Source organism: Topomyia yanbarensis, unplaced genomic scaffold, assembly GCF_030247195.1.
Source record: "Topomyia yanbarensis strain Yona2022 unplaced genomic scaffold, ASM3024719v1 HiC_scaffold_80, whole genome shotgun sequence".
Classification (NCBI taxonomy): Eukaryota; Metazoa; Arthropoda; class Insecta; order Diptera; family Culicidae; genus Topomyia; species Topomyia yanbarensis.
This window is the reverse complement of record NW_026684047.1, coordinates 20,165-81,112: the sequence shown is the minus strand read 5'-3', so window position 1 is coordinate 81,112 and position 60,948 is coordinate 20,165. Positions and strand designations below refer to the sequence as shown.

The window sequence follows — 60,948 nt, the reverse complement described above, 5'->3', positions numbered from 1 at the left end:
CAAGTACTCTTTATTTTATTTTACAGGCTGGCTTTTTTCTATTGCTTATAAGTACTTATAAGTAAGGCGATATCACCGACGAACCGACGTGCCACATGGAACAAAAAATGCGTCAGATATTGTCCTAATTGTTTAAATTCAAATACGTTGATAGGTAGTCATCGTCGATAACACAACAGTACGCAAAAACCAAGGTATATCGACGTTGTACCAGGTATGCTAGAACGAACAATCTTACTTTTATCATGTTGAAGATCGTTTTTCCAGCTTTTTATTATCCAATGTATGTACTATTTAACAAAACTATCCGGTACAAGCAAAAAAGTAACAGAATGCATGCATTTTCAATTAGTTCTTAATACTATTTTGATGCATATTACCACTACATACGCAGCTGAGGGAATTGCACACCTTCTGTAATATTAAACACTTATCGTGAAGCCTGCCCAGATTCAAACATGGCGGAGCGATCTGTCGTAGTTTGACAGTAGTGATCGCTTCATTTCAAAACAATCGTTATTTTGTATGGGACACTCTTCGAATGCCTCTGTCATGTCGGTTCGTCGGTGGCTATATAGCCTATTTTTAAAGAGTCAGTTGTGTTATTGAGGTCATTTAATCAAGCTCTCAGAGACACAACCCTTAAAATTTCCTTGCCAATATCAGAATGAGACACATTCGCATCAATGTTTTCATGTTTTGAACGTAGGTGAAAACTCATTATGTAAGCTATGGGAGAATTCAATTTTATAAAATTCCATGGCTCTACTTTCCCTTTCAATAAAAGCTTTCTTGAACAATTCCTGCGTTGGACACTTCGACAGGAATACATTTCACGTTTCCGGATCATTTTGTTTGTTTTGGTTTGCATAAGATGAAAATGGCGGTAACGTTTTCGGGCAAGACGGTACATGTGGCCACCTTTTTCTATGTATAAGTACAGTTGTCATTTTCTTCGAAGAAACCGATAAAAGAAACGGATTTGAGGAAGAAAACATAAATAAATGAGGTTGTGGGCTTTTATGTGGCCAGAGGTTTTGTTCGGTTCGGTCATAATTATTTTTTATTGGTAGTTTAGAGATAAAAAAAATGTCTCTAAATTTTCAAATCCGAGATCCGCCGCGAAGCTCGGTCTTTTCTCTCTTCCTCGTGCGACAAAGAATCAGGATGCTCGTTTGGATCTTTATGTTTATTTCCATGGTCGTGGACGCCATGTTTAGTTCTACATGTATAAAACTAATAAATACACTCAAAAGTTACGAATGTTCCAATCTTTCCTTCCATCCATCTTGTTTTTGGGGTGCCTGCGGAAACGATGCGACGCATTTTAGCTATATGTCAAAATCGCTTTCATTAGCGCCACGCTTGGTGAGATGGCGCATTCTTAATAACTTAAACCACAGAGAACAGACATATAAGCTAGAACAAAGTTTCTCGAAAAATCTGTGTAAACATTGAAAAGCAAATACGTTGATAATCACCATCGCATACAGGTTTGCATGCGTGAGTCACCATTGTATCCAAGTTTGCAAACAAGTGCCGTATAGCGATGGCTGGCCGATCGCAGCGCCAGCCAGTGGCAAGTTGCTACTTGCTGTTGTCATTTCAAAGCGCCAGTTTTATTCCTTACTCAAGTTTAAAACTTTACTTGTATGTCAGTTCTCAGTGCTTAAATCGACCTTTTTTTCTGTGGGCGATGAAAATTCATTTCGTGTTACGTCTGTTTGTCTGCGCTATTACCTTGGACTCTGGACGAGTTCGAATGTTTATCTGTATCTCATTTGACTTGTGTTCACTGGGCCAATTGAAAGCAGTATCTTTTCATTTGACAGGACCAAACGAAACCGCAACTCATTTGAATGCGATGGCGAATGAAGAGTCATGAACTGAACATCAATAATTATTCAATAATGTGTTAAATGAATATGAATGTTGCCATAGCCGACTTTCGTTCATTCAATTTCGATTGAATTAACTGTAAGTTTACTGCACTGCTTGGACAGTTCTTTATGCAATTTTAGTGTACAGTGAGTATTCAATTCATATTTCACGGATTTTGTTCTCTAATTTCTATTTAGTTTTCAAGAATTATGAAAGAAAAACAACATTTATTTTGGGAATGTTGAATTGTCTATTTTTACAATGATTTTGTTCCGTTTGCTTGTTTTTTTTTTTTTAAGTTAAAATATTTCTGCTATACGTTCTGTGTTTAATACCTCTGTTTTGCATACTAACGTGAACTTTGTTCTGTTCAAAATTTTGTGACTTCGGTTCCGGTTATCCAACTTGTTGACGAAAGCCAAATAGTGTGTCCGTATTCCTATGTGAGTGACTTCTAATGGAGCGCGTGAGAAAGTTAGTCATTTGGGGTGTGATGATTTATATGGTTTTGAAGTAGGGTAAATATACTATATTATATATAAATTATCAAATAATGGAAATATTACCTAGAAAGCGTGTGCCTGTAGAGTGACTGCTATAGGCGTATTTGGAGATCTTTCGTATTTGAATATTGTGCAAATTGGAAAGTAGATGAATCAATTGAACGGCTTTGGAACGACAATATTGTCCAAATTAGGCACTTTACACTATTATTAATTGCTTCGAAACTATCAGATGGGACCTATGAACGATGAGAGAAAGGAACTGTTCGAATTTGATAGCACGTGATCTTTCTAGGGAATATCGACAGTTCGGAATGGAGTGAACAAGGACAAAGAAAGCTTATTTTTATTATAATGCTGAAACAATTGCTTTGTATCGATGCTAACCTTGCTCCGGCTGAAATCGCATGCATCTGTTTGTTACCGTCACAAGCTTGCGTGGAATGCCCTTCGTTTATACAATTAGTTTTTTTTTGATTTTTCAACAAACACTCAACGTTCGTAAATGTCATCGCTCTTCTTTATATTCCAGTGCGATGCTGTAATGATTTCATATATAACAATACTATCTACACCGTTGTTATGTCAAAACCTTATTATGTTTAAATATTGAACTGGTTTCCTGTTTTCAAATTGTCGCTTTACTATTCGTCCTTTGCTATACAGTTCGAATCAATAATGCGTGTGTTTTTCTACCAACCGTAAATATGATCGATTTCTAATGATTTCGGGTTGTATTTGCTTACAGTAGTATAAAGGTTCAAATCACATTTGAAACGAATTTTTTTCAGGACCCTGTAAAATCATGGTATTATAAAATAGGTTTTAGGTTATGTCCAAAATGTTCATTGAGTGTTTTTCGAAAGAAAAGATAATTTAATGCTTGTCTCACCGTTTCTTTTTGATACACGTACAAGATTTGTTTTTTTATACAGGAACGTTCAGACAGTAGATGAAAAAAGAATCGTAATCGTAATTCGGTTTTTATATAAGTAATTGATTCCGTTTAGTTTAATTAAATAACGTTTTTCCTTGGTTGTTGCTTACAATTTTCATTGCTATCACTAAAGAGGACTATCGTTTCAGGATAATTCTTTGGCAGTAGTTCTTTCTATTTATTGGTATGTTATTCTTCTTTTGTAGTTATATAAATCTTACTACAACCGTCTTCTGATCTATCTAAACTCTATATTTACATTCATACAGTTTGTATCCGTCAAAACAAACTCGCTATTCTTTGAATTTCGTCGACAAAATGAAGGACATCCTACGTGTTATAATGTACCATTATACTTCTAATTTACTAATCATTCATCACTTTCGTGTTAAAGCCTTCAATTTTCTATATTACTGGTAGTGACAAAGGGAAAATGTTCTAACCTCAAAACTGATAAAAACATTTTTCCTATAGAGGAAAATGATATTTATGAGTATTTGGATTTGCAAAGTTTACTAACTATAGCGATGGATTGTTAAACCACTGCAACAGTATCGTTCTAGGGTAGTTTTAATCAATTTACAGATTGTAAATTGAGTCATTGTGCGCTTGAAGGCAGCTCCCGCCAATATAAATTCAAAACTCTCTCATGTCTATTAGACATAATTTTAGTGCACTTGATTGCAAAATCTCATACACGGTGTCTTTTTCAACAACTTTATGCAAAAAAATTCAGCATCTCTGAAACTTCAGGATATGAAAGAATGGGCTTTCCCCTTTCATTAGAAACCAAAATCAAAATAATCCGTCGGGGGGTCTAGAGCAACTTTTTTTTTGAAGTTTTTTTTTCGTGAAAACATAGATTTTGCAATGGAACTAGTTCATATTTCTGCCCCTAGATGGTGCTTTAGACGTTCGAACAACACTAAAAGTGAGAATCTGATAGATTATTTAATTGTCTACAACTTTTTTACCAACTAAAAAACGATTTGAAATTATCCGGAAAAGTTGTTTAATATTTTAACGAATTCTAAGTCTAAATTAGTTTCACAGAAGTCCTAGTGGTTTGTCAATTCACAAGCACTTTTTTTTATTTTCCAAAGAGTTGTGTTTGGTTCAACAGTGAATACAGCGGAATTTGAGAGCTTGGAAAGTCTCATCTTTTAGCTGAAAATTATAATTCCCTGATACAGGGCACCATTAATATTTTTGGGAAGAGAAGTCTTAGATAAGTGTTGACCAAACTACTATGATATTATTATTCTTTTTCATGGTGGTGATTCCTCCCGTAGAAACAGCTTTTTTCAATGAGGTATGCCTTCTTTTTCAGTTTTTCGATTATTCTCAGGGATGACTGATAACTACTTTTACATGAATCTCCTACTCTGTTAGCATCTTCGTATAAAATTCACTTGTCCTGAGCTTCAACCTTTATATTTGCACAAACTCAATGAAACTTTTAACGCACCATTGCAATATTTCGCGGATTTCATTGCAACGCTTGGTTAAAAACGCTGATTATCCGTTTTCAAAATCAACTCAATGTGACAAACAGCGAACAAAAAACTTTGAGTTTTTGAATCAAGATGTTTTTTGGGATATATTCGAGGACTTCTATGAATATAAGGTTTTTGTTGTACTCAAATCATATTTTGTTTTCAAAAGTAATACATTTCGCATAATCTAGGATCAATTTAGTAACGATATCTCGCATAATTGATTGGAAATGGCAGTAAAATCCAACTGCCACAATATGCTTTGCGGAGAAAATTTGAATAAATCTTTCACGCTAACCACTAATTTGGACAGTTGCTGCTGTGGTTTACGTTAAATTAGAAATGGTGTGTCCCAACATTTCGTCTTGAACGGAATTATAATAGCTGACTTAAGCGATCATAACCTAAATTATACGACATATGGTCCTTTCTAAAACATAAATGTAAGCAAACCCTTGTAACCAAGCAATACCTTCCGATGAATGGTAGTTCCTTCGAACCTATCGGGAAAGATTACAAACCAAAAGCACAAATAGTTTTCTGACTCTGTCAAACATCCTAATTTTCAGAAGGTCAATTAGAATTGTCAACGTAATGAATCCCGTCTAATATTTTCATGCCACTAAACCCAATTGTTTTTGGTAATGTAATAAGTGCGAGAAAACATATTTCCAAACCACTAGGCCTCGTGTGAAACTATCTTAGATATAACTTTGTTAAAATCTTAAACAACTTTTCCGGATGATTTCAGATAAATTTTTATTGGTGTACAAACTTGTAGACAATTAAATTTTCTATCAAATTCTCACTTTTAGTGTTGTTCGAATGTATAAAGCACCATCTAGGGACAGAAATATGAACTAGCTCCAGTGGTAAAACCTATATTGTTACGAAAAAAAACTTCAAAAACCTGGACCCCCCGACGGATTATTTTGATCTTAGTTTCAAATGAAAGGGGAAAGCCCATGCTTTCATATTCCGAAGTTTCAGAGATGCTGAATTTTTTTGCATAAAATTGTTCTAATAAATACACCGTGCATATTTTTGTGATCGAACTATTCCTAAAGATGCCAGGCGAAAATCATGCGGAATCCATCATGGTAGTTAGTAAACTCGACACGCGCACTGTTGTATAGCCAGTCATGTTATGTGTTAGAAGTTATGTTATGTGTCTTTAGCGGAGTTCAATATAATAAGGAAAAAATGTGACTTGTAAAAGTAATACTCTCCGTTTGAAATGGTAGAAACACTTGTTCGGGATCGTCATAATACCATTTGGTTGTTTATGCAATGGAATAACATAAATGTGATCTATCTAGGTAAATGGTCGATATCGAGTATATGTGTGCTCGTACATGCTTTTGAACCAAATCGTAGCACAGTGGGCTTGTTAAGCATGGTAGCATTCTCCATTTTCCTCGATCTATTTATTGTCATTGAAGTAGACACTGTCAAAATTAATATAGTTCTTCGCAAATCTGCAATAGTGAGAAAAAAACGGGACCTATTTATTGTCCAACTAATCGATGTGCTTCATTTTCCAATGAACTCTTGCAACTGTAAGTAAGCAGTGGGCCGCTCCGGCGGTCCATCTGCTTCTCCAAACAGTAGGTAAATAATTCAATATTTCGATGGTTATCAGTTTTGTTTGTGTTTAACGATTTCAATATGGACGGCAGATAAAATACTCCAAAACTGACTCGATACTTTGCTTTGTCCTAGCAGATAGCTATTTTTTTCAAATGTAGACGAAAATATCAACTAAACTAGAAACAATTCTATAAAATTGTTTTACTGGGACGGATGAGGCGTATGTTACATTGATTGGAAAAGTATTTCCTTTCTCAGCTAATCTACAAGTTGCACTACTGGAATCGTATAAGTAGAAATATATTGCACTGAATTGATTTGCTTTACAAAAATTTCCAACATTTTACAAAAGCAGCGCCGCTCAACTTTTTTAGGGAAGCTGCTGGATTTCAAAAAAAATCAGGAACATATTTTTTATTTGCATGTGGTCAGTACAGAGAATATAGTATAAAGAGAAATAAACGTCCGTTGTTCGAGACGTTGAACTTACGACACAGACTAAAATACATAACGCTTAAAATTAACTGGTAAAACTGGCAAAGAATTAATTTCGAACGTTATGTCTGTTTGTCTATGTTAGATGTGCTGTAATCAATCAAGATTATAAAATTGGAGGTGAGAACATACACCGGTTTTGAGTGTGTTATTTTCTCGGTAGCGAAATTATTCATGGCTTCCGGGTCTCTGGAGAATAACATCAACAAAACCAACCAATCGGAACTAAGCTTGTAAGCACGTGGTGAAAATAAGTATTGTGACCAGGCCCGCAAACAGTAAACATTTACATCACTAACAAATCCGAACAAATAAAGGAAGCACGTGCTTTTCTTCTTCACCTTCTTCCTTTTCGTTCGACAAAATATGACAACCACATTCACACATAGAAGAACGTGCCACCCTTGGTAATCAATAGTCTACATTCTAAATTGTATATTAACTTTCCAGCATATACCTTAGTCATAGAAATTCAGTGTACGGATAAAATGTCAAAGCACTAATTTGCAAATGTCTAAAACGTAAGGTTCCTCTACCAACACACACACACACATATATATATATATATATATATATATATATATATATATATATATATATATATATATATATATATATATATATATATATATATATATATATATATATATATATATATATATATATATATATATATATATATATATATATATATATATATATATATATATATATATATATATATATATATATATATATATATATATATATATATATATATATATAAATTACTCCACATTAACCGTTATGCAAAGTTGAAGAAGAAAACCTATTTTTTATTTTTTAATGTAGTAGGATCCCCTTAAAGAAAATTAAAGTATAAATTGTTTTTAGGATTACGAACCCGTCGGTAGTTTATATCTTAAAATGGCATCAGAACTAGTTTGCATGCTCATGAAAGTTAGACAATTCGTTGGTGCCTGACACTTTCTAGGTTACACCTAAGTGATAAACATTGATTGTATAGAGAAAACGTTAGAAACCGATTTTAAGGTGATTTTAGCAATATATGAATGTACAGGACACAGTCAGTAAATATTATCTTCGACAAAAACCCTCTAAATCAGCTGTTCTACAAGATTACAGAAGAAAATATTGTTTTATTGTCGAATGAAAAAATAAAATAAAATACTATTCAGATACTTTATCAGTTTTTATGAAACTGCTGAAGACACCTATGCACTAAAACATGATCGAAAGCCAGTAAGTACTTTTAACCGTTTATTTTAGATTTGGCAGCACTGTGCGTCGTCCTATCATTAATGACCTTTGAAAACCCTAAATCTGATGCATAGTTCGCGTCTTTTATCTTCTTCCACCCGAACTGTGGTTCTCTCAATAAAGGCACTTTGAAAAATGACGAAGAAGCCACATCTTGTTTTAAGACATATTTTTACGGTTTTCTTAACACAGATTGACTCAGATTTTTTAATTTAGCCGCGCACAGATTTTTCAAAATATCCCTGGTCAAAATGTACAGCCAAACGAGCATGACGATTTTGAGAGGGGAAGTACAAGAGGAAGCCCATGCAAAGCTAAGTCGTCGAAAAAAAAATATGACATGACTTCTCCAAATTTTTCATAATGTGTCTAGCGACCTTTTTTTTTGGTTGGCTAACTAAGATTTACTAAGTAATCGATTATTGACTTTAATCGATTATCTTGGTCGATTAATCGAATGAATTAATCAAGCTCTCAAAAATTATTCGATTAACGGATAATCGATTATTTGCAAAAATCGGGCATCACTACGTGTATATAAACCCGGTCAAAAAAATTGCGGACGAACATGCCCAATCAAAAAGGGCAAGTTGCTGGCTAACGGGGGGCTATTTGCTAACTCGGATGCGCTAATTGCCCTACAATTTGCCAGCAAATTGCTGGCAATTTGGGGGCTATTTCAAATGCAACATTTGGGCGATTTGACGCCGTCATTTTTTTGCCGCTCTACCCGCCCTAAAATCGCCTCCAAATCGCTCAGGGAAGGCGCCATTTAATCGCCCTTAATTGCCTAATATGAAAATTACAAATAATACTTATTTTCGGATTTATTATCTACTCACATAAATTTATCAGTACACTAGGTAATCACCACCAAACTATAGGAAGAATTGATTGTTAAATTGGTATTGCACACCAAAACTTACCACAATATGACTTTCATTAGGACTTTAGGTCAGAGATCTTGTTCCACTATATTTACACACGATTCCACAATTTCCCACATTCGTTGGCTAAATTAAGTGCACTAGACAAACAAAATACAAGCGATAACACGCCAATCGCTTAAAAAAAAAACTATTTTAAGCTTAAGCCAAACATGAACCGCCATGTTTGAAAAACGCAAAAACAACCAAGTCCTTTTCAGCCGCCAGAAAATTTGTCTAAGTGTTGAAATTGCCTTTAAATCGCATTCGCAAATTGCATTTGTTCCTATGGGCAATTAGCACAGGCGAGTTGAGTTAAACGTCAAACTGTTTAAATCGCCTGACCATGTTCGTCCGCATTTTTTGACCGGGATGGTGAACAAATTAGCGGCCTGCATCGGAGTCCGTGGCGGAAACGGTACATTTCGGTAATGCTCCGAAAACAATGGCTGTTTAGACTACTGAGGATGTTGCAAATATGCACCAGTTCGGCATTTTTAGAGAAGCCAAAAGATCCAGCCATCAAAAATATATCCAGTTGTCGTATACTTTTATAAGGAAACAATAATGTGAAATGAATGTTATTTTATGTTTATTTGTTTAATTCAGAAATAATTCTATTGACAGTATTTTTCATTCTGGCGCGAATTTCATGAATGGGTATTTTTTACGCATTTTGTTGTAACAGTTCAGCGAAAAATAATGGGTGAAACACACCCATTATTTTTCGCAGTACAAACCCTTTACCCATTTAATGGGTTATTCCACTTTTATTGAAAATGAGTAGTTTTCTACGCATTAATGGGTACTTGATTTTATCAGTGAACTTTGTTTACTTTCGACAAGTTTTGATTCGAGCCAACAACATCCAGCCTATAAAGTAAGTCTGTTCCAGAGCCTGGGCTGCAGAAGATAACGAATCGAATGATGATACGTCTTGCATACCCAGTAAAGCTCAGCCGGAAATGAACTGGAATTCTGATTGGTTCCAGTTCGTATTCCGGCTCCAGTGACACAACCGATTCTAACTAGAATCGGTTGTGTCACTAGAGCCGGAATACGAACTGGAACCAGCCAGAATTCCGGTTCATTTCCGGCTGAGTTTAACTGGGTACTATATACAAAGGCTGGATGTTGTTGGCTCGAATCAAAACTTGTCGAAAGTAAACAAAGTTCATTTCATATCGTCAAACTGGCGCCCAGGTGGTGAAATCATTAGAATTCAACGAGGTGCTGGAGCGTTGCCAGAAAATTTGTATTTCCCAGATTAATTTTTAGGAAACTTCCCAGCTAAGCTCAGCCCGAATGCTGGCTGGTTCTAATTCGTATTCCGGCTCCAGTGACACAACCGATTAAAGTTAGAATCGGTTGTGTTACTGGTGCCAGAAAACGAATTAGAATCAGCTAGAATTCCGGCTCATTTACGGTTGAACTTTACTGGGTGCCGGTAACCATCCGATACCCTTCAGGAACCTCTGTTTAAGGAGTAGGTATAGTTTCGATGCGGCTTAGCCGCATAACCGAGGCCTAGGAACCGAAGAGGCGCAAAGCCGCTGAGGATCCGACGGGCGAGGTGGTCACCGACCCGCCGTCGGAAGCAAGCGAACCTGTGATTCACTCGTTTGCCCGGCTTACTCAAACATAGGGGCCATCTCTAGTTTAGTACAGCACGCGCAAAAGCGATGTGGCGTAGCCACATTGGGTGGTGGAAATAAAATAAAATTGGCAACGCTTGCAAAATGTAACACAAATGAACTCCGGATGAACCTATCGTCAATTGACATTTCGACGAGTTTTGATTCGAGCCAATAATATGGGCCCATCATGTGTTTTGCCTCTTTCATGCGCATAAGCAAAAATTACGATGCCGATCCAAGCGCATTTTCTAGTTACTTTGTTATAGTGCTTTGTTATATCAAATAACAGATACTATTATTCGGCAGAGTTGGAACTTATACAATTTACACAAGTTTCTCGCTTACTATGTATCGATATTTTGCTTTTAAAAAAAGATACAATATTTTTTTTGAATTATGTACACATGACAAAACACTAACACAAACGGTTTTGTGGGGTACACTTGTACCCCAAAACAAACTTTAAGCGAGCACTGTTAAGCTGGTCAAATGAAACAAATAGGTTGTACCTGCTTTAACGGAAGTTTAATAATCAAATTGGTTTAGGATAAAGATTGCTTGCAATTAAAATAAACTGTAACGGAAAAATAAAGATTCGAATTCACGAATTTGGTGGTACTTTGGTGTCAATATGGCGGCTCAAAAAAGGGTACATTTTTTTTAAAAAAGGGTACATTATTTTTTTATAGTTAGGCCAAATTTTTTATAGTTAGGCCAAATTTATTTTCTAGAGACTGTCTTTGTTCCATCAGACCTAAACATAGCTTCACTTCCGCCAGGTTTCGTTGTTCATGTCACTCAAATGGTGATGGTATAATAGCACCACTATCAAATCAGTGGCACGTATATGAAACAAGCACTTTCTGTCAGCTTGTTCCCGGGCTGAGCTGTTGCATGATCCAGATTCCTTCATGAAAATACATGAATTTCCACGAACTTAAGGAATTGATCGCAGAAATTTGGTGTGTTCTGTTGAAGCCATTAACGGATTTTTAAAAGTTTGGAGTCGTTCCGAAAGCTTCATTGGAGATGTCGAAGCATTTCTATTGGCGCGCTTACCGCATAATCTGTAGCATAAAATAACTTAGATACGCCATCATAGATCGTCCTAACGCTAATGATGGGAAATCAAGAACACGTCAGAAAATCTTGATTGATTCGATACAGGTTTGACCGTACCAACCAGTAACGTGGGTAACATCATGTAAACTGTCGAATACGAATTGCCAATTACCATAGCTTAATTTAATACATGTAATAAATTATACGAAACTGCCTTGCAGGAATGGTTTCTGATAAAAAAAACTGTGACCATTAAGCTTTCTGTTTCCCCATGAGTTAGCCGCCGATTTAACTAATTTTCCGGTTAAGATATCGACGATTTATAAGTTTCTCAGAACATTACAAATTCGACGTTCAATAATAGTAACTATGAATGCGGATTCTACTGTTGTGATTTGTTTTTCCATATGAAGATATAACTCAATGCGTATGGTGCTACTTCAGATTCGAGTTATTCTACTACTCTTAGATGAGCCTAGAGTCCAGCTCGGATGCCTAGAATTAAAAATCTTCGAGATCTTTGGTTGATTCTCCGTATTAGCAAGTTGGATTTGGATCGGCCTTCTCAAATTTTAAATTTTCGGGTTAGGGTCGGGTTCGAGTTTTCAAATTTTAAAATTCTCTAGTCGGGTCAGGTTCGGGTTTTACAAAATGTTCATTCTCGGGTACGGGTCGGGATCGGGTTTCTAAGTTTTAAAATTTTTGGGTTCGGGTCGGATTCGAGTTTTTCAAATTTTATAATTTCGGGCTCGGGTCGGGTTCGGGTTTTAAAATATTCATGCTCGCGGGTTCGGGTCGGGTTTGGGTTCGAAAAAATTGAAACCCGACCATCTCTACCAGGTACGGGTCGGGTTGGAGCTTTGCATTTTTTAAAAATACGGGTGCGGGTCGCGTTCGGGTAAACTTACAAAAATAATGTTTGCGTTCAGGTTGGATCCGGGTACAAATAACCCATACCCACCCATCTCTAATCAATGAATGTTGAATGTCGAACTAATGGGCATAACATATAATACGAGAGCCAGATAGATGCTCTAATCAGCACACCCTCAAGAAACTATAATCTTTTCTATTGTAACATATCATACTGCAAATTTCGGTTGTTTCCGGTTCCCGGAAGATGCATGCAAGATTGATAAATTTTTGCGAATTCTCAGAAGAGTCGCGTTCAAGATATCTGCGATAGCAGTACAACAAGTTACCTTTCGGTGCTCTCAAGGAATGGTTATTTCTTTGTACGCTATATTCTCTTTTATGAGTACTTGGGACATCATAAGGAATGACAGCTTATTAACCCACTGTGCGAGTAAAGAGTAAAAGCATATCTATTCACCGTTAACTTTAACTATAAAAAAGCATTACTGAAAGTAGTCAATAATAGTGGAGAATTGGCTAAATTACTCAAATTGATTTTGCTTCCGATTATAAGGTATAGAAAAATCACGGTATGTTTAGCTTTTGACATGTCTATGTCTTTTTGTCTTTTTGTTAATTCACAATTTACACAAGCTAATGCCGTTTTATTGTAGTTGCTGCATAGCCATTGATTTCTGCAGACAAAAATCGTTCGTATTCGTAATATCTACAATTGAATTCGCTTTAAAACCTGCGACTAGTCTGTTTGCGCAATACAAAATGCCATACGAAATTATACTGTTTCTATGTGTTTCTTCACATTTTAATTTGCTCGAAATAACTGGTTATCCAAAACTTGTTACACTGTTGCTTACCCTTATTACTTTTGCTTGATCAATTTATTACTTTACGAAATCTTTTGGTTGCTAAATTAATATAATTTATACTTTTTATTGTTTCTTTCTCCTACCTCAACCACGATACCGATTTCGGTTTGTTCTCGGCGAACTGCTTCTAGTGGAAATTTTTCGTATATACAAAAGGGACTTGATTGGTTTAATATATATTTTCTCGCTCGCTATTTACACACTACGGTTTGCTGCCGTTCAGTTTTCCGAACATTTCTGGGTTGTACTCCCTAACGGAAATTAATGTGAAAATTGAACTAAATTAAACCTACGCGAGGACATACGCGGTATGGTGTTTCGTGTCGTTTGTCGTTCTTTAGAAGACTTCAACAAATGTGACCCGTTTCAACAAAATGTATCAAGTTTTGTAAAATTTTTGAACTTCCCTGCTACACTATGCACAAATCGCATACAGCTAGGTTAGTTTTGATGAATGTTTTGTTCTATTTTTCGGTACGAGAAAAATCAAAAACATAACTGTGAACCAGCACCGCCATTATCACGCACTTGAGTAGTCGAGTGACCGGTTCGAGGGTCCCGGGATGGCCTCGTCGTCCAGGACGAATGTGGGACTTTGCCGCGAAGTTGAGGCGATTGGTTGGTAGTGATAACCCTGGCGGTTACGGTGATTCGATTTCTGCATATTACCTAAGGTAGGACGTTGATTATATGATTGGTCGGGACGTTTCACTGAAAATAAGAATATCTACGTCAGTATCTATAGGTAATGTGCGGTGGTGCGGGAACGAACAGTCAAACTCACCTGGTATATAAGGTTTCTGATTACACGTTGGTACCGTACTATCACCTGCTTCGATTTTGTTGTTGTAATTTCGGTGATTTGATAGCTCGATCGCGCTAGCATTAGTTGCGTTATTGATGTCGGTCGTAACGTTGTTTACGTTATTAGTTAGCTCGTGACTACAAATTGGGCTCAGTTCGCGCTCTTCCAAGCACATGTCGCTGTAGTCATCGATCACATGTCGGTACTGGGAGGGACATCTTGTTAGTGCCGCTATGATCGCTGCTTCGATGGAGCAAACATAACCAAGTATCTGAAATGGTTTAATTTATCCATTACAACTTTCAACCACAATAGGTACTAAACACTTGCTTACCGCTGATATGAACAGTGTGTCTTTGGTGTGCTTTGGCACCCACATGAATTCTTCAGCAAAAAACACCATGTGGATTAGTAGCGACGAGCCAACAAGAAATAATAAACCGATTGTCAGGTACATCCATGCATTCTGTCGAGAAAAAAATGTGGTTATTGTCGCAAGCTTCAAAACCTTCCACGAGCACTTACCAATTTTCCCCAGTTGAAGGGAAACATTAATGCAATATGTGATATATCCAGAAATAACATCAAACAAGTGATCAACAGTGAGAACAGAGCACAGAAAACCTGAAAAATATAATTAATTATCAATAAATAATCACATCAATAGCCCAAATGTTAAGCGCTCAAGCAAACGTCAGGATATCATTAGGATTAAAACATTATTTTTAATTAATTTGTTTGCATACTTCGCGAGGTTTACTGGGTCGAGTGTTAGTAATACCTACATATATTTAAAAAAGGAAGAAAATGAAAATCCGTTTTATCATCGGTCCGAAGTTTTCCCGTGCCCCAAAGGTGATATCGAGTTTTAAGTAATAGCCATCTGTATATATATACCTATACCTATAGGCTGAATCGGTGCGTCGTTGGAAACCAGTAGAATAGCTAAGTGCTATTTTTTCCATTATTTGCTCCCTACATTCGATAAATACAGGTATTCGCTTAATTCTTGTCTGGCGGATTCCACTCCAGCTGGCCAAATGAAGGTCGAGACAGCATCGGCTTCTAAGTAGTAGTCAGGCTGACAGTGTTGGTAACCCAAATTAAAACCTGACCTTTCTAATGGTATTTTTTCGGTTCAAAGTTGTAACTGAAATTGCAAAGGTCCGCTCGGCACAAACTCGGGATCGTGAGTGCAATTTCAAATCAGGTAAGCGATATTGCTTGCAATGAATCTACATATCCGCTCACGAGGTTGAGTTCAAAGATGTGGTCAGCGGTGAGAGTTTTACGTGCAAGAATAAGGTAGGGAGTTGGTTGTTTTAAGGTTCAAGTTACCTTTTTTAAGCATGTGTTAGAATTGAACGCTTGGTAGTGTGGGTAGGAAAATTTGTGTTCAGCTTTGCCACCGGATTATCCATTTAAACCTTTTTAAAACTCTAAAAGAAGAATATCAGTCGATTTATTAGATCATCACGATTCAATTCATGCAAAATACCTGCTGGAAAAACCATCGGCTTAGCTAAACGGTGCTTTTGAAAAAGTGGCTGTGGTTTTTTCATTGCGCAGTTGTGGTGCGTACCCCAGCTCGGTGTGGTAGTGTGATAAAAAATCACAGCCACTTTTTCAAAAGCACCATCCAGCTAAGCTGATGGTTTTTCCAGCAGGTATTTTGCATGAATTGAATCGTGATGATCTAATAAATCGACTGATATTCTTCTTTTAGAGTTTTGAAAAGGTTTAAATGGATAATCTGGTGGCAAAGCTGAACACAATTTTTCTTACGCATACTACCAAGCCTTGAGGTAACTTGAGCCTTAAATATCTCTTACTGAAAGCCTACTGGATTGTATTCAGAATTAATCGCGGCAATGGTGAGTAAAAAGTGGTGTCAAACTCCCTTGGAATATTTTATTTAAATTTGAAAAATTGAATATGTTCAAACATATGCCTAATATTTTAAATAGAATTCTCTAAGTGCCTTTTGCAAAAGATATCTTCGGAGAATATTTCCTCATAGTGGAAATTGACGACAGACTTCGGCATCTACCGATTGGTTTACTATGGAGGCTAGGTCTACAGCCGAGGAATACGTCAAGTAGATCGCGACGAAGTGGAGAGCTAAAAGGCTCTCTTGTATCGTGACAAAGCTGGAAGCTAAGTGGCTCACGAAACACAAACATCGGTGCCGAGAGTATTAACACCAGTATACGGTTTTATGATGATTGTGAAATCTTTTACGGTCCTTAAGGTCGGACTGGGGCTTAATCTTGCTTTTATTAAACATTATAGGGGAAAGTGGTCGGTTGCCGGCACTGGTCGGTTGTCGGCAGCCCTACGTAAGTTTTGACAGAAAGTAGACATGGACATTTTGATAAATATCATTTATGTGTTATAGCGCGATCTTTTTGTGCTGTTTTTGTGGAAGTGTTTTCGTTGGACTTTATTGTTTTATCGGCTCTCAGAGCTGTTTAGACGTTTTTGCCTTTTGTCTTTATGTTTAGCAATAACTAACCGTTTTGACCAATTTTCTCTATCATTATTTCAGAGAGCGAGTAAAGTCGCTATAACCTTGGCTCCTCAGCCAGGACAGGGCTAATAACCTCTGCCCCATCCCAGGAACTCAGGACCAAAGGAGTGACATTAACCCTCTCAGCAATGTCACTCCCAACGATTTATCAAACCCCCATCAAATTGAAACGGTTGTGTACGGTTGTCCACGTTTCTTCCTTATTCAAGGTTCAAAATAATCCGTTGATTAAATTATTCATTAAATGAATAATTTGATTGCCGTAAAATTTTGAATCATCTTTATTTCGTACGCTGCACAGTTGCCCTGGCCGCATTAATGCTTGTGTCATATTGAATATGTGCCACAAACATTAATAATGACAGGCAAAATTGTGGGCGAACGTCTGCAATTTTCCAGGATCCCTACATGTATTGGCTGTGTATGTGTAGACTAGACTAGACTAGATATGGCGCTTTGAACCTAGGTGTTCTGAGTTTGATGGGGAAGTTTCCTTCATTAACCAACGACGTTGTTTTCGACTGATGTATAATGTGAGCATAATATTCCACTGATCCGTCCAGGGCAAAACGATTATAGATGCAAAAGACGATTTCAGGACGCACATATTGAACTTTGCCAATGCCTAAGGACTGTTTGTTTTCCTTGTGTAAAGTGTAAAGTGGGGCTATTTTTAGATTTTGGAATACAGTGCGCTTCGTAGCTTCTCTTGTACGTTAATGTGTAATCCACGATTTCTAGAAATAATGCCGATGCGATATGGTAACATTGAGGGGATATTTCATGTGCATTATTTTATGTAGAATACGACAAATTTTATTTACGATTCCGAACAGATTCAAAGAAACAAATACCAAAGTTTTGAGGTTTGCAAATTTCAAGCCGTTTTTGAGGTTTTGTTATTGGCAATTTTGATATGGGGAAGACTAACCAAACCAGTAGAATTATCTCACACCTAATAAACTCACAGGAATACAAATCTTTCATAATAATTCAATCTATCAACTGCGAATATTTTAACAGATAATCAGAAAATACTGGAAATTGTTGAGGATTCTTCGATGTGACGAATTCTAAAAAAATTCATGTTTTTCTAAAACAACAAATTTGATTTAATGCTAAGGAGGAAGTTAACAATATTTTTGCATTTAAGTTTTTAGATATTTCAAGGATTATCTAAAACATATATTTAAATTTTAACAGCAAACAATAATGCCAGCTGGGACATGTATTCATTTAGTGATTATTATTTGCTTATGAATTTTCTTTCCCAAGTTTCGGAGGCTTGGGCTATTTTGGTATATTGATAACTTAATGCATACGCACAAATATTAATCTTTCAACAATTTGAACAGGTCGCTACATTACGTTTTTAAACTTTCATCGTTATATGCGTACATTAATATCATATTAATAATCCCATGATATCATCAGAAGACATAATCTTGATATACGTTTGCTTGCCTTGCTGATTGGGATATCATAAAGATAACACAGTGAGTATTAAATATCAACATGAGATATAAATTTGATAGCTTTCTGTTATGACGTTCTGATCGGGTAAGGTGCCGAACTATTATATTAATTACGTCGCCTGCAATCGACGAAATGCGCATAAATTTGCATCAGTATCCTTGCTTCGTTCCCAAGAACCAATATTCTAACAAAAATGACCTGAGAATGATGAAATACTTCTGTTTGAGCGTAACGAAAACTCGAATCGCACGCTCCAATTATCGCACTACCATTTGAGCCAATGCGTTGAACAAAGATGGCAGACGCTGTTGTAACCAATGGCTTCAAAGGAGTAGGGCGATAATAGTAACAGGGCGAAAATAGGGTCCACACTCTACTATGTTTGTAAAAATGTATCTCTATATGAATATGTGCACACGCGTCCCTTCTCGTCTCCCTTTTCCATTAATCATTTGTTTATGCAACTGGGAAATCAAATGTATTCACACAGATCACCACGAAATTACTAGTATTCGAAACGATATAGAAAATCTAGCTCAGCACTGGTAGGTTGGATAGCCATTTTTTCCATAAATTAATTATTGTCTATTTTTAGTTCATATCAAGGCATAATAACAGCAATAGCAGCAGTAAATAATTTTGGCCAGGATTCGACCCCACGAACTCTTCCATGAGACGTGCCAAAACGTCCCAATCTGGCACGGTGATCCATCTCGGTATCGAAGGGAGTCTATTAGTTGGGACCTTGCAACACGGTAGGGGAGACTGAGGAGACTTGATCCCCTTTTTTATTTTTCAGTCCAACTCCGTGGAATGATAAAAAACTATGTATTTTTTTGTAGTTTTATATTGTTTCTAGGGATGACCAATAATCATAAAAAAATTGCATGGAAATATTATACTGGACATGAGCTATGAGCATTTTTTGAAAACAACAAAAAAATGGAAAATTCTTAGATTGGTGGAGACTCGATCCCTAATTTGGGGACACTTGATTCCTTTATGAAAACGTGTTTAAAAGAGCATCTAGGGTAATAAGCCTATTTTTGCCCTGTTTCTACTATCATCCTACCCATCTGAAGCCTTTGGTTAGAGCAGCGTCTGCCATCTTTGCTCAACGCATTGACTCAAATGGTATTGCGATAATGGGGGTACTCGATTAGAGATTTTGCTGCGCTCAAACAGAAGATTTTCACCATTCTCAAGACAATTTTGTTATTATATTGGCTCTTAATAAGAGGCGAATGACCTTAACGTTAAAACCTCTATAAACGAAAAAATGGACCTTAATAACAAATCAAAGAAGCTGAAATAATAAAATTATTATTGTAATAATGTGGTACCCTTCTTAATAGGGCAAAAACGGGTACATTACCCCATTCAATTTTATAAATGGATTGTAGTATTGATTAAATTGTTATGATTAGATATTGTTATTTTTGTTACTACATATTACGCATCTCCCACCTGATTTTTTTTACGAATTCCCCAAATCTCCGTGCAATTATTTGAAAGCTGTCTTTATTATGGTTGAGGAACGTCAAATGTGGGATGAATGGTTGCTACGTATACTGTAGTAAACAATTACAGTTATGTTTCTTTACGATGAAGCGTTCATTTTTGACATTTTTTATGACAACAATAACTTCAATTGTTCTGGTGTGAATTTGGTTATTTTCAGTGGTGTGTATGAAGTATGGCGAAGGGGATCAAATCTCCACGAATTTGAAGGGATCAAGTGAACCCATAGCATCTATTTCAGCAAACTTTAGTAAAAATATAGTTGAACAAATGAATCAGCTCAATCATAACGTATTCATATAATTGACATTCTCCTGTAATTCTGTATGCAAAAGTAGAGTATGTAGTGGGTGATTTTATCAATTTTATAAAAGTTTGAAAATTTAGAAAATAAATCTTCAGTTCTACTGAGATTTTTTTTAAATCGGTAAAAATTCGGTTACACAAAAGTCCAATTTCTTTTTTCTGTGTTAATGTAATTTATGTTTAGATAAAACTACGCAACTTTATAGTATATTCGATTAATGTATCCAGATCCGCCTTTGAGTTACAATGATGGGATCAAGTCTCCCCGGGGATCAAGTCTCCTCAGTCTCCCCTACTCTGTACACAGCCAAACAACATGCTCTATGACGTGACAGCAATTCTCGCTAACGTAATGATTACTTTCAGCAAGTTGTTGAATCCGAATCAGGACTCAAATGACACGTTCCCCGTATGTAGTCGAGGATTTGTGCCTTGCCGTGTCTTCTCATCAGTTTCCTGAGAGGAAGGAAGTGAGGAGGATAAGGGAGGGAGTAGAATTGAGAGGATAAGAAAAATGACAGTCTAAAGCACTCTATCCCACTGAATTAAAAATATTAGTATGTTACTACGTTTCAGTCGCCCAAACACAGCTTCGTCTAGGTAAGGACAGCCGAAAACTCAAAATCGCAATTACGGTACTGCTGGGTAGTTGCAAATCAAATGGTATGAGATTTCATAATCGAATTCACAATGATCACATGAAAATGACTCGTCGCGCTGAATAATAGCCATGTAATAATTGACTTTACAGTGGCCAGTTAAAGCCCCGATCAGCAAACCACAGGATTGTTTCGAAAAGTGTAAAGGGTTTTTCGAAATCACTCGGCATGGTTTTTCCAAAAAAGCTATTGCTTGACAACAAGTTTCTAGATTGCGCCAATAGTTGCAGTGCTCGGTTGAAGCCCAAGACCGGATCTTTTCGTTTATCCAACTTGTTGAAATTGGCAAAGCAGGCTCAGAACAAACTATCAGGAATCAGGAATCAGAAAGTATTGGCTTAATGGCACGTTCCCCATGTTGTTCGGAGATTTGTACCTTGCCTCATAATACTTATGGTTTCATCATATTCCTGTGGGAAAGGATGGGGAAGGATAAGGGAAATCAGTGAATAAGGTCGAGGAATGGGAATATGACGCCACGCACATGTAAAAACAGAAAAGATGTCAGTTTTCCAAACAGAGAAAGAAATCTTTCTGAAATAGACTGCTACCGTGATACGCATACCAGTCCTCAACATAGGAAAACCATAGTTAGGCGCACCACGACAGACATGCTCTACCACAATTGGGTTGAAATCAGATTTAGAGTACATTCATTTACGATGATGACGAAGACTGATTATCAGTCAAATCAGTCCCATAAAGATAAGAAATCCCACCGAAAATGGGACAAATATGCAAATATGGGCAGTATAGGTGGATTCACACATACATACACACACATCTCATACGATTTGGAGCAGATAAACTGAAGCTGGAAGATCTATATTAAGAGAAAAATTATTTTCAAATCTAAACAATGTAGTCATTCAAAATATTTATTTCAATCATATGTTCGTTCAAAGAAATATTACAGTGGTAATCTGCCGTGATACGTATAACAGTCCCACCTGCATAGGAAACCCATAGCAAATGGGACTGTTATGCGGATCACGGCAGTAATGTGCAGTGAAACGTAGTTTCTTTCGAAAATTTTCACGAAAATTTGCGACAAAGCATAGAATATGCGATTATTTTGATCAGATATCTGGGAAATTGAAGTTTCATCCAGTCCTATGATGATTTGCTGTTTGCCGTTTTCTGGAGGCAAACCTTTAATACCTTCCAATACTTGACGTTCAAATTTTTGTTCAACCTTGCGATCAAGCCAAGAACGCTTGCTTGTGGATTCTTCCCTAATCGAGGTACGACTGAAAGCGATATCAAGGCGCGACGAAGTGGAGGCACAGGTTTAAACGACATAACCTCAAAAAGAGGTAAAGTACCCTCGTTTAATAGATTTGTTAACGACTTATTTAGCCAATTGTAGCTATGTTCATTCTTTGCAGCGAACCACGCAAGTCCTTGTGAGAACCCGGAACTGGTAAAGAGCGGTTGTTGCTCATCAAGCGGCACTACTTGCTGCAGAGTTGCAAGCTTTTGAGGAAGCTTGTTGAAGAAATCAGCATCAACATCACAATTGGGTCTCTTTATCGATATCTTCAATGCGTTTAGCATTTGAAAGCGCGCTTTTTTGTCTTCATTGAAGATAGGAGAGGCATGTGCCCGCTTCGATGATCCTTGTTCTAAAGATGAAGGAGTCTGCGTCCCTTTTTCTTCTTGAACAATGGCCAGAAGCTCATCTTCATTGTCCATAATCTGAAATCGAGAAACATGCATCGCCGTGATCAGTTAATTAATCGAAATGAATTATACATACCACAGGTGGGACAGGATAACCTCTAAATATCGAAAAATCACTCGTGTTTTCAACAGACTAACCACGAATAAAATTAACGTTTCCAATACTTGCTATCTTCACCATTCCTCTGTATAATGCTGATGTGATACAACACAACGATGACAACGTCTCACTACAAGCACAGAAATCTGCACCTATCCTTAGACACATACAGAAACGACGCACCAGATCTAAAGCATCACGCACCCAAGCGCCAAGATCAAGCGATACCGATTACATGGATGTCGCACTCAAAACATCTCTCGGCCAGAGTGGTTACTGACTGACAGAGATAGAGAGAGCACTCACTCCACGACACAATACAAATACCGAAAGATTTGCATGCATACTAGAGTAGTTTCTAAATAAATAGGTTGATTAATTAAGCCGTTCAAGAGTAATGCTACCTATGAGCTCCAGACAGGGAGAAAGTGTTATAGTTTGTATCCATATAACTTGCACGATCAAACGTTGCCGATGTGCACCCTTCTTTAACTATGACCGCAGATGAGGCAACAGGACACACGCCACAGAGAAACATTCACTATGGATTTTGTTCCTGCTATTCACACGCTGTTGCCGTGGCCGCGTTAGAATAGCTAGACGAAAATCCACAGCGAACCCTCCCTGTGGCATGTGTCCTGTTGCATCCTCTGCAGACAGTTTAGACCTCCAACGCACAGTGCACCCTAAAAACAACACGATGGAAGGAAACCTCAGAATGAACGGTGTAAGAACGATCATCCATATACTTCTCGCAAGGCCTCTTTAAAAATGAGAGACAGGGCAGCACGTTTAAATTACGATCAAGTAGCTGCCGCCAGGGATATCACAAACCAGGGATCACAATACAGAAGAACAACATGGCTGATTGTATTTGAGGGTTATACACTAATGTAGATCATTATTGTATGAGTGTACTTATCTGAATAATTCACTGGACCATGGCGATCTCCGAAATGCAGAACGATATCGATGGTTTATAACTTGTTTAATTCCGATCAATGTGACAATTAACACTGCACTGATGAAAAGTCGCTAGACCTCACGATATGAGAAAAGTTAGAGAAAAAAGAATCACTAATTCACTAGGGAAAACTGAAAATAACCGGAGCACATTATTCGTGCTTGATATACACTAATACCAATTCTCATCAGTTTCCTGAGAGGAAGGAAGTGAGAAGGATGAGGGAGGGAGTAGAATTGAGAGGATAAGAAAAATGACAGCCTAAAGCACTCTATCCCACTGAATTAAAAATATTAGTATGTTACTACGTTTCAGTCGCCCAAACACAGCTTCGTCTAGGTAAGGACAGCCAAAAACTCAAAATCGCAATTACCGTACTGCTGGGTAGTTGCAAATCAAATGGTATGAGATTTCATAATCGAATTCACAATGATCACATGAAAATGACTCGTCGCGCTGAATAATAGCCATGTAATAATTGACTTTACAGTGGCCAGTAAAAGCCCCGATCAGCAAACCACAGGATTGTTTCGAAAAGTGTAAAGGGTTTTTCGAAATCACTCGGCACGGTTTTTCCAAAAAAGCTATTGCTTGACAACAAGTTTCTAGATTGCGCCAATAGTTGCAGTGCTCGGTTGAAGCCCAAGACCGGATCTTTTTGTTTATCCAACTTGTTGAAATTGGTAAAGCAGGCTCAGAACAAACTAAGTCAATCTCTGCACCTGCTTTGGCCAATTCACCGACCCAGTCATTACTAGTAATACCGGATTGTCCGGGTACCCAAACGAGGTTGATAGTATCGTCAATGCCAAGCTTTTCTATTTGAGTACGGCATGCAACCATTAGATTGGACCGAGATTTGTCCGAGCTGAGGATCTTGATTGCAGCCTGACTATCGGAATAGAACTTTTCCGGACATACTCTGTTGGAGGGCCGATTGTATACCGCACATAATCTCGAAGATTTCTGCTTGGGATATGGTACAGAATCTACCTAGCGAGTGAGACTGTTCCAATTTTATTTCACGACAGTATACAGCCGCACATGCACGTCCCTCCGTCATGAAGTCCTCAGTGTAACAGGCTACTTGTGTTTGTTATTGTCTCTCCATGTAGCCATATAACCACTTCTCTCGAGAGAAAATCTTCTCGTGGAATGTTCTGTAAGTGTTATATCATCCCATGTAGACGCAAAAGTTGGTCGGTTTCCTACATTCAGAATATGTAGATTTGTGCTTGTGATTTGTGCAGATTGATATATGAGCTACCCTAAATGATATGATACCAAGTTTTTGAAATCATCAAAAGGTGATGACTCATGTGGCAGATATGCCGAACAACCTGTCTGTGTTACCAACAGTCAAAGTATCAATGGCTGCACAGATATCGCGAGTTGTGAGCTCCGATATGAGATACGTGTCAATAGCCTTCTTTGCAATAATGCACGAACGAGGAATTTCACATGGATTAGACATGCCTGTCTTATTGTAAGCAATGAAGGCTGTGTTAAGTGGCTTTCCAATATAGAAGTTTCTTTTAAGTTACTTTGTTTTAATTGCCGCAAGGTTCCACTATATCGATATTGTCGGCAATATTCGTTAAATTTAAGACTAAGAGAAACAATGAAATTGAAAGACGAATAAGAATTCTAGAACGAATCAGTTATAAACTTAGAACGGAAAACTAGAACTAGGCAGGCTCCTATAGACATGATCGAAAGGAAAGGTGAAGAATACTTTGACTTCTGCTGGTAAGAGTTGGACGATCCACCCAAGCCTACCGCATGGCCGTTCATAGAACATAACTCATCATCATGTTTACCAACGCCGTCATAAAATTATTCACGAGTCCCTGCCTAGATTCGATCACGTGATCATTCTTCCTCTACTGCTAGCATCAAGCCGCGCGCATTCAATTCCTACCTAACAAACAATGCAAGCTGAACAAACCTTTGATACGATAGAATAAGCTGAGCAAGACCTGCACAAGCAATAATTCAGCTAAATTGATTGTTGGGAGTTCCGTTCTAAGTTCATAGCCTATTCGATCTAGAGAACCTATCCGCCTTTCATTTCATAAATTCCATTTTTCTTATTCCCAATTTTTCCGAGAATAACCCACAAAAGCGATACAGTGGAACTTTGCGCAAAATATGGAAACCTTTACTAGATCACTTGAAAAGTGTATTATTTTTTATGCTGTGTTATCATACTCAGAAGCGGATCCAAAAAAATTCTGATGGATCCGAAATTTCGTTTTTTAATTGTTCATTGTACAATTCGTAATACGTAATGACCTCATTTAAAAAAATGGTGGTCGAATCTGGTCTGGTATGATTTTGAGTTTAAAACGAATTAAAATGGAAACTATTTTAAAATTTCTCCACAAGTTTAAAAATTAAAATTTTCAAGACCCTCCTCATGTATCCGCCACTGATCATACTAGTCGAAAATCGTTTGTCTTTGAGTTGAGATTTTATAAAAAATTACAGGTGCTACAAACGTCATTCATGCTACTTACCATCAACCTTAGTCGTCCAATCAGTGGCAGTAAAAACAATCCCACTTGCACGGTACCAGCCGAGCATTCACAAGCGAGGCATGCTGCCGATGATATCTAAAACCATATTTTTTTTAATTAGATCAGCAATCTAACTTGGGAAACGGTATCTCTACTTACCACCAGTAGTATCCTCACGATCCCAGTGGGACTAGTTAGGTGTGAGGCGTCGCAGTGCAGTGCAACGCCCCACGGTAACGGTGTGTTCCCTATCCTTTGACGGTAATGTGCGTGCGAGTCCCAGGATGTACAGGTGCCCAACGGCGATTCGAGTGAGATTGATAGCTCCCCCGCTCTGCTGCCAGCTATCTCAAAGTCCTGTCGGATAGTTTCAAAGAAATGCCGTTCAGTTGATTTAGTAAATTCCTCACCAATTATACCATGGTAGGTAGTGATGACCTAATTGTTTCTCGGCCACTAGTGTGCATTAATCACATGTGCTAGAATGCGGCTTTACATATTTATTTAGGTACCTTCAAGAATAGTTGTAGCTGCGCTACATGCCTCTGTTGTTTATTAACAATGACAATTTTAAACAACTATAAATTTTAGTTTAGACAAGGAAAACAAAAACATGAAAGACTAGAAAGTGAGACTACCTTTCATTTGAGCTAGGACAAAAATTCATGTAAAAAATTTAAATTGTAATTTTTTTTTGTATTTTGTCAACAAAAATCTAAAGAGAAAAGAAACATTTTAAATGTTATTGGATGATGAAGAACTTATTAGTAAAAACCTGTTTTAATCCACCTAGAGGTGCAATTGTGCCTTTCTCATTTCTCAAAACTATGATTTAATAGCTGGTTCGTACAATATAACATTATAAAAATGTCTTTCATTCTTATTACACTTGGTAAGTATATATAAGAGCACGTATTTGTATTCATCGCGGTATCGGTTTGAATCGGAGTTTTCTATGTGATCGCACTCCACAACCCGTAACTCCGGAGCCGGAAGTCGGATGGAGATGGAATTTAATATCAGTTTCCGGAGACGCAACACCTTTCGTTTGAGACTAAGTTGATCAAATCGGTCTAGCCATTTTCGAGAAACCAATATAACCGTTATTCTGAATTTGGATGCTTCCGTATCCGTCGATGGTGGCCAGTGTGGCCAAAGAGACTTTGAATGACTATTCGGGACCTAGATCTACAAATTCAACAGTTGTATTTACATTTTGGAAAAAATTCACCTTTTTACATTCATCGCAAAATTCGTTAGAATCGGGATTTGCTGCGTGATCGTACGTATCACCCTGTAATTCAGGAACCAGAACTCAGATCCACACAAAATTCAACAGCAGCTGATGGACCTTTCATTTAAAATCAAGTTTGTCAAAATCGGATCAGAAAATTCCGAGAAACCGATGTGGACAAATCAACAAATTTTGTTTTGTAACCATACTCTTCAACTCGTAATCCGGAACAAGATGTCGGTTGAAAATGAAATTCAATAGCAACCTATGGGAATATTACACCATTCATTTGAATCTTAGTATGTAAAAATCGGTTCAGCCATCTCCGAGAAACCGATGTGGACATTTTGTTAACAAATCCGCACATACACATACATACATACATACATACATACATACATACATACATACATACATACACACATACATACACACAGATATTTTGCGATCTCGGCGAACTGAGTCGAATGTTATATGAGACTCGGCCCTCCGGGCCTCGGTTAGAAAGTCGGTTTTTGGAGCAATTGCATAACCTTTCCATATGAAAAAGGCAAAAGAATAATATTTAATTAGCTTAATAAGCTTGAGTTCAACGTTATCTTCATGTGATTATAATTTGGAAAGGTTGGTGGAATGGGTTTGAACGTGTAGGGAATGGGGGGTTAGTAAATTGGGAATGGAGGATGCGTCAGAAATCCTTCATCTTATTTCGGTATACGGGGTGGATGAAGGAAATGCGGGCGTGAGGGTGGTCCAAGGGGAGGGGAGTGATGAAGGAGGGAGGTGTAATGGCAAGGCGGGGGGGGGGGGGGAGGGGCGGCGACGCAACACTCAACTGCATATTTTGCCTTCCATTTGAGACTTGGTTTGAGAAAATCGGTTCAGTCATCACCGATGAACCGATGTGACTTTAATTGTGGAATATGCCCGGAATTCCGGACTTCCGGAATCGTCGATCGTGGACAATATATTCAAAGAATGTTTGATTGGCAATCAGTGATCTAGATCTGCGATTAGAAGTAATTTGGTGACCATTTTAGCCTCTGAGGTATTACGATTGTACCAATTTATATGGGAAATTCTAGTGCATCCTTACTAACACCCCTGTAACTCCGGAAGCAAGACTCAGAACCGAATGAAATTCAGCAGCAGTCAATGGCATTACTGTATCTTTCATTTGAAATCAAGTTCGTAAAAATCGGTAGAGAATTCGTTGTGGAATGGGTGTGATATTAGCTTATGAACTTGGCGGGTTCCCCGGGGGCGTCATGAATCGTCATAGGTGGCCAATGTGGTCAAAGCTGCTTTGATTGATCATTAGTGATCCAGACCCGCAAACTAGAGTTATGTTACATCACTTTTAATATGTTTTACATCATTTGAATATCATGGTGGTACCAGTTTATATGGGAATTTGCTGTGTGACCGCACTCTTCAACCCGTAACTCCGGAACCGGAAGTCGGATCAACTAAAAATTCAATAGCAGCTTATGGGAGCGTTATACCTTTCAGATGAAACTAAGTTTGCGAAAATCGGTTCAGCCATCTCTGAGAAAATTGTGTGAGTTTAAATGACACACACACACACATACACACACACACATACACACACATACATTGTAAGTAGGGGTTTGCCCACTACTCGGGTTCTTATTTGCCCGGCGTACCCTTCGTTTCAGGGCGGCCTAGGTGCCTCTACAGAATTTCGGATTTCGTAACGAAACAAAAAAAAAGTAAAACAATAAATTATTAGATTTACCGACTTTTATTCTCCGCTACTCTCTCAACTGCTGCTGCTGCTGGTGATCTGCTACTGCTGGCGGAAAGGCGGGCGGTTTCCTCCGACCGGCCGGGACAACAACGGCCGCGTTCTCCTTTGGTCGTTGGCTGCTCCGGCAGCGGTCCTTGACAATTAGCTAGGGAGGTGAGCTTGGCTCCTTTGTTGGAACCTCCCTAGCGACGTTGGTGACAAATCACCGGATTCACTTGCTCCCCGCAAGGAATCCCGGAAGACACCGCAGTGTTCTTCCCAGGTGGAGCCGTTGTCCTACCTGCTTCCCTCTCCTTGGCTGTTAGCTGTAGAGGAGAGCAAGGCTCGTTCGGCTTATCCTCTACAGCGAGAGGGGCGGATGCTCAGGATCTTTAACGATTAGCCGGGGAAGCGAAAGCTCCTTTGCACTTAGCTGTCCCACTTCGGCGATCCAGCACCACACTACTGAGTGCCCGGACCACGGGCCGGCACTTTTCGACAGGACTTTTCACTGTCGCACGCGCGCACTAAACTATTTAACAGTGGCGGGAAACTGTCCCGAAAAAACCACAGCAATTTTCTGGACGTCTGTTTGTAACCGTGGTCCGTCACTTTCTAACTATCTCGATGGCCGCCTTTTCACTCCACCAAAAACAAACACCAAAACCAGCACCAAAAAAACGTACCGCCGCATAGCTGTCATCACCTATGCGCAGCATAGCCAGTACCCTTATTTCAGCAGCAGGAGAGCGGTGGCCTAACTAAACCCTATGTTATTAATATACAAATATTTAACAAAAATTACTACACCTATCTGATCTAACAAAATCGTTCACAAACAAAAATATAAACAAAATTTAACGTAAAAAGCGAACGATCATATGGAACAGTGGTGAGCATAATTTTACGTAAACAATACACTCTACGGAGTGTATACGTAAAAAAAGGTATATTTCCACCCAGTGCTAAATTGTTACCCTGACGGGTTACAATCTCGCCCACACCGGGTGGAAAAAAATTGGCAACAATTTTTTTCTAACCTAACACCTAATACCGATACAATAATAATGAACGAAATGAATAAATAAATAAATAAACAAAGAAAAACTAACTACACCTAATCATTTATTCCGCAATTTATAAATTTTCATCTCAAAAAAATAATCGACCGGATGTCCTCATTGGTGAAAAGTTTGCCTGTGTTGGGTCTGATAATACTGACAGCATACGCGAAGCGAGAGGCTATCAGCCACTGCCATCATTCGGCTATGGGTTGAATTCTAAATCCAATCCGAAAACAAGATCGGTAACAACTCGAAATTCCCAAAATTCTGCAAGTGGCATTGACAATTTTCAATGTTCCAACTTGCAGGGGAACGGTTGTCGACATTATTTTGTTCGTTTTTTTTTTCGACTGTCCAGAAATGCCTCGTGTTCTTACGGTACCAGTACTACACGCCTGTGTTGGGGTTTCTATCCAAATACATTCATACAATTATCTCATTCATTCATCCTCAATCAGTGGCCTACTCGATCATTCACATTCCGATAAGCACTTCGAATTAACCCCAAAACAATTTTATCTTATCATTCACACATGCATTCATTCACTGTTCGATTCTGCACACATACATTCACACATACCATACCGCTTAACACGTCATCGTTTCTCCCACTCACAGACATTCCGGACAAAAAATTTGTATATTCGTCCCTTTTCGCCTCAAAACGCTTCGTACAGGGCAAAAGAAACGTTTGAGAGGGACCAAAGAATGTCTTTCGCATAATTTTAAAAATATCAAAATGATTCCCGCTGGAATCAAACGAACCACCCCAGGTTTAACCACAAACCCAAAATTATGCGAAATAAAATTGTATCTATCGACCCGAAATCGAAGACACGGTATCGTTTTACCCCATTCGCTCTTCCACTTACACCACTCTGATCCAAATCGGGCTACACCTGCATGATGCAGAGCATTGATGCGAACATCGGAGAAACTGTCAAAATTGATGATGGTATCATCATCAAAACAAAACAATACGCGAAATCGGCGGTAGCAAATTGTTTTCATTCGCGATTTTTGAAACGATTCCGCGCGATTTCGTGTTTTATTTCGGTCGGGAATTAGTCGCGCTAGTGTTTGTGTGTGTCCCTATCGAAGTATTGATAGGTGAATATGTTTTTTTAAGTTGCCCCAAACAAGGAGAAATTATATATAATTTTGTGCACCCGTAGGTGCGAGTGTTCCCCATGAAGGGGGTTTTGAATAAATTTGTTTTGCCGGACACGGCGGTAAGTGATGTATTTGATGCGGCCGGGGACCACGGTGTGTTTATTGAAGTGGATAATTCTATCCTTCCGTGGCCAAGACGGGTCCCCGACCATACATTAAGTGAGATAATTTGATTACCTCACTGCGTGAGTGGGGCGCTAAAGAATTTTGTTTCTGTTTGCCGAACACGGCAAAAAGTGTCAGGTTAATGCAACCGTTGACCGAATGACGGTACGGTGTAGTGTACTTGTTTTTGTTTTAAGTGGAGAATTCCACCCACCGTAACCGTCACCGGTGCCAGTGCATATATGTTTTTCTGATGTTTGTTTACCACACTGCGTGAATGTGGCTCTGAAAAATTGCAAGAAGGTGTTGAAGAACCTTCTCGCGGCAGAGTTGGTCTTCCACAATAAAGATAGAGAAGACGGAGAAATGTTTATTGTTTTTTTATTCGGACCAAAGTCCGTGTTGTTGTCGTCGGGAACTGACGGCTGCTTTTGGAAAACTCCCAAGTGAGTAATCCATAGAAAAGCATACCGTCAGTCCACAAACGGCACGGAAAAGTTTTTTTTATGCTGGTTTAAGGAGATTTGCTGGCCAAACTCCGAGATTTTTACCTGCTAAATCCTCCAGCTCGTAGGAGGATACACCTTTTTTTGAGACAATTTTTGCCGGTAAGTATTGTGGTCCAAGTTTAGCATTGTAAGACTCGAGTGCATTCGACAACTTCATGTTTCGACGGTACACCATTTGTCCCGTTTCAAAAGGTTTGGAAAACTTTCGATGACGCAAGTTGTACTGATGTCGAATGCCCTCGCTTGCTTTTGCCAAATTTTTGACCACAATCTCCCGGATTTTGTCTATCTGTTGGTGTCTTGTTTCTAGGTCACCCTCACCGGAAATCCTGCTGAAGTCATCGGCAGATGCCATTTCACACCCGTGTATAATGAAATGAGGACTAAATCCAGTGGAGGAATGAACGGTAGTATTTAGGATGCGCTCCACATCACTGATGTGGACATCCCAGTTGCGCTGCTCGGTTCGAGCATATGCCCGGATTGCGGTGTTTATCGAGCGATTTGTTCGCTCCACTGGGTTAGCCTGCGAATGATAGCGGGAATTCAGCCAATGTTTGACGTTGGTTTCTTTTATGAATTGACTGAACTCCTTCGAGGTGAAAGTGGAGGCATTGTCGCTTAGCAGAATTTCCGGGCTACCATGGCGATTGAACCACTGTTCGCGTAGTATCGTACAGAGTGATGTACTAGCGATTTTTCGAACGGGGGTTAACATGACGTACTTGCTGAAGACGTCGAGGACGACAAGCAAGTGTTGATTGCCACGTTTGCTTTTTGGAAAAGGACCAATATAGTCCACAGAAACCATTCGCCATGGTGCATTAGTCGCACGCGACTGACCCATTTCGGGCTGGACTGGGACGAAAGGAGCTTTAATTTCCTTGCACGTCCCGCATTCTCGAATAAACTTTCGTACTTCCGATCCCATACGAGGCCAGTGATATCGCAACTGCACTTCGTGGATCGTTTTATCGTATCCCACGTGAAGCAAATTTTCGTGGGTACGTTGGATCAAATCTTGACGGAACTCGGGTGCTGGGACGAGTTTCCAACTGAACCGCGAGTCGCACGGAACAACTTTTGAGTTGACATACTTGAAAAGTTGATCATTTTCTACTTTGAAGTCGGCATAGTCGTCAGGATTTTGGATAACTTTGGACTTCATGGAACAGTACCAGTCTGAGGTGGACAAAGCGGAAACGGCTGCTACGGCCCGGGATAACGCATCTAGAACGACATTGTCCTTGCCTTTCCGGTGCTCAATAGACATGTCGTAGAGTTGCAATTCTAAACTCCAACGACTCAAACGTGAACTGGTTTTCCATTTAGTCTTCAGTATCCATGTAATCGCTGACGAATCAGTGACCAGTCGAAAATGATAACCTTCCAAGTAACCTCGAAAGTGTTCAACCGCCATTATCACCGCCAGACCTTCCTTCTCAGTTGCATGGTAGTTCCTTTGGGGAGTGGTCAGTTTGTGCGAAAAGTAAGCAACTACTTTCTCGCCCTCGGGATACTCCTGCACCAGAACAGCAGCGACTGCTACGTCACTAGCGTCTGTCTGAAGGATGAACTCTTTGGAGAAGTCTAGTGGGACTAAAACTGGAGGAGTGACTAGAAGTTCCTTAATTTTAAGGAACGCGAGTTCTGCCTCGGAGTTCCAAACTAAGCTCTTGGTTTTCGTTTTGAGCAGATCGCTCAAGGGAGCAGTGACCTCACTGAACCGATCAATGAAGCGGCGGTAATAACCGCACATACCGAGGAAACGACGAAGTTTCGTCACGGTAACCGGTCTCTCGTAGTCGAGAATCGGCTGAATTTTGTCAGGATTGACCTTGAGTCCGTCCCGATTCAACAAATAACCAAGAAACTTTAGTTCGGGTACTCCAAAACGGGATTTTTCCAAATTGATGGTTAGGTTGGCTCTTGCTAGACAATCGGCCACTGCTTTGAGCAACTGTATGTGATGCTCGAACGTTTCGCTTACCACGATGATGTCATCTAGGTAGACGAAAACGTAAGGTTCCCATTTACCTCGTCCTAGAACCTGGTCCATCAGTCGCGCCAGAGTAGCGGGGCTGTTGACGAGACCAAATGGTAGACGGGTAAATTGGAACATACCCCTGCCGGGAACACTGAAAGCGGTATATTTGCGACTATCCTTAGCCAGGGGTACCTGGAGAAAGGCCTCCTTCAAGTCTATGGTAGACAGGTACTTCGCCTTGGGTAAGCCGCCCAATATTCGCCCAGGGTGGGGCAGAGGGTATGCATCTCGTACAGTACGCTCATTGAGAGGCCTAGCGTCTAGACAAAGGCGAATTGAGTCGTCTGGTTTCGTGACCGCCACAATATTAAGCGACCAATCCGAATCAGACTCCTCGATAATTCCCATAGACCGCCATCGGTCAACTTCTTCCCAGACCTTAGACAGTTTCTTTGGGCTCATATGATAAGGATATCGGCAAACGGGTGCCGCACCTTGGAATTCATCTTTGATGACAATCCTGTGCTCTGTGAATGAGGTTGGGCTTAGCTTTCCGGGCTCTACTGCCTGGAAACACTTCTTTACTTCTTCTACGCGCGCTAACTGTTCCGAAGTGAGTATCGACTCACGCGGTACTTCATCTTCTTCATCGTCTTCTGATTCCTGACCTGAGTTCAACAGAGCACAGTTTTGTATCTCAGGAGAAATCCCAAAGGCGCGCCAAAAGTCCATACCTAGAATGGAGTTGACGGTCAGATGCTCTACTACAAGAGTGCATAGGACCTTTGTCAAATTTTGAAAAGTATACGGGAGATACGCTTGTCCAATGATTGGTAAGGATTGACCATTTGCAGAACGTAGTTCAAATGGTCGTTCCAACCTTTTCAACGGACTTTTCGAAAACTTTCGGTATAGCTTTTTAGTTATAATTGTGGCGTTACTACCACTGTCGAGCAAGGCTTTGAAGGATTTGCCGTACACTGCGACCATTGCAAATGGACGGTTATCGAACGGGTCGTCAAGGACGATGGTTTCGACGGACAATGAATTATCATAGTCCTCATCACGAGCCGGTCGAAAACTGTCGTAAATCTGGGGATGGATTGTTAGTTGTTCTTTGGAGCGCTGCTTTACTGCCAACTGCGACTTCAGTTGGTTCTGATCCCGTTTTTTAGGCAGTAAGGGCAACGAGAAACATCAAATCCTTTAAAACCACACACGATGCAGAAGACCCGATTTGGTTTCCGGCATTCCTCAAATTCATGTCCTTTGTCTCCACAATTGTAGCAGACGCCGAGCACGGGAGGACGATGCTTTTCCACCAAATACTCCAGACACATTATAGGTTTCTGCGGTGGTTCGATCGGTTTTTGATTGTTTCCTTCGAGATTCTTGCCGTCCTGCTTCCCTTGCTGTTTCTTTTTCTGGTTGTCAGGAGGCTTGCTTGAATCAAGACCTGCCGGTTTGGCATTCTTGTTCCAAAACGTTTTGGATTTTGCGTTGCCGTTATTCTGTCCACCTCCCTTTTGGTTTTGATTATTTTGTTTTTGTTTGTTTTGTGGTGGATTATCAGAATAAGCAGCAACTTCCCGAGAAGAACCGAAAACTTTCTGATAAATCGGCGTCTTGGAGGCGTCGATCGATTTACCAAGACTCATCAATTCTGAAAGCGTGTTCACTGGCCTGAGAATCAGCATTTGTTTATAATCGGCTTTCAGGTTCCGTTTGAGCACGCCGAGTTTTTCGCTCGGTGCCATTGGAACCGTCATAGCACGAAATATTTTTTCCATTTCCAGGAAATATTCCTGGAAAGATTCGTTACGCATCTGCCGGCGCTGGAGAGCCTTCATTTTGAGCGTAGCATCAAGTTCAGGATGAACAAAATTTACCTTGAGCTCGCAAACAAGATGGTTCCAGTTAAACAACCGGTTTTGCGCACGCATAGCCTGATACCAGGTCAAAGCATTGCCAGTGAACAAATGCATCGCAGAATTGAAAAGTTCGTCTTCGCACATTTGTTCACACGCAGCGTAATTTGCTACGGTGTCCAAAAACTCATTAAGTCCAGTTCCTTCATCAGTTCCAGCATACTTCCGAATCTTCCAATCAGCGACGCGTTGCGGGTTTCGCGAGTAATTCCTGGGGGCCACCATCGATCCGTTTCCCGCATTGGTGGATATCGAAAAGTTCGGATATGATGGTCCCGCCAGCTGTTCGGTCAATTCAGGAACGTAAGGCTGGTTCTGAGTTTGGTACGGGGCTGTGAATCCGGTATTCTGTTTCGGTTTCTCGATTGGAAGTGATGGACATATATTTTGTTGACCCGAGAATCCTCGCTTCAACACAAATTGATCGGGACTGGGCGCCAGTGTTGGGCGAGGAATCTCTGGTTCATCAAATGAATCGGGTACGTCCATCAAACGCAAATCTTCCAGATCGGTCTGCAGATCCATCTCAGGAGCACTTTCCTTCTGATGTACTAGTGCCCGAAGTTCACTGACGGATTCACGAAGTGAGACAACTTCTTGAACCGTCTTTCTCAAAACTGACGAAATTGTTGTCAGTGAAGCAATCCCGCCCATTAGCGTTTCGGTAGCTTTTGAAAAAGCATCAGACCCCTGAGACGCTAGGGCTTTATTATCGTCGGATTGCTGTCGCAATTGTCGAATCTCGTCCCTCATCTCGCACAAGACACGCAACAGGTCGTCTCCTACGAGCTGTTTGGAAAGAGATCCTTCGTTATCGGAAGGATTGGATCCCTGTGGAATTGCAGGTACGTCTGTACTCAGCAAATCTCCCAAAATTTCTCCATCCTCCCCTTCTTGGTTGTCGGGAGGAAGTGCTGCCTGTTCGTCACTGAAATGACTGGCATAAACTGCTAGAACTTCCTCCAGCAACCCCGAAATTTCCTGGTTGACCTCCCCTGCCGCATAATTGCGGATAACCTGGAGCCTAGACCCCAAATGAAGCAACCGTGTTCGGTAAATCTCCTTGTTTGGGCACCGGTACTGGAGATCTTCCTTGATTGTTAGTAATTTACCAAGGCAGATCTCCTTTTCTTCACCCACGTCACCCCGGAAATTGCGAACTAATTCCCTCCGAGACGACCGCTCATGCGACAAAATTCCCCGAAGACGCCGCTGCCGCTGGACACCCGAAAGATCCGAATCAGGAGAGACAAAAATGCTTCGAGATAGCAACTCAAAATCCAGCTCATCGAAATGTAAATGATCGACGCGCATGAACACACACGCTTGGTTGAATTTCTCCAACGCCATCATAACTTGCGCTATATTGGAAGAAATCACCAAGACACAAAGCATGTAAGTACTGGTACGGTAAAATTTCTGATTTTTCGCCCACTAACGATTCCCTTAAAATTTCAGGAAATCAAGCTGCTCCAAAAATGTCTCAAACCGGGTTGAGAATTCAAGGCGATTGGCCACCGCAACCGAATAAATGACAACCTTCAAACTACTCGTCCGGCAGACCAAACACAAACAACGCAATCCACAAATTCGGACAAAAAAGGAAAATGCAAAAATCAAAGAAAAACAATACCAAAAATGTAAAAAAATAAATAATACGACCGCGAAACAATATTGCGGAAGAAACCTCACCGACTGTTCTACGAAAATCCTAGATTTAGTAGAAGCACCCCACACTCCGGAAGAAAAAAATATTTTCCAAAATAGGAAAATATTTTTTTCAGTGTTTTGCGCTGTGCGCCAAATGTAAGTAGGGGTTTGCCCACTACTCGGGTTCTTATTTGCCCGGCGTACCCTTCTTTTCAGGGCGGCCTAGGTGCCTCTACAGAATTTCGGATTTCGTAACGAAACAAAAAAAAAGTAAAACAATAAATTATTAGATTTACCGACTTTTATTCTCCGCTACTCTCTCAACTGCTGCTGCTGCTGGTGATCTGCTACTGCTGGCGGAAAGGCGGGCGGTTTCCTCCGACCGGCCGGGACAACAACGGCCGCGTTCTCCTTTGGTCGTTGGCTGCTCCGGCAGCGGTCCTTGACAATTAGCTAGGGAGGTGAGCTTGGCTCCTTTGTTGGAACCTCCCTAGCGACGTTGGTGACAAATCACCGGATTCACTTGCTCCCCGCAAGGAATCCCGGAAGACACCGCAGTGTTCTTCCCAGGTGGAGCCGTTGTCCTACCTGCTTCCCTCTCCTTGGCTGTTAGCTGTAGAGGAGAGCAAGGCTCGTTCGGCTTATCCTCTACAGCGAGAGGGGCGGATGCTCAGGATCTTTAACGATTAGCCGGGGAAGCGAAAGCTCCTTTGCACTTAGCTGTCCCACTTCGGCGATCCAGCACCACACTACTGAGTGCCCGGACCACGGGCCGGCACTTTTCGACAGGACTTTTCACTGTCGCACGCGCGCACTAAACTATTTAACAGTGGCGGGAAACTGTCCCGAAAAAACCACAGCAATTTTCTGGACGTCTGTTTGTAACCGTGGTCCATCACTTTCTAACTATCTCGATGGCCGCCTTTTCACTCCACCAAAAACAAACACCAAAACCAGCACCAAAAAAACGTACCGCCGCATAGCTGTCATCACCTATGCGCAGCATAGCCAGTACCCTTATTTCAGCAGCAGGAGAGCGGTGGCCTAACTAAACCCTATGTTATTAATATACAAATATTTAACAAAAATTACTACACCTATCTGATCTAACAAAATCGTTCACAAACAAAAATATAAACAAAATTTAACGTAAAAAGCGAACGATCATATGGAACAGTGGTGAGCATAATTTTACGTAAACAATACACTCTGCGGAGTGTATACGTAAAAAAGGTATATTTCCACCCAGTGCTAAATTGTTACCCTGACGGGTTACAACATACACACACACAGACATTTGCCGATCTCGACGAACTGAATCGAATGGTGTATGACACTCGGCTCTCCGGGCCTCGGTTAAAAAGTCGATTTTTACAGTGATTGCATAGCCTTTCTTTATATGAGAAAGGCAAAAAGGTTTTCTAACAATAACATATTTTTGAATTTCATACTAATTGACAGACAAACTATAATTTTAATACAGAATATGATTTTATGTGTCATTTAAAATCAAAATGCATTTAACAATCTTCCAAAAGTTTCATCATCCTTTGGTTGAATCATATTTTGGTTGTTTTCATGTAGCTTCCAAATTATACGAAATTTTAAAAACATTTTTAAAAACCTTTTGTTTTGGATGGATAAACGCGAATAACTTATGAAAATGTCGTTAACAAAGAAAATAATTGTTTTTGTTAAAACAAAATTGTAAATATCTCGAAAACTATTGGCGATTCTACGTTGAAACCGCTTACAGATAGCGCTGGAATCAAAGTGTTGCTGATTTGATTCTGTTCTGTCAGTGCATATATTTTTTGTAAACGTTGGTAAAAAAAATAACTTTTAAACACCAAATCACTGATCAATTTGTTGATAATTGTTTATGAAAATGAAGGAAAACCATTATTTTATAAGATGATGAGTAAACTTCTTGCGAAAAGGGCGTAAAACATAGTGGTTTCTAATATTATTCGCATAGCTATACGTGTGCTGTTCCGAAATGTAATTTGTTGAGCATCGTAGCCGCCGTAACATCATTTCCCGTTCCTCCTAAGTTAAGCTAAAACTTCATGAGATGGTGTAAATTCATGAAACTCTCCAGATCACACGAGGACAGAAAATATCCGGCTAATAGGAAAGTGTCAGCTTTGTATCATACATAGCTGATGTTTCGCTATGTGCTACAATTGAAATGTTGCATTCCACTAAGTCGCTCAAAATGGTGTAAAAAAGTTATTTTACTGCAATTTTACCAAATCATTTCACTCTTAGCGGTGCTTATCACCAGCTGCACTAAGGTCTGGCAGATTTGTTCTAATCCAACTGACTAGGTCAACATTAAACGAGTTCTTGCGGTGTTGTTGCTACTCCAGCAGCGATCCTTAACTGGGCTAGGGAGGTGAGTTTTTCCCCTTTGTTGCGAAATTAAAATTTGTTGATGACGAGTAACCGATACCACATAGTGTGATGTCGCAGCTCTGCCTCCTTTGCTCTCCTTCTCCTGTTAGTTGTGGAGGAGAGCAATGCTCGTTCGACCTCCACAGTGAGATTAGCTGGTGCTTTTGTATTCTTGGCACTTAATCGGGGAAGTGAAATACTACACCACTTTAAACCGATAAAACCGTTCTCAAGCGTGAAAAATTTACAGTTTTACTTTAACGTGGTAATAAAAAGCGATTAATGTGCTTTAAAATGCCTAGCAATCGCTTTGATTCCAATTTCTGTCTCGTTCCACTCAAAATCAGTGAAAATCTCCGGGTCAAAGCCTCTCCAGAGGTGGCAACCCTAGTCTTCACTGAATCTCCTACGTAGTCCAAAATATGAAGGAGTTTGACATTGGTACTGATTGGGTCTTGGTTTCGAGTTGGAACTTCATTTATGGAACGATTTTTTATAACCACAATAATACCACGATAACATTTTGAAGAAATGTATGAGCCAAATAGTTGCAAATGGCTGAAATTTCAGAATAATTGTAAATAAAACCAAATTTCTTACTCGTTTCATTCATATTTTGGCAGTGGTAAGCTTTTTCCGCGAAGGAAATGAAGTTTTTGTTGTAAGCTACGACTCACTTGCGGGTGAAAAAAAGCAAATTGTATCACTTTGCCAGTTCATGAGCTGAATCATAGGTGTCGCATGACTAATTTTGGTTTTGCCGCAAATCGCCAATTGCATTTTCGATTTTTTTATCGAAGCATATTCAATAAGAAATATGAAGAATATGAATTATAAAAATATGTTAAATTTTTTTGTTAAGAAAACGTTTGGATTAAATGTTTCTCTATGGCCCGAATACACTAAATAGGTTTTTTTTATGTCTTTGACGCAGTAAACTTGATTATTTGTGATGGAGAAACGCGAATAACTTACAAAAAAAGACACAATTTCACGAATTAATTGGTTTTGTTGGCACACAATTCCAAATATCTCGACTAATTTCGCTTTTGGGAAATATGATGCAACAGTTTTTCAGTGCATATTTTTTGTGCGGAAGTATTCATTCCCTGTAATTCTTTCTTAGATAGTTTTGCTGTAAATGCAGTAATTGAACTAATTTGTTTTGAGAGCAATGCATACAGAAACGTCAACGCCCTTTTGAAAAATTGTTCAAAATGTTGTAATTGCCAGAGAAAATCATGGAGATTCATATTTTGTGGTCGACCGGTTTATCGTGGAATCTCTGTATTACAGACGAATATTTTGTTATAATCCGGCTGCAGCTTACATGAAATGAGCTGGAGCCAACCAGCTATTGCACATACAAAGCTAATCGAAAGCTATTCTGTAACTGTTTTTTGAGATTTTCGACAGTGAAATCAGTTGTTTTCCGAGAGTTCATCTATTAAATTGAAAGGTACGACTGTATTTTATATTTTTGGAGAATTGTCAGTAATTTAGCCAAACATTTGCTGATTATTTTTCTATGTACTTATCAAACCTTTTAGGTTCCTCCTTAGTATACAGTTACCCAATAAAAGGTTAACCAGTATAACCAAATAGTGCGAGAGCAAACTAAAGACGCGTTTAATCACCATGTTAGAAAATTGTGTAATGAATTAAATTTTTTCTTGATTTTAAATTTTTTTAAAAGTTTATGTGGTTTTTGCATTTTTTTTTTAAGAAAACTGACCATATTCGTATTAACAAGTGAAACAAATATGGAAGAAAACCAATTTTCTTTAATCTTCTTTAGGTGTTTGGGTCAATATGACCCCAAATGAACTTTCAAAATGCGAAAACTTTTCAAGTTTTGCAGCTAGAAGTTAAGAGTTTCTTGCTTTTCTTATTTCATGGAGAGCAACGATTTTCAATAGATTTCAAAATTTCCGCTCATTCCTGAAGGGTTGTACAAAAAAGTTACGAATAAGGTGTTAGCGGGTCATATTGACCCCGATTTCGAACTCAGTTTTAAGGCATATTTTTTGTGAACTGGTACTTAAATTGCTTGTTAGAGTTTAAATTTTCAGTTTCTGGTAAATTTTACCGTCTTTGACCTGGTTGTTCAGTGGGAATCGGTGCCGAATGGGGTCATGTTTGGCATCCATAGATGTCATCATAAATCACAGGTTTATTGACAGAATAGTTATAATAAACACAACCAAAGAAAAAATGAGAATGTATATATTAGGCATGTGCCCTCATGCACAAAGAAATTGGTCTTGTCCAAAATTTTTCCCACTTGGGAGTTTTGCATAATTCCAGGCGTTTGGTACTTATACCAAAAGACAGTTTCGGTTCATATTCCTCGTCGGCAAACAGAACCTCTGTGCTTACTATCGAGACATCACTCGGTATAAGCCAGTGGTTTAGTGTTCACGCAAGACGTGTGACTTTTTGGAATTTAGTGTCTAACTAGTGCTAATTTGGGTACTAGTTCTGATACATAGTCTAACTGGACACCCAGATGGTGCTAGTTACTGACGAGGAGAATCCGAAACACTAAAACAAAAAAATCATACTTCATGTAAGGCATGTGCCCTCATGCACAAAGAAATTGGTCTTGTCCAAAATTTTTCCCACTTGGGAGTTTTGCATAGGGTGATGAGCCTATTTGCGCCATGTTTCTATTATCACCCTACCCATTTGAAGCCGTTGGTTAGAGCAGTGTCTGCCATCTTTGTTCAACGCATTGAGTCAAATGGTAGCGCAACAATGGGGCCACTCGATTCGAGTTTTCATTGTGCTCAAACACGAGAATTTTACTGTTTTCAACGCATTTGTGTTATTATATTGGTTCTTAACAACGAAGCAAAGTGGTTGATGTAAATTTTTACGCATTCCATTGATTGTAAGGAAAGAAATTACCGAATTAGGGAGGCACCTTGCTTAGTATGGTGAAAATAGGCTCATCACCCTATATATTAAATTTGTACATGATGCAACCGATTTTCGATGTCCCGGATTACGATTCCGGGGGTACAATAGTATTTCTTATAATATTGATGAAGCAACAATGTGGTCAATCGATGGAACTGATCCCTAGAATTTGTAATATGCTTGAAAGTTTATATAAAATCCCATCTAAAATGATATTGATACTCCGATTCAAATACTGACCCGGGAGTCTACGTGAAAATCGTCCGGAAAATCCGGAACATCCGTAAAACTAATTCATGAATCTAGTTCTAGAATTCTGAAGTTTTTTCGAAAACATTTGTTCACGTTGCATTGGCATAAATTCGTAGTTCCGAGTGTAAAATTGACTCTATCGGACCATCCGAAAAATCCGAACATTCGCTGAACTGATCAATTCATAAAGTTGGTCTTAGAATCAGGTGTTTTGTATTGTTTCTTGAATTCTCACTTGAATGAGTGCGTACTTATGACCTACACATATTTTTTGCTGCATAATTTAGTGAACCGTCCAGCCGCTTTGCCGACAAATTAGACGATCTGCTGTGTTTTAATATTATTTTGTAATGTAAAGATTTGTGTGTACTAGGACTTAAGATGAATTGTAGCTATTATTTAGGGTGACCATACGTCCTGGTTTCCCAGGACATGGACATAACTGCAATATCGATGAAACAAGGGTTACCAGCGGCTTAAATCGCCTTTCAATCCGGGACCCGAAGAATTCCCTTTGGTACCTCTGGAAAGAGACATCGGTGTTTTGGTGCTTCTGCTTCTACTTGAGTTCTCTTGCTAGTGACTTTTTTTCGTCTTACTGGAAATCCATTCCATAAAAAGAAAAATATCGACTATCGTGGTATAATTTCATTGAGTGCTCTCTCGAGCTGGGGATCATGGAATTACTACAGGGTCGATACCAGTACCTAATCAGTCGCTCTGCTTGCTAACAGTGCAGTGAATCAAACGAACGTTTCTACCTAAAGTCTGCTGTCTATATGTACCGTGCTAGTATTATAAACAAGCAAAGCAATCGAATGAAAAAAAATCGTCCCAAGACAATAAAGTACCGTTACTTTCATCGGTGGGATATCGATCATTTATTTCAAGATGTTTGAAACTCAACAGCAAATTTGCAAATACAGTTCAGACTAACGGAAGTCGTTGTTATACAAGCCCACCGCACTCGTTACTGATAACATTTAAAACTTTGGCCATAACGGAAAGCTACGCTATGAAAGACAACATGCAATGCGTCGTTGAGCATGATAATGTTAGGACTAAGATACCCGTTTATATTGACTATTCCTTCATATCTGAACTTTCAATTCAAAGCAAAATGCGTGACCAAATCTCAAATCACGTTGTGCGCATATGACCTCTATGACCTCTGCGTGCTCTACGTTGTTACACAAGAAGAAACCATGTACACAAACCTCTAACGAAGCAATATCAACTGTAAGCATACCCATCACACAGCCCTTCATCAACATCAACTAAATCACAAACCACCGGAGTTGCAGCTCATACACCAACGAATACTGAAACAACAGAACCTACGCACAACGTGAACGATCATTGTGATGCGCTTATTACTTCCCAATCAACTGCCAGCACCACCGATAATAAAGTAAATAACAAAGAACACAGATAAGCGACCACAAACAACTCAAACCAGGTAATCGTGACAGCCCATACAACATTAACAGCGAGGATAGCATGAACGAAAACGATAAACCGAGAGAAAGCGGACTAAGTGATCCACAAGCAACAAGAGGCAATGAAGTAAATAGATCTTCAAAAAGAAATAAGATATTTACGCAAAGTAACAAGTCGCGTACACACGATCCGATGGATATACAATAAAATTCTATTTATTTATTTTTATTTACACATTTATAATATTAAAAGTTCCACGGCCAAATAAATGAAATAGCTAATGGACGATTAACATGCCTTCACGCCTGGACGCTGAACAGCGCCTAACCGTCGAGTCTAGCATCCTACATAACAGGGAGTATGGAATGTCGCGCTCAAACCAGTGCTGCGAAATTTCAAAATCAGTTACTTATTTCTGCTTGTATTTACCGAATTCAGATTCAGCGCCTCCCTCATTGGTTAACTTCCCATCTGACTGAAACTTCATGCAGAATGGAATGCTTAAGTGCAGAGGAAATATAAATTCCTTCACCAACTAAAGCATTCATTTGTTTTTATGTGGATAGTTTGAAGGCAGAAGCTGGCATCTTCTACATTTTCGAGCATAAGTGAACTGCATAATCTATATCTGGTGCACTTTTGCTCAATAATCCCTCTGATAGGGAGAATGGAAACAAAATTCATTTTGCTTCTGAAACCGAACATGTCCAAAACTGAATGCGCTGTATCGGGAGAACGAATGACGAGGGAAACGAACCAAACATTTCATTCATCACGACGGGCATGAATTGAATTTTGTTTTCTTTCGAGTTCACGCAGGGATATCCATTTTTTCATGCTCTGGCTCAAACTCATATTATTTACACCAAGCTATCCGCCAGCTTTCATATAACAATCGATTAAACGGAGAAATTTTTGGTAGGGGAATGTGTTCGGTTGTCGGCACACTTTTGTTTTTGGCTCACAACATTACTTCAATTGAACAATATATGGGAATAAGCATACCAATGGAAAGCTAGAGGCCTTAGCTAATAACTTATGAAAGAATTTAATTTATTCTGTCAGCTTGAAAAAATTTATTACAAATTTAGTAAAATGCTAATATTTTACCATTTTGAAAAATGTGGTCGGTTGTCGGCACCCTAAGAAAATTGACTAAAAATGGAAAAATATGAGTGATCATCATCAAGATTCAAAGGGAAAAGGAAATTGATTCATGTCAACAACCATCAAAGGCATTATGAACATAATTCTTCATCAGAACCACAATATGTGTATGTGAAAAACTAGGGCGAATATTATGCATTTCTAAGGCACTGGCGGATCGCATTCACTGAAATTGAGTTAGATTCGGGCAGTCCATTTTTTGCCAAAGCTTCAGACAGATCAGATAGAGGTCAGCCAAGGGGTAGGGGCGCTACAAGGTTAAATCCTCCCCCCCCCCCCCCAAACCAAATTGTCTGGTCGTGACAATCTGGTATATACAGTGCTACCTAGCGGTGAAAACACGACCAGGTGAGCTTTCTTGATGTAAATGTAAAACGCTAAACCGGAAGTCACCTTCCTGGTTCTCAAAATACCCATATTGTTAGGTTATTGAGAGCATTTGCCACAAAAATGGGGTACCGACCATGTTTGGGTGCCGACAACCGAATTTAATAACCTTTTTGAAAACTGATCAAAAAAAATTGTTGCGAACATTTCGGTGCCATTTTAACATTGAATCACAAAATATAATAAATTCACATCGTAAATATTTAATGCGCATACTTTTTTGATCGATTTTCTTCTTTCTATAACACTAAACAAATCATAAAAAAAGAACTTTCAAGTAGAGTTTCACTTGTTCAAAAAATATTTTGGGTGTAAAACAGAATCTTCGAGTATATTTGCTTCAGCAATCGCCACAAAAAGATCGTGCTAATATAACACACAAATTATATTTATTAGAATGTCCATGTCTGGTTTCTGTCAAAAGCTACATAGGGGTGCCAACAACCGACCAGTGCCGGCAACCGAACACTTTCCCCTAACAATGGTAGGTTTTGCAGCTCTCAAATCGAGAGATAATGGCTGTATTTGGAGATTGCCAGGCATAGCGCAGGGAAGTTACTTGGGATCGCTGATGTTTCTGATTTACGTCAACGTTTTTAGTACTGAAAACTCCTCGCCGGTCCTGCACAGACCATCTCAGCATGAAACGTTTGTTGATGGTGGTGTAGCAAGAAATGCCTTTGTGTAAATCCGAAAAAGTTCTTGGTGATCTAATTCCGATGAAAGACTTTCTGGCAGAACTCTTCCTCCCAGACTCCCAGAACTTGTTTTACTGTCGAAGCTCTGCCGGCCAGACCCTAAAACTTTTTAACTGCCGAAAACATGCGGAAAAGGCAATGTCGGTTGAGAGGTAACGGGGGAAGCAGTACCCCTTCAACTGTCCTGGTTTTTTACTCGTTTGATATGGTCACCCTACTATTATTATTGTCTGTGTTTGTGCTTTTAAAAGATGGTGGTTTTTGCGCCCGTCTGGGAATGAAATGTAAGGTGTCTAACTCAAATGGGCTTTTCCCATCCTGACTGTCTATGTAGACTCTAAAGTCCGATGGACATAATAATGAAATAAATAAATAATGACCTTCCAGAAGATCTGGAACATCCGTGGAACTGCCCAATTCATGTACCTTGTCCTAGAGCTCTGAGATAAATTCGTACTTGTGACTGGGATTGGAACCCTTTTGGCTCTTCTTTTTTCAGCTTTTTTTATTGAAAAGAAAACGTATTTGTGACCGTCTACCTGGAAGTGCTATAAGTTTTCTTGAGTTGATAGTCGAATCTTTGTTTACTATAATAGAAAAATCCTTTCGATAAATTACCCTTCATCACACGCGGGTGCCACGTGACCTGTGCTGTTCATGTCCCAAGCAAAAACATGAATTAATTTCACTAACACTGAAAAAATACTTTGTGAACTGGCCAATTCTACGCCGGCTCATCCGAAAGGTTCATGGGTCCCTGTCCCAGTCACAGGTACGCATTTATGCGCATAATATAACCTTATATGTTTTCGGAAATATCTTAGAGCTCAAGGTTCGTGAATTAACCAGCTGCACGGATGTTCCAGATTTTCCGGAAAGTCATTATGTGGTCAAGAGCGCCCACTTTCCAGTCATAACTACGAATTTATGCCAATGCAACAAATATTTTCGAAGATTTCTAGGATTAGATTCATGAATTGACCAGTTATACGGATGTTCCTGATCTTCCGGATGAATCACGCATTCACGCAGAATCCAGGGTTAGTATGAGAGTATCAAAATCATTTTAGATAGGATTTTATAAAAAATTTCAAGCATATTACAAATTCTTGGCATCAGTTTCATTGATTGACCATATTGTCGCTTGATCAATATTATGAGAAATACTATTATACCGCCGGAATTAGCACCGGAATCGTAATCCGGAACATCGAAGATCAGTCGTATCATGTACAAATTTAATATATGCATTCTCATTTTTGCTTTGCTTGTGTTTATTATAAGTATTCTATCAATGAACCTGTGATTTATGATGAAAATTCAGTATACATCTATGGATGCCAAACACGACCCCATTCAGCACCGATTCCCACTAACCAACCAGGTCAAAAACGGTCATATTTACCAGAAACTGAAAATTTACACTCCAACAAACAATTTAAGTATCAATTCATATAGATTTGGTTGAAAATGTGTCTTAAAACTGAGTTTGAAATCGGGGTCAATGCGACCCGTTAACACCTTATTCGTTACAAAAAGTTAACACCTAAGGGCATGTTCAGGAGCGTTTTATTTTATATAGGAGTTTCAAAGTAGAACTGGAACTGAAACATTCACATCCCAGCAGAGCGTTTTGTTTAATAATTTCGAACAGTTTTGTTTCAAAATTTAAAACTGTTATACGACGCCGTTCTATTTGTTGCTGATTTTAAAACACGTTTAGAACTGTGTTTTAAATACATGCAAAGTTTTCAGCACAGACAATTAGAACCGATAGACTGGGGAAAAATAAAATGCCTTTAATTATTTTGTGGCTAAACCATAAGGTTTTGAGTTTTGGTGACTTAGGACAAGTTTTTGTAGTTATTAAGACAGATTTTCAGAAGTAGACGACCATGTTCTAAAATCAAATGTACTTTCAAGATAACATTATTTCATTTGCATATTTTTGCAACTTTTTTAGAAAACTTGTTAAGAAATGACATTTTTAATCAAAGAAACAGCTCTAACTCTTTCTATAAACATCGGATCGTCTTAAAATATTCAACAATGTTGTGGGTTTTTACAATATCTAAAACATTGTGAACAACATTGTTGTAGAGGAATGAATACGACAAGTTATTTTAAATAAACTGATTTTTATGGGGTTCATTTGAAAACTTCTCATAACAACGAAACGGCTGTATATAGAGAGTTAGTATCTTCAGTTAAATTACTTAAAATAATATTCTCCACAACTTTGCTGAAGCCTCAAACCGCCTATCTCCTTTCAGTAAAAAGTTATATTTCAGAAGTGCCTTTACACTTCATTTTGGAACATGACCGTCTACTTCAAAAATCCGCATTGATAACTCCAAAAACTTGTCTGAAATCACCAAAACTCAAAACCCTATAGTTTAGCCAAAAAATAATTAAAGGCGTGAATTTGCTCATTTTGACCACTGTGCGGCGTCGTATAACACCTTTAAATTTTAAAACAAAACTGTTCGAAATTATAAAACAAAAGCTCTGCTGGGGATGCGAATGTTGCAGTTCCAGTTCTACTTTGAAACTTCTATACAAAATAAAACGCTCCTGTACCGAAGGACTACCCTTCCTATGATCATTCTCAGGGATAGACCGTTCCAACATCAAATTATGGTTTTCTCAATTTTGGTCTTGTCAAACTGCAAATGACGTGAAAACCCAAGATGATACGAGATATACGGCATACGTAAAGCGAAAATGGTTTTACGATTGGCAAGATCGACATTGCATAAATATTATTTCACTTCCCAAAAAAGATTATTAATTATTTCAAACATAAAGCACAGAGAACAGACATCCATGATCGAACAAAAATATTTAAAAAACGTGTGTAAACATTTGAATTAATATACGATAAACACTAGCGCCGCCACACCAGCCTATCCCAACTATTCGTCAAATCCATTCCGGAACCGGTTCGAAATCCTGAATGGATTCAGTATGGAAACTTGCTCAATGAAAAAACCGATTCCGACTCTATCGGTTGATGCATTTGAGCTAGAATTCATGCTGGAAGTCCGAACCGGTGCCGGACTAGTTTGACTGGGTAGAGGAATAACCGCTGTCAATTCTGTCGAACTCAGCCACAAAAAACATGACGACAGTAGCGCTCCTGGTTTGGATATCCCAACTACCTTCGAAACCGTTAGAGATTTTACACAAGTTGAATGCTGAAGATGGACGTCTGTTCTCTGTGCATAAAGTTTTGAATATAGAAACTAGTGCTTTCAGCCTTTTTGGGGTTCTCATGGCGTTTGCCACCAATAAAATTATTATACACACATGCATACACCTTTTTGCAGATTATCTTGAATCTTTTTTACGTGTGTCAAATTTGCGACTTTTGTATTCTTATGCAGGTACGCTCTTCTTCCCTTTGAGGCAGACCCTCGTCCTGAACATGCCCTAAAGAAGGTTAAATTCATATTCTGGACCACTATGCATTTGTTGAATATTTGCATTCGCACTAGCGCCGCCTGGTGGGACAATTCTGAGTTATTATTTCGCACATACAGATGCTCTTGACTGCCTGTACAAATTTTCTTGAGACCAGCACCTTTCAAAATATCAAAATCTCAATATAGTTCATGCTAAACCCAATGGCTCTAAATTGTAGGTCTAAATAAGCAAATCAGCTTTGCCAAAGAAAGTATGGCGCTAAATGTTGACACCGTCGAAATAATCGGCCGCATCCCCAATCAGCCGAAACCCCATGAGCTCTACAGGATCTCTCTCTATCCTTTTTCATGACCCCCCTCCCTCCCAGTTAATCGCGTAGTACGAGACCAGACTGTAACATTTTATCCTGTTTGTAATGTTAGCTGTGTATTTAAACCATTCGATCTCAATGAATCACCTCTACCTTCTTGTACCTTCTGTATGTTGTACTCGAAATACGGCACCCAAGTCGGTCTGAATGAACGAACCCACCATACTCCATACTCTGCATATACGCTTCGCTACATACTTACGTACGTGCCCGTGTCAAACTATATGTATTTACAGTTCCAATTTCCGCTCCACATCAAAGATACATGTGATGCTATGCGTTAGCCACACGTTTTTGCACTCATCTTCACACAATGTGGTACCGGTCGCCTGCATGCCTATGCATTCTATGCATGAGATCAACGGATCGATTTTATATATGAAATATGACAAACACACATGATTTCACACGTAAAATATCGCCGGCCGAAAAACAATTACGATGCACCATTATCCTAGATAAACTTATTCGATATCGAATTTTTTTTCACTCATGCTACCGCTGCGTCCTGCTTCCAATACGTACTTGAATGTCCTCTAGCTGACAGCAGGCCGGCTCGAGATCCCGTATTTCGTCCAGTAGGAATTCTATTTCGTCTGTACCGTATAAATCAGAAACTGACGGTATGTAGCGTTGGGGTGGTTGCATCTCCCGTCAGGGGGCACACCCCCATCACCGTGTATGGAACTGGTCCGGTTTCCAAAACTATTTTGGAGGGGAGGAGGATAACAGAATGCAATAGTTAGATTAAACCGGATCGGGCTCGAACTCTGGCATTTCGATAGGAAGAGGCATAGTTCATACATAAAGGACATTTCTTTCTTGCCTTAGGACAACAAAAGGAAGGGTTGGGTCGGAGGCTACATTTCGTCGAATATTGCTACGCTGTTAATGATCCGAAGTGCAGAGAGCTTTCAAACTTCAATAACAAACGTACCCGTCCGGCCAATGTCAATAAAAATGGATACACCGGATGATGAGATAGTATAGCGTAAGCATGTGGCAGTGAAAGGGAATTCGGGAGCGAGCGCAAAAGAGAGCGGATGTTAGGAGGAAAACATCGGAATGGCACACACGCTGAAATGAGGTTATGGGAAGACAGTTCAGTTCAAGGGGTGGTTTTACATAACAAAAAAAAGCTCCACACTGGCGCGAGTGTACGCTTGTGTGAGTCTGTAGCACTGCGAAAACGACACTTTTCCACCGAGCAAACTCGCTTTTCAGATTTTCACCTGTTTTCGATCCAAGTGATCAGTTGTAGATCGAATGAATGAAACTTTCACTAATCACATGTCGCTAGCGAGTAATAATGCACGGTAAAGCACACGCTACGATTATTAAGAGTGAAATAATCGATATCGTAAGGAAGAAACACAGTCGGATCCGTGTGTAATATCCTTACTCGGGGTGGATAGAGCGACAAGGAGCTACACCGACCGAGAGCCTCCAAAGCAGAATGCGAGAAAAGGATAAACTATACAAAACGTGATAATGTGAGTGACCTATAACTTTTCCACCACTTGAGGTTTTCATCAATTTTCCATCGAGAGGACTGCTTTTGGGGAAATTGTTCTCCACTGCTGAATTATTTAATCCCAGTTTCTAATGAACACACGCGGCACGGCGAATCACGCACGCTTCCAATAGGCGATATGCAAAACACGCGTTCATCCGTCGGTTACTTCTGCAGGAATTTACTGCACTCGCACGCACGCACGCACAAAATTTCTCAGCAGAACATGATCGAAAACTAAAGATACTTTCGTTCGTGTCGCGTTCGCTTATCACATTGACAATGATGACTGCTGCTACTTTTCGCGTACCGCTCCTCTGTTACAAAATTGATGCAAGCTCACTTGGGAAGAACGAGAGAGAACATCGCCCGTTCCGGAATGTAACAGTCAGGATAAAAGCACCCCAATCAAGAAATGTTGTGAATGACACATGTGGTTGGTCTGCGCAGTTGATGGATAAATCACGTCAGCTGTCGAGGGGTTCTGACCCAGTGTTTCCACAAACCGCGTAGCGATGGGGAAGTTGGGGCTTTTTCTAGTAGATTCAAAACGTCCAGAGCTCCCCACAAGGGTGCCTATGAAATTAATTCAAGACTGTACCGTCAAAGTTCTTTGCGAAACATAAATTGTTTACCATGGGTATCCACGGTATTATAGAAACATATTTGTTGATAACTTTAAACATCCGATCAAATTTGTTCAATCGGCTTGTTTAGTATTACGGGATAAATTTTCAATTCCATCACATCAGTAGCTACCAGTAAACTTGACCGCTCGCAGATGCGTTATGCCCGAAAAAACCAACACTATTTTCGTTCACATTAACACATCACTGTATCATGGATTCGTTTTACATTTCTTACAAAAGAAATGTATAGGATTCGCTCAAACTTTGAAAACTTTTTCCGAGGCCCGGAAGGCCGAGTCTCATATACCAATCGACTCAGCTCGACAAATTGAGACAATGTCTGTATGTGTGTGTGTATGTGTGTATGTATGTATGTACAAAATGTCATGTAATTATCTCAGCAATGGCTGAACCGATCTTAATGAAATTAGTTTCAAATGAAAGGCCTAGCGTTGCCATTTGACACTATTATTTTTGATTTTCGATATGTTGTTTAGTTTCTGAGATATGGGCGATTTTGTCAAAACACGGAAAGTTTTTCGCAAATAACTTTCAAACAATACAATTTTGTCCCACAAACTGCACATAAATAGAAAGCTTGTAAAAATACCTTTCTAACAAGCTATAGATTGTCTAAATCCGTGCACGAGCAGCGGAGATATTGAACATTTTGTATTTTTAGTCCGCGCTTACCAATTTCCCCTAACTAAAAATGAGATTGTTTCATACAGAGTATTGCTTTACTGGTGTTTTAGGGGCAAAACTAAACCGATTTTGAATATCGGGGTATGAAAACACATTTACGTGATTCAAGAAATTCAATGTTGAGAACATTTTGTGAATTACCTTTATAATAAATTAACTATTTCTCAAAAATCAATATATAAGTTCACTTCAAAGACAAAATAATGTGTTGATAAAGAAACAGTGAGTTCTAGTATTTATTCCTTGGATTGGGCATTGCGTTCAATCATGAGGGAAATGTTGTATTGTATATCAATACACAGATCAAGAAGTAATTCACCTAGTAGTGAGATAAAAGATTTCTTATATAATTATACTCGTGGCGTTACCGAAAGCAACTGTATGTTTGAAGCCCAAAAATCTAGCGAAAATTTAACTCTTTTGCAAGATTTAGGTTATACTGGTTAATGCGCAAAAATTACTACTTACATTATTTATGATAAGAATGTAAGAAATCAATATATCATAATAATATACCTATAAAAATAATGTCACTGCATTAACCATCATTTGCCATTCCTCACACGCCCCCCCCCCCCCACCATCTCTCTCTCCTCTCTCTCTCTCTCTCTCTCTCTCTCTCTCTCTCTCTCTCTCTCTCTCTCTCTCTCTCTCTCTCTCTTGCTCTCTCTGTCTCTCTTCTATCGCATCTATCTAACTATTTCTGTATCCATTTCTAAGTTGTGTGATAAGATCTTCTGCCAATACGAAATATTTATTAATTGTAATTGCGAAGGTTTGAGAAAACAAAACTATTTCTTGTCTGCTGCTACATCAACTCAACTTTAATTCAATTCTATTCAAAGCCTGTATCTACACTATAATTAAGGAAATTCATGGCTATATCAGAAAAATATTTGGCTTAACTGGGTAATATGAAAGTTTGACGATGAAAATTTTCAAAAGAGACATTCCACGTGCAATATTTAAACTATTCGTATCTCTATTGAATTTTGAATGAAATATATGCTCAAAGACTGAAAGCTGAAGCCAGAAGGATTGGACTTGCCATCGACGTTTCGAAGACAAAATACTTGAGAGGAAGAGGTTCTAAAGACGACAATGTGAACCTCCCACCCGAGTTCGGATTGACGGTGAGGAAATCGAGATGGTCGACGAATTCATGTATTTGGGTTCACTGGTAACCGACAACAATGATAACAGCAGAGAAATTCAGAGAGGGATCTTGGCGAGAAATCGTGCCTACTTTGGACTCCGGAGGACGCTCCGGTCGAACAAAATTCGCCGGCGCACGAAGTTGATTATCTACAAGACGCTGATTAGATCGGTAGTCCTCTCGGCCACGAGACCTGGACTATGCTCGTGGAGGACCAACGCGCCCTTGGAGTTTTCGAACGAAAGGTTTTGCGTACCATCTATGGTGGCGTGCAGATGGAAGACGGAACGTTGCGCAGGCGAATGAACCATGAGTTGTATCAGCTGCACATTCGTTGTATTGGTACGGACTTTCATGAAAAATAACGGATCAAAGACCAAAAATATCCACAAATTAGATCCAGGAAAAGAAGACTCCCAAAGTACCCACTCTCGATGGGGGATGCAACTACAATGTGTCTTCTAACTTATCGTCGTCCATATCTGGATATACTGAGTAGTTTGAACCATTTCTTTGGTCTGTATACGACTTATTTATCAATATTTCCTGCACGAGAATTCCGAACGAAACAATATGAAAGCTATAAGGATGAATGGAAAGAGACTGCATTGCAATCAACTGAATGCACGGCTTTTATGCTATCGACATAGCCTAGACATTTCACACTATTTACTTCAATGCAAATAAAAACTTTGAAATATCTACCTGTCTCATTCACGAATCGCATTCTCCCTGTCGTTCTCTGTTCAAGGTCCTTGAAAGCACATGTGACCTTGTCTCACTTTACTGTATTCAATTGTGCGTTAAAATACTGGACCTGGAAATTCTATTCTGTACATAAATCTTTTTTCGAGAATATGTGACCAAAAAGTAAACTTCGAATTCCAAAGCAAATTGAACATTCCAGGTTCCTGATAACTAATTAAGGTACAACAATAAAGTAGAAACACCAGATAATCTTAAAACGACGCCATCAAGTAAAGAAGTATGAAAACAAAAAGAATAAAACTAAAAAAAGATGGAAGCCCTAGAAAGTCCATTGCATATTTATTACCCTTTTCTCAGACGATGGGATTTTCAAAAACATTTCAAAACTTTCTGATGCAATGGTTCTCAAATTCGTACAATCCGGTTTATTCATTTTTTTATTCAAAAATGTTTTTAGCTTCAAATATATGACCATTTCTTTTTAAATAATTATTTAATTCCGCATCTTTTTATTCGTTTTGTTCATCTACGTTAATTTTACTTATTTTATTCGTTTCATTCTTTGGTTTCACTCTGATCAGTTTACTCTTTTTGTGCATTTTACTCATATCATTCATTTAACTTATTTTATTCATTGTTTTCATTGTATGCATTTTATTCATTTTTTTCCAGTTTATTCATTTTGTTCAGTTTCTTCATTTAAATAATATGACTACTTTTTCAGTTTTAATCATTCCATCCAAATAATTTATTTGATTCAATTCATTTCTTTATATTAATTTTACCATTGTTCAATTTTTCATTTTAAGCAATGCATTAAATTCTGCTCATTTTCTTCTTTTTATTCATTTTATCACTTCAGCTCATTTTGTTTATTTGATTCGTTTGTTTTATTTATGCATTTCATTTATTTTTTACTTTATTCATTTTGTTCATCCATTCTTTTTATTCATTTGATCCATTTCATTAATTTGATTCAGTGTATTCACTGGATGAATTGAATCAATTTGATTCATTTAATTCACTTGATTTATTTGATTTATTTGATTCATTTGATTCATTTGATTCATTTGATTCATTTGGTTCATTTGATTCATTTGATTCATTTGATTCATTTGATTCATTTGATTCATTTGGTTCATTTGATTCATTTGATTCATTTGATTCATTTGATTCATTTGATTCATTTGATTCATTTGATTCATTTGATTCATTTGATTCATTTGATTCATTTGATTCATTTGATTCATTTGATTCATTTGATTCATTTGATTCATTTGATTCATTTGATTCATTTGATTCATTTTATTCATTTTATTCATTTGATTCATTTGATTCATTTGATTCATTTGATTCATTTGATTCATTTGATTCATTTGATTCATTTGATTCATTTGATTCATTTGATTCATTTGTTTCATTTGATTCATTTGAATCATTTGAATCATTTGAATCATTTGAATCATTTGATTCATTTAAATCATTCGAATCATTTGATTCATTTGATTCATTTGTTTCATTTGATTCATTTGATTCATTTGATTCATTTGATTCATTTGATTCATTTGATTCATTTGATTCATTTAATTCATTTGATTCATTTGATTCAATTGATTCATTTGATACATTTTATTCATATCTTCAATTTTATGCATTTAATGTTCAGTCATTCGTTTTATTTCATTCAATTTGTTAGTATGAGTCAATTTATTCTATTAATCTTATAACTATTTCTAAATATAATCTTAATTTTTATTTAATAACCTAATCTAATTTGATTCGTGTATATTATAATTTTGATTTACATTAATTTTTCTACTCATTTTATGAATTTATTCATAAAATTCATTTTTTGCTTTACTTTTTTTTATTTCGGTCGTTTTGTTGATTTCTATAATTTATTCAGTTTATTCGAGATTGTATTCGTGCAAGACTAGAAACTGTTTTCATCCCACCTGCTTGGGTGCTTACTTCTCGTGAGTTCTGCAAACTAATCCAATAGAGTGTGTGAATGTGTAAGAAATGTCTCATCTCACTGCTAGGTGGATTAAATCGGTTTTTATAGGTTTCTTTCTTTCTCATTTATCAAAGCTGATTAAATAGCCGGTTAAGTTCAAAATAATATTGTGGAAATGTCTATTAAATTCTATCTTCTAAGATGAGCAACAAGTCGACGCAAATACATTTGAAACAAACAAAAATATTTAATATTTAAATAGCTAAACCAACGTGAGTTCAATATTGTCCTCATGTTAACACATTTTCAAATGCGGAGTGTGGAGAAGGGTAGGGGGATAATTAGTGGGAGGGGAGGATGCGTTGGAAGCAACCTAACATATTTTGTTAAAGGAAATGCGGGTGTGCGGTTGGTCTGAGAGGGGAGGGGGTGAGAAAGTTGGTGAGGGGCACTGGCGGCTCCAGGGAGGCCCTTCTATTCAGCCAGAAGATGTTTTGGTAAAAAGTTGTTTGCATGTTCCTTCTTCATTATGCCAATATTTTAGAAGTGATGAACACTATCATTAACGTGCGCAAGGGGGGGGGGGCTAGGGGAGGGGGGGGAGCTATAGCCCCCCTTATGTTCATGATTTTTTTTAATTTTAATAAGTATGATCATAAGGTTGAAGACATACGATAAACATGTATATCTCATTTTATTTAAGCAAGCCATGCAATCTTAGAACGCTTAATTAAAATCAACAGTTGACGCAAGTTAATTGAAATCAGGAATCTCTCTCGATATCAAGATAAGGTTGCTGAGAAGAAGCGGTAACTGCAGCAAATATTCGGTTACAGACTTAAAAATACAAGAGTGCTGATGATCAATTTCATTTTTTGCTTTAAAAATTATAAACATTTTATTGCAAACGATTGATGCAGTCGGTAAAGGCATATGGTCAAGGCTTCGAAAATGGCAACCACAGGCGAAATAATTTTTTTTATCAAATTTTGCGTCGAACTGTTTGTTTTCCGTATGTATATAACCTCTAATATTAAAAAATATGAATGGTGATCCCAGAAAAAAATTTCATGTCTATCATTTATGAAAGTTTGTTTATGCTACTTGCATGACCTGAAAATGACTATAAGCCCGTAAGGAGATAAAAAGGTAAACAAAATCCATATTTTCAACTTTTTGCTTGCAACCACATTTTTCTATCATAGTCTAATTTAAATTTGATGATATTGCTTAATAAATTTTTATGAATATGGATTATTGCTTATTTTCAGTTGTAAAGTAATGGAAACCAAATAACTTGTAACGTGACAGATCAAAAATTCAAAAAAGTTTTGTGGACCACACCAGCAGCATGCATACAATGTCTAACCTGCATTTTTTCTTACTACTTTGAGTCTACTTTTTGAAACTATATTGTGAAAACTTTAAAGTATTACTAATTTTTAAGAAAACACAGTTTATCTTATGTAACGTGACAGATTTTTTCTGCTGTAAAGCAATTCTATCAAGTTTGATTCAATTGCGTCAATATTGGTGACCATCTTTGATTTTGATGAAACCTTTTACGTTTCATGTGTATGGGAGACTAAGTATTTTTCAATAGTAAACAAACAATTTTTATTCAAGAGTAATATTTAAAAAGGGCGTATGAGATCTTGAATGCACTACTTTCAATATATAGTTCGAAAATCGCCTTTTGTGCAGCAAAACTATATGATAGCGAGTTCTAGGAAATTAATTGCTCCGTGTGAATATTTTTTGGTGAAATTTTTCAAAAAAATGTTTAAAATTCAAATAGGGTGAAGTGCCTATTTTCACCATACTAAGGAGGGCGCCTCACTGATTCATTGATTACTCGGCCTACAAACAATGGAATGCATACAAATTGGCATCAATAGCTTTGCTTCGTTGTTAAGTACCAAGATAATAACATTCATGCGCTGAAAACAGCTAAATTCTCATGTTTGAGCGCAACGAAAACACGAATCGAGTGCCCCTATTGTTGCGCTACCATTTGACTCAATGCGTTAAACAAAGATGGCAAACACTGCTCTAACCAACGGCTTCAAATGGGTAGCGTGATAATAGAAACATAGCGATAATGGGCTCATCACCCTACATTGTTAAAAAACACAAAAAAAATTAAAATACAATTACAGAAAAACAATGTTTTTTTTTTGTTAACGAAAGCCTATAAACTGATGAAACTATAATTGCACTATTAGGAAGTTATTAGTAAGAAACCATTTTTAACTTCAAGTATTCTCTAAATTTCTTAGCATTTCCAGTCATAAATATAATTTTCTTATGCAATATTAATACTAAATATAATTTCGAAGCAAAATGCTCTTAAGAAAAATTTCCGAAATATCTTGATTTTTTTTTTCAACAAAATATCTAGTAGTGAAAATACGCCCTTTTAATAAATTCCTCACAAGTGCCAAACGCAAAAACATAACACGTTTAAAATTTAATTGCAAATAAAAAAACTTTAAAATATAATTACATCGTAGAGAAAATAAAAATAAATATTTTTGACATATTTCAATAATTCTTTTAATTTTGAATTTTTATTTAATTTTTTTTCTTTAAATAATTTAGTTATAGAATGTATTTCAAAATGGGTTTTCAATTCAAAATGCTCACGAAAAATTATCCTTCAAAATGCAAATGTTTTCAAGTTATTTTGGATTTTCTTTCAATGCCCAATAAACTGTGTTGGAATACTCAAACTTAAACTCAACGCAAATAAATAATGATATGCAGAGTACAAACTTAGAAATATTCGCAGCATTCGGTAATTTTTTACAGAACTTTCAACAGCTGAACGTTCGTTCGGTAATTAAAATGTTACCGGACGTATTCGGTACATTCAATGTTATGAATTCAAATCAATTATTAAAACATGTTTTAATCCACCTAGCGGTGCAATTGTGCCTTTCTCAATCATGTCCACGAGAATTTTTTAGTTGCTTATATTTATTAAAAGCTTTCAAATGTATACATTACGATTTTATTATACATTACTTGTTAACTATATAGAAGAAAAGAAATCATTATTTGAGTTCTAAAATTTTGTAAAAGAAAAAACAGCCACGGTAATATTAAATTGAAAAAAAGGTGCGAATTCGGCAAAGTCCCAAAAAGTAGACTTTTATAAAAAAAATTTCGAGATAACATAAAATCTCGACGTTTTATGCATTTTAAAGATGTTTGGCATCAAAAATACGAATTCGATTTCTGAAATTTCATTTCATTTGAAAAAAAAATTGAGATCCGGCTTACATGGGAATTTCATGTGACCGGACGGTTTAGTCTATATATCCGGATCCATATAAGCGATCCGTACAAAAATTTTGTAGACCTCTGTGGGGATATTATAGCTATCATTTGGGACTAAGTTCGTGAAAATCGGCCCAACCATTTCCGGGAAATTGATGTGAGTTCGTTAGTTTTGAAAGATGGCGGTTTTTTCCGGGCACTTCCGGAATCGTCTATGGTGGTCAATGTAGTCATCGAAAGTTTGGTTGGCCGTCGGTGACCTAGAACTGCAAATTTAAGTTGTTTGAGAGACATTTTGACTAAATTTTTACCTTTTTTGCTTTCATCGGAGTATCGGTTTGAATTGCAATTTGCTATGTGATCGCAAGCCACAACCCGTAACTTCAGAACCGGAAGTCGGATCGGGATGAAATTTAATAGCCATTTACGGGGGCTTTCATTTGAGAC

At 38.3% G+C, this 60,948-nt stretch overlaps 1 protein-coding gene across 1 annotated transcript; it reads right to left on the bottom strand.

Moving 5' to 3' along the window:
* Nucleotides 1-10,127: 10,127 nt before the first annotated feature.
* LOC131696158 (uncharacterized) lies at nt 10,128-52,340 on the bottom strand. Its single transcript, XM_058984699.1, has 8 exons — nt 52,054-52,340; nt 51,077-51,256; nt 26,252-26,449; nt 26,093-26,188; nt 14,860-14,958; nt 14,669-14,800; nt 14,314-14,605; nt 10,128-14,240 (listed from the first exon to the last, which is right to left on the bottom strand). Exons 2-8 carry the CDS (start codon nt 51,197-51,199, stop codon nt 14,050-14,052), a joined length of 1,131 nt encoding a protein of 376 aa, XP_058840682.1. The 5' UTR covers nt 51,200-51,256; nt 52,054-52,340; the 3' UTR covers nt 10,128-14,049.
* Between the last annotated feature and the right edge of the window lie 8,608 nt (nt 52,341-60,948).

Excerpts from the sequence above, each read along its gene's own strand:
- LOC131696158 (XM_058984699.1), bottom strand. The coding sequence starts at position 51,199 with ATGCAACCACCCCAACGCTACATACCGTCAGTTTCTGATTTATACGGT. Across the intron at positions 26,450-51,076 it reads GTCAGCTAGAGGACATTCAA|GACTTTGAGATAGCTGGCAG; the intron begins GTACGTATTGGA and ends ACTATCCGACAG. Across the intron at positions 14,241-14,313 it reads TCAGAAACCTTATATACCAG|TGAAACGTCCCGACCAATCA; the intron begins GTGAGTTTGACT and ends TCTTATTTTCAG.